Source organism: Ipomoea nil, unplaced genomic scaffold (genome assembly GCF_001879475.1).
Source record: "Ipomoea nil cultivar Tokyo-kokei standard unplaced genomic scaffold, Asagao_1.1 scaffold3251, whole genome shotgun sequence".
Lineage (NCBI taxonomy): Eukaryota > Viridiplantae > Streptophyta > Magnoliopsida > Solanales > Convolvulaceae > Ipomoea > Ipomoea nil.
The window spans coordinates 94-72,182 of NW_017619679.1; the positions used below are offsets into that span (position 1 = coordinate 94).

General features: G+C 35.1%; 1 long non-coding RNA gene across 1 annotated transcript; it reads right to left on the reverse strand.

Moving 5' to 3' along the window:
- Window positions 1-14,487: 14,487 nt before the first annotated feature.
- On the reverse strand, window positions 14,488-40,710 carry LOC109169154. The gene is made up of 3 exons (XR_002052180.1): window positions 40,699-40,710; window positions 35,624-35,631; window positions 14,488-14,599 (listed from the first exon to the last, which is right to left on the reverse strand). It is a non-coding gene; the product is annotated as an uncharacterized LOC109169154 (long non-coding RNA).
- Window positions 40,711-72,089: the final 31,379 nt, after the last annotated feature.

The window sequence follows — 72,089 nt, forward strand, 5'->3', positions numbered from 1 at the left end:
CAGCGATAGAATCGTCCTCAATGTGTGTTGGAGAAGAGTTCCTGTGTTCGTCATGATGTGGTGCTTCCGGATTTCACCATGCATCGAGTGGCCATGTTCAGGTGAGGCTTCCTTTCTGTCCTCATGAACTGGAAGATTATGATGTAGTTGATAGATTCGTTCAGATGCGGAATGATAGCACGAGATGAGTGAATGGATTTTTACTGGATGCTTCATCCGAGTCTTCGTCTTCAGATGGTATTTTCAAGAGAGGTGGTCTTTGTGGGCAGTTAGCATAGTCCGTTTCGACCAAGATAGTGTGGCTATCTTCTGGTTCTTCTTCTTCAGCACCTTCTCCTCCTTGTTGATTATTGTCATCATCATTATCATCATCAGTACCACTGTTGTCGTCTTCTGTTTCATCATCATTGTCATCATCTTCATTTCTCTTCATTGCTCTCGTCTTCACTTTCTTCTTCATCCTCTTCTTCGATTTCGTTGCCATGAACATCTTTCGTTCCACTAGCACTTCCTTTGGGATCTCGAGGATGATCTTCTGCCATTTGGGCTTTAATTTTGGATAGCAGCATGATGTAGCGAAGGTTGTTTCAATTCGGCTTCAGTTGCTGGATCCATGGGAGGTTTATGAAGAGGAACTACCAAGGGAGCTTTGTCCTTCCGAGAGATCGATGAGTTATTCTATAGAGTATACTCGGTGGATCTCCTCAATTCGCACAGCTTTGTGACGTCCTGAGTTTCAAGCCATTGAAGTGCGAATTCCTCTTGTCGATCATGGTTCAAAAGTTTCGAGAAAGGTTCTGAGAGGTTGCGTGCGCCACTTGTGCCATTGTAGAACTCGATTGTAATCTCTTTCAATCGATTCTCTGAGAGATTTATCAAGGGTGTACCGGTCTGGAGAAGATTGACGAGCAGATGGTTTTCGGGATAAAAGATGTTGAGTAGCTGTTATCTCGTCTACTAGTGCAGGTTCTTGTGTCAGAATTACCTGCTCTGCAATAGTAGGTTCTTGTGGAAGAGATTGAGCATCAGTTTGTTAGCATTTGAGGCTGCTTTCGGGATGTCTTCTGGAGAGCCCGGCTCTTGTGGAAGACTTTGACATCTTCCTCCATTTCTACAGTAGCAGGGTCTTGTGTCAACTCTCGTAGGAGTTGCTCTGCTAGGGTAGGTTCTTGGTGGATGAGGAACAGGAGATGCATTTCGATTGATGGATTTGTGAGCAACGGGACTTCTTTCGGGCAAGAGGTTTTCAGTTCCCCCTCAGAGGTAGCTGCTTTCGGGATATCTTCCCCTGTGATGTTGCTCCTTTTGACAAGGGTTCCCGATTTTGAACAGGTCTCATTCGACTTCGTTTGCTTAGACGAATGAGAGGTTGATCATCATCATCTTCAGAGGAGTTCTGCACGATCAAGGTTTCGAGAGAGGATCATCTTTCGTCTTTGATTGGGAGTGACCGTCTTTTGAGTCTTAACCCGAGAAGAGGGTTTTTCTTGTTTCTGCCGTTTTGGTTTGGTTGAGCTTCTTCGTCTGCTTTAGGGGTTTTTACTTTCGTTTGGACTTCCCTTTGGGTAGATTGGGTTCAAGAGGAATGCCCAATTCCAATGCCTTCTGTTTGTCATATCCAGATGGCTTTGTTTCATGTGACAGACCTTTTGACCAGGTGGAGCACCAGCACGTAGAATCACTCCTTTTGTGGCAAGAAGATGGCTTATAATGAAACGAAGCCATCTTCTTTGCAATGTCTCCAGGACTCCTGCGATTGTATGTGATGGTGTGAGCGATGTTGTGGAAAATGATTTTGGACCAATCAACCTTATGCTCATGAAGAAAAGCGTGCAGCATTTTCAGCTTTTCCCTTGTGACATCATCTGTGCAGAAGTCTTGTGGTCCACAATCTTGTTGAAGATGTCTACTGCAAACTCATAATCCAACCGGAAACCATTTTTTCTTGAGGGGCCAGAAGATTTTATCTTTGGAAGGTGCCTCCTTGTGTCGTATGGATTCATAGAAGTCTCCGGATCCAGATGATAATATATCAGATTGGATTTGTAGGACTCATCTCGTCTGGGAACCCAAAAGTTGATCGAATATCCTCAGCAGTAAAACACAATGTGATGTTTATTAACTCTTGAAGATATGCTTGAGAAAATCAGAAGCCACATAAGGCATTCAAATAAAACTGAGTAACATCAAAGGTACCATTCATCATAGTGGTGAGTTACTAACCAAATAAACCTGTTTCTAGAAAAGAGCGATTATCCGTTCTCCAAAGGTTTATCCAAGACATACTTACGAAACCCTTCTTCGTCCCACATACTTCCTCCGACGATAAATGGAATTCTGGACTTGATAAACTCTATGTCTTCCGTGGGAAAGCTTGGTATTACTGGAGTGGATGATGGTTCAGGGTTCTCTGGGTTCTTTTCGGAAGGAGCCGCATTGATGATAGATAAAGCTTGACTATAGAGATCTTTGGAGAGGAAGGGATGAAAATTGAGAGATGTAAAACAGACGAATGAAGGTTTGAGCAGGATTTATAAAGCTCCGGTTGGTGTCTTAAATCAGCCCATTAAGAAAACTTATTCGAATTTTTTTTAAAAAAAAAATCAGCGGTTCCTCTTCCTCAAAAGGTAACTGATCATCATGGTTACGTGATAAAAGTGTGCAGATCTGAAACGATCATTCCTCATTTAATGAGGAGAGAGAAAAAGCACTCAAGTGCTGAGAGGTGCATTAAATGCACGTCTTTGTCCTGTCAGACTAGTGGGATAGAGGCGATTTCTCGGCATATGATCCCAATGATACTTTATGAACGGTTTAGATTCAAGAAGAAAGTAGCGTCTTAAGTACGATTCAAAAACCCGAATGTTGTTCAGAATTTCATAGACGCACATAATGTTGCCCGAGAGATTCATGATGAAACAATCAACATTTGTTACCGAAAGATGCGAGTAAGTTTAGATCAGAATCAAACTTCTAAGACTGTCAGCAAAGTTACACAGATAAAACATGACATCTTATTAGCACATAGATAGGCAAGCTTTATTCAGCAAACGAGAAGAGAAGATACATAAACATAGATGAATGATTTTCAGAAAAATCACTTTTTCTTCCTCTCAACCTTCTTGGATGAAGAACATTCAGGCTTATCTTTCTTCACCCTTCCAAACACTTCCCTATACCATCTTTTATAGGCGCGGAAAGTTGGAACCAAGTAGAGGACTCAGCTTCATCATCTTTGTCATACTTCTCTTCCCAATTTTCTTGTGCCAGAAAGGCCATGTAGTCCTTGTCAATCCATTCTTTTGGGATCTTTTTCTTCATTCTCTGATTCAACCGATGAATCCAACCATTTCATCGTAATGAAACGATGAGTCTGAATCAGAGACGAGATTGATAGGAACATTAGGACTATTGCCTGGATATAAGTCACCTTGCTCCTCCCTGAGGCGCCTAGAGGCCTCTTGGAGCTTGCGAGAGTCATTTCTTGTGAACCTTTCTTAGGTGCCATTGAGAGAGAGAGAGGATGGTGAGAATTGTGAGAAATTCTCTCCCTTTTTATAGCAAGGATTGAGGGGCTTATCAGTAAGTTTGTCAATATTGCAATCAATGCTCATTACAGTGGTCAAGAGAAAGCTGATTTCAGTTGAGACTAAATTTTGATTCTCTGTACGGCCTGAGTTCCAACGTGCTTAGCATTCCATAAATGCATAATGAATTTTTGAACTCTTTTTGACCAGATATAACTTGTAATAAATGCACACAACAGTAATCCTTCCTGTGATCCGAAATCATAAGAACTTATGCAATGCATTTATTTGGAAAACACAGCCATCATGACATACAGGATAGAGAGAGAGAGAGACTTAAGCATAAAAAGCTCAACCTACTTCGGTTCAAAGAAAACGATAGGGTACGTGAAGTTCCAATCGGGTCATCTCATCAGTCACATCAGCCAGATTTGTTGTTTTGGCGTATTCATCCAACTCTTCTAGAGAGAGAGTGGGTTCGGGTGGCTGATCTGTGACCCGAGAGTGGACCCTTGAGAAATCCTCATAGGATTGAACATTGGGTGGAGGAACTTCAGGAAAGGGATACCATCGAGAGGTTGGTGTCGATGAAGAGTCTTTGTTGGAGCTCTTCATCATCATGATTCTCTCATAGGCCTCCTGTCTGGCTTGTTCCAGATGATACCTCTTTTTGGCCCTAGATTCGTCGACAAGAGTGTCAAGAGCCTCTTTTTCCTTTTTATAGGCGGGGTTAGGCATTGAGTAGGTTACATTGATCATCTCTCCTTCTTCTTTCAAGCTTATGATGATGGCATTAGGGAGCTTGCTTGCTTCCTGTAAGTGATGCTTCAGACGGGTAGCCCTTTTTTCTGCTTCGTCATTTTTCCTTTCTCTTTGTTCATACCTGCAATCCTTTTACTTAGAAAGAAGTGAGTGTGTCTTATGTATGGCAAAACTATTTTATAGGCAAATAAGTGTCGTGGAGATCTATACAAAATCTTTTGGATACTGACACTTTCTTGCGTGAGAGACACGAAAACAAAGATACACGAAAAGATATGGTGATTTATTATGAAGCATAGTGAAGTAACATCACATATTAAAGAAAAGGAGGGGTGCTGGACGGTGAATAGACAAAACTGTCGCTTTTGTCCAGCACATTGTTTTCTTTGGCATATCCAATAAAATTGCCTTTATTCTCCGTGTTGGTTCTTTCACTACCTGTATTCATACCTGCAAGAACAAACACTAGAACTTTTGTTAGTGATGTATGCACAAACAATTAGTATACCTTATTTATAAGGATACTAGCGTGTAAGGATGGATCAAATCTTGCGAGAATCAAGAATACGAATCTTTACAGATTTGATTATCTGATTGTTAGGTCATTTCAATCATTCCGATCTCATGCCTTAATAGAGAGAATCTTGTCTCACTCAAAGGTTTAGTGAGAATATCTGCCAGTTGATCATCGGTATTAACATATTCGAGAGCAATATCTTTCTTTTCAACATGATCATGAATAAAATGATATTTGATATCAATGTGCTTGGTCCGAGAGTGTAGAACTGGATTGTGTGTGATTGCTATAGCACTTGTATTATCACACTTAATGCTCACTTCTTGAGCATTTATCCCATAGTCTCTTAATTGATGTCTCATCCATAAGATTTGAGCACAACAACTTCCAGCTGCTATGTATTCGGCCTCAGCCGTACTAGTAGCAATGGAATGTTGTTTCTTGCTAAACCAAGACACAATTCTTCCTCCTAGGAACTGACATGTTCCTGAGGTACTTTTTCGATCAATTCGACAACCTGCGAAGTCTGCATCTGAGTATCCTATTAGATCAAATGATCCTTCTTTCGGATACCAGAGGCCGACATTTTGTGTGCCCTTAAGATATCGCAATATCCTTTTAGTTGCACTTAGGTGACTTTCTTTCGGTTTAGCCTGAAAGCGAGCGCATACACCAACAGCAAACGAGATGTCGGGTCTACTTGCTGTTAGGTATAGAAGAGAGCCAATAATACCACGAAAATTCTTCTGATCAACTTCCTTTCCTTCATTGTCAATGTCCATCCTAAGGGATGTACTCATAGGTATTTTGACGGAACTTTTTCCATCAATGCCAAACTTTCGGATCAGATCTTTTGTATATTTGGCTTGGTTTATAAATATCCCATCAGGACATTGTTTAACTTGTAAGCCCAGAAAATAATTCAGTTCTCCCATCATACTCATTTCAAATTTTCCTTTCATGAGATTGGAGAATTTTTCACATAGATCTGGATTCGTGCTCCCGAAGATAATGTCGTCAACATATATTTGTACCAGTAGGATATGATCATTATCCTTTATACGAAAGAGTGTTTTGTCAACCACTCCTTTCGTGAAGCCACGATTGATTAGGAAACACGACAGTGTATCATACCAAGCTCGTGGAGCTTGTTTCAAACCGTAGAGAGCTTTCTTAAGGTGGTACACCTTTTCGAGGTCATTGTTGAAAGCAAAACCAGGAGGTTGTTCAACATATACTTCTTCTTCAAGGAGTCCATTCAGGAAGGCGCTTTTGACATCCATTTGATAGACTTTGAAATTTTGTAAGCTGCAAAAGCTAAGAATATTCGTATAGCTTCCAATCTGGCCACGGGGGCGAAGGTCTCATCAAAATCAATACCTTCCTCCTGACAATATCCTTTAGCCACAAGGCGAGCTTTGTTCCTAACAATGAGTCCATCTTCACTCATTTTGTTTCTAAAAACCCATTTAGTTCCAATGACGTTTTGATGTGATGGTCTGGGTACTAGTTCCCATACTTCATTTCGTTCAAATTGATGAAGTTCTTCTTGCATAGCTATTACCCAGTCAGGATCACATAAAGCTTCATCTACAGATTTTGGCTCTATTTGGGATAAGAAGCATGCCATCATACTTTCGTGTAATGACGCTCTTGTTCTCACACCTTCTTGAACATCTCCAATAACTTGATCTGGTGGATGATCTTTCAACCATCTAAGATTTGGCTCAAAGACATCTTGAAAAGGCTGAGTATCCATCTCTGGGATATAAGGCAGGTCTATGTAGATCATTGGTTCAGATGGTGCGTTGCTAGAAGGATTGATAGGTTGATTTCCATTTGCTTGTTCAGATGACATCTCGGGTTCTGGTACTTTCGTCTGATACTTCATGTAAGACGAAAGTAAGTCTTCTTCGTCTGAGATGTCTTCATCTACGGATTTCTGGGCATTTTGAGCTGGGATAGCAGGTATCTTGTATCCAGAAGGATTTTTCTCAGATTGTTCATCAAATTTGACGTGGATGGATTCTTCGATAACCATTGTTCGCTTGTTCAGAACTCTGAATGCTTTGCTTATGGATGAATATCCCATGAATAATCCTTCGTCAGCTCTTTCGTCAAATGCTTTAAGATAACTTTTGCCATTGTTGTGAATAAAACACCTGCAACCAAAAACATGAAAATATCCAATATTTGGAGTCTTACCTTTCCATAGCTCATATGGTGTTTTGTTGTGAGACTTGTTGATTAAGGATCTGTTCTGTGTATAGCATGCGGTGTTTATAGCTTCAACCCAAAATCTCTTTGGTAGACCTGAGTGTGAGATCATTGTTCGTGCTGCTTCTTTTAGAGTTCTATTTCTCCTTTCGGCTACTCCATTTTGCTGAGGAGTTCGTGCTGCTGAGAGTTGATGAAATATTCCATTTTGAGCACAGAAATCCTTTATCACTTTGTTGACAAATTCGGTTCCTTGATCCGATCTGATTCTTGTTATTTTGACTTCCTTCTCTGTTTGAAGTTGCTTCAAAAGATTTGGCAGAGCCGTTTCTGTTTCATTCTTCTTTTTCAAGAAAAGAACCCATGTATATCTTGAAAAGTCATCTACTACCACAAGGGTGTACTTTCTTCCGCTTATACTTGCTGGATCTATTGGTCCAAAAAGATCCATGTGCAGAAGGCTTAGAGATCGAGAATTTGTGTCTACATCTTTTGACTTGAAGGACGACTTCAGCTGTTTTCCCTTTTGGCAGGCATCACATAACCTATCTTTCGTGTAAGATGTTTCGGGTAAGCCTCTTACAAGATTCCTTTTTGCAAGCTTATTTATTGTCTTCATGTTCAAGTGGCTTAGCTTGTTGTGCCATTCTTGATTGAGATCTGCATTGCTCTTAGCTACAAGACAAATGTTAGTATTAGAAGAATTTAATGAAATTACATACATGTTCTTCTTTCGTTGGCCTGTAAGTGCTGTCCTGCCATCTTTCGTATTTATGATTTTGCACTCTTCTTTAAAGAATTCTACTTTGTATCCTTTGTCGCAGAACTGACTTGTGCTTAGAAGGTTGAATTTAAGTCCTTCTACATAAGAGACATCTTGTATGATTATTCCTTTCTTGATGATATCTCCTTTTCCTCGAGTTTGGCCACTTGTTTCTCCTCCAAAGATGACTTTGGGTCCATTTATTTCTTTGAAATTGCTCAAAATTGTTTTGTCACCAGTCATATGTCTTGAGCATCCACTGTCTACATACCATATGACCTGTTTCTCCTGCATCAAAGATCATGTATTTTTAGGTACCCACTTAGTTTCGGGTCCTTGGGGGTTAGTAGTCAATTTTGGAACCCATATTAACCTAGAGTGCACATGACTCATCCTTGGTCCTCTGTATCCGTTGGAGGTGCGATAATCGAAATAAACACTGGCAAAGATTTTGTCTTTATACTTCCTTTGTTGCTCTTTTGGTGGAAGATTTTCATAATGCCAACGATAATTGGTTTGTTTACGTCGATGTGTTATCTTAAGAGCTTTCCTCGAGAGGAGTTCCGGGTAATCAAACCAATCTTCTTCTGAAGGCCCAGTCCTTCCATTCCCATACCCAGATCTTCTGAGGATCCTTTCAGGTTGTCCGTTCTTTGAGATTTCCTGAGCAGAACTCTTTGGACGATATTGCCTCTGGTTAACATTTGTCTTTTTATAGGATCGAGAATTCCAGTTAGGCTGACTCAATTTTTGGTGTGGACTTTTTCCACTGTCATTTGGTCCATTCCTTTTGACACATATTTGTCTAGGATTGCCTTTACTAGGTTTTCTCTTTCCTGTTTCCACAATTCGTTGTACAGCCTTTCCTTTCGGTTGGCTTGTTGATTGTGGTGCTGTGACATTGTTATGTACCATCATAGGCTTGGGCTGCTGGGTTGGTCCTTGAACAAATATGGTTGCAAGGCTCTCATGTGAGTATGCATTGTTCGTTTCGACTTGTGAAGAGGAGCTGGAGTTAAAACCAATTCTGGTTTTCTCTCCGGGCAGTCTGGATTCGTTTAACATTCTGTCCATTAAGTTGGATGACTTGTTAAACTTGTCCAACACTTCAAGAAATTCTTGCTCTCTCTTTTCTTTTGCTGTGCACTGCTCCTTAAGAGCGAGAACATTTTTCTCGAGCTGCTCCTTAGCAATGATCAGCATTTTGTTCTCAATGCGAACTTGCTCTAATTCATTATGGCTAGTCATGAGCCGAGAGTTCTCCTCTTTTAGCTTGGAGTAAGTGCTATTTATCAACTTAAACCTCCTCATCATTTCAGTGACAGATTCACTGGAGGTTTGACTCACTAAAGAACTTGATTCGGCTGAAAAGCAAGAAGAAGAATGAGAGTTTACCTCTTCTTCATCTGCCATGAGGCATAGTTCCTCTGATTCTTGGCTGTAGAGGCATAGTAGTCCTTTCTCCTCATCACTGCTTTCGTCTTCTGAGCTTGAGCTTGAGGTACTACTTTCGGGTATAGCTTTTTCAGTGTTTTCGGCAACCACCATTGCTTTTCTTCTTCCCTCACTCTTGGAGTTTGATGATTCTGGTTTATCACTTTTCTTGTGCTTTTCTCCAGATTCCCTTGAGGAGCTTGTGATATCGTTGCCATCTTGATATTTGCTAACCATTGGATAAGGGCAGTTCGCTTTGAAGTGCCTTGGCTTTCGGCAGTTGTAGCACAGCAGTTGTGAATCAGTGGTTTCGGTCTTTGAAGCCTGAGGGAAGCTTTCATGCCTCTTTCGGTGGCTTGACCGTTGTGGATCTTGAAAGTTGTTCTTTCTCATGAATCTTTTCATCTTCCTGACAAATAGGGCATATTGTTCGTCAGTTAAAAAATCACAAGAGTTAGATTTCGACCTGTTAGGGGTTGACGCCGCCTGATTTGCTACGAGGGCAATATTTCTCGTTTCTGGTTCCTCAGCATCTTTCGGTTCATGTTCAAACTCATATGCTTTGAGATCACTGAAGATTTTGGCTGTGGGTGTTGTTTTCATGTCACGATTATCTCTCATCGCGATGACCTTCATCTCCCATGACTTCGGCAATCCACGAAGAATTTTTAGATTCATCTCCTTTTCGGTGAGTTCTTTTCCAAGGTCTGATAAGTCTCCCATTAGTCTTGTGAATCTTAGCTCCATCTCCATGATCGTCTCGTTTGGTTGCATCTTAAAGTCTTCGAACTTCTTCATGGCTATTGTCAGTTTGTTGTCCTTTTCTTGTTCATCTCCTTCTCCCAAGTCCATTAGAACTTTCCATACTTCCATAGCATTTTTACATTTTCTGACTCTGGGGAAGAGTGAATCATCTAGAGAGTTGTAAAGAATGTTCCTTGCCACATTGTCCAGGTTTGCTCTTGTTCTTTCTTCCGAGTTATACTGCTCTTTCGGCTTAGGTATTATTTGTGGAGCATCTGGTCCTTGAGCAGCAGCCTGTGCATTTGCCATCATCACTGTGATAGGTCCAGTAGTTATGACGTCCCACATTTCATCATGAATAGAGCACAGAAGAGCCTGCATTCTTAATTTCCAGTCATCAAACTTGGCAAGACTAAAAGCAAGCTGTCTAGAGCGATTTTGTGCATGTTCTTTTTCCATTTAAAAAAAAAATCGTGCAACGAAGAAGATCCAAAAAAAAAGATCAAAGGTGGATCTACCAGGCAGTAAAATGCAAAAAGCCTTCACCGTTCAAGGTATTCGGCTCTGATACCACTTGTTGGTCCCGATAGATTGTGTGGTGAGTCTAGAGGGGGGGGGGGGTGAATAGACTCTCGTTTTTCTTTAGATTCTTTAAAAGAAAAACCCTGACAACACTTTTGAGTAAGATAAGCACAGCGGAAAGGTTATAAAGAGAGGGTTGCACGAGTTTGATAAAAAGATAAGATGAGTGATGAAAAAGATGATATGCAAGTAGTAAAATAAAGCAGTAAGTAAAGAGAAGAGCGAGACGAGATTTTATAGTGGTTCAGCCAAACTTTGCCTACTTCCACTCTTCTTCCACAACTGCTGGAAGGATTACACTATCACTCTTTAGTACAATTACACAAAGACTTCCTTGATCACTAAGCCAGACAGCCTTTGAAGGTTTTTCAACTCCGAGAGTTTACTCCGCCTCTATCAACTTCTTGTTCTAAGTTGAGGTTGGTGAGAAAGTATTTCTTGATTCTTCCAACTGTGAAGTCTTGTTAGTGTGGGATGATTGCTTCAAGAGTGCAAGACTTCTTACAAGATGTAGGGCAGTGATGGGTGATCTACTTCAAATGCCCTAACACCTTAAATAACTGGTTCGCAAAAAGCTTTGAGATTTGTTCACTTTTTAAGAGCTTTTTGCAAGAGAGTGAGTAGAGTGATAAATGAACCAGCACCTTCTTAGTTGATGAAGGTTGGTTTATATAGGTGATGAAAATTCATCCGTTGGAGGGAGATGAATTTTTCAAACCTTTTATCTGTTGGACAAGGACCATGGAGCCTCATGCATTTAATGCTCCATTAATGGGTTTGTACTATGTAGCCGTTGAAGGTATGGAGGATCTGATGACTTTTGTCTTTTAGCTCCAGAGATAGTACAGCTTCATTAAATGCTCTTTGGATAGCGTGTCCCATGAGTTGAGGTCCTTATTGTCCTAGGATGTTGTCAAATCAGACAGGTAGAACATTCTTCTTGTTGATGAGAAGAAGAATACTTGTTGAGATAGACTTGAAAAGAACTGTCTTTTTAATGACAACTCCTTCTTTCGTTGCTGTGGAGTCTTCTTTCGCTTTGATCAGCCTATCTTCTATTCATAACTCTTTTCGTGTGTTTGTTCTAGCTTAACACGAATTACATATGAGTTATGGCAACTTTCGTCTAGAACGAAAGTAGCGATACAAGAAAAACGTAAGAGTTAGGGGTCTACTTTCTACATTACATTGGTATCATCAAAATCCTAATACAAGGTTCCTAACAAAATTATAAAATTATGAAGATATGTTTACGTAACTAACGGTAATCAAAAATGATTTTTTTTAAAAAAAAAGTAAAACACCACCGTCTTTGCAACCGTGTGCACCATGGTTGCACAACATAATTTGCCTGTATTGGGACTCACATGGAAAAAATTGCTTATCAGAGCTCGCCATATCTTAGTAAAATTAAGGGAGTAAAATTTGAAATTTTTTTGAATCCCTAGTTTCAATTTTAACCATCGAATTGTTTAAAATTAGTCATGGACCAAAATGATTATTTTTACATTTTTAAAATTTTGTCAGTTTTGTCCTTGGATGGGTTTAATTGAAATTTTTTTGAACAATTCGATGATCGAATTGGTTGAAATTGAAAACTAGAGACTACATTGACATTTGGGAAACAATCGAGGGACCAAAATGTTGACTTCTGCTACATATAATAATGACAATAACAATGATGACCGTTACAACCATTACGTATTGAATGACCATAATGTCCTTAACAATAATAATATATTTATAACACTTCCCCTTGGACATTATCTTATCTTAATCATGCCTCGTTAAAAATTCGCTAGAAAAATCATGTGGGGAAAACCTAGTTGATAAAAGAGTACACGTTATATGGGTAATTTTGGGTTGCCTCATTAAAAACCTTATCCTAAGAAAATCCTGTTGGAAAAAACTTAGTTAAGAGAAAAAGAGTACAACCTAAGCCTTCAGGGCATAATCTTCAGGATTTTGGGGTTTGTCTATTTAAGTATTTATTTGCAACTTTTCCCCATCGACATTACTATATCATACTCATGCCTTGTTAAAACCCACACTAGAAAAACCTTGTGGGAAAAATCTACTGAGGAAAAAAGTATATGGTATGTATGTATTCATATGTTGCAAAAAGTATAAATGTTAGTCTTTTAAGACCCAATCTTCTGGAATGATTTGAGTAAATGTACTTCTCGTCTCCCCCTGAAGATAACAATCTTCAAGTTCTACATGACTTAAACTAACGTCATTGTTTCAAAAAGGGTGTAGAGAAGAGATATGGTACAATCTTCAGGATTATCACTAGAGTTTATCATTTCATACAATAATCTCGTGATTCTTCTGGAGCTTACGCGGGTTGAATACTTGAATATTTATATAACTTGTCTTTAAACATACCCACTTATAATTTGTACTCTGTATAAGACAAACTTTATTATCCTCACATAGGATAGTGGAGGTAAAACAAAATATAACTAGTTTGGATTTGACATCATGGGGATCGAAAAGAGTCAATACCCAAGTGGTCTATGAATAGACACATCGGTATATCGCATAAATTTCAAAATCTTCTATAAATCAAAGATACTGGAGGATATTTGAATATTATTTCGATATTTGATTATAGAATAAGCACTAGGTGTTATCAGTAATTTCATGGTAAGGACAATGTCAGTCCTTATACAATCATGAAATTTATGTTTTGTATAGTAGTGCTCCAATAGAAGGGTGATGAGTGAATCGTCATGTGAGGGTAAGCTATAACATCATTAATGGCAATCTTTACACTATCTTCAACCATAAAGGCACAATCAAGTTGTTTGGTCTTCAATTTCTTAATGGCATCTCCGGCGTAGTTAAAATTTTCCAACCATAATTGGATAGAAGTTAGCTGTTCTACTAATGTACCCCAATAATAAAAAAAAAGACCATCAGTTAAAAAGTGATTGCAATTTCTAATCACTTTTTAGGTTGACAGAAATTGTACGCAAATGTTAATTTTACATTTGATAATTTAAATACGTGTAAAAAATTATTAGATACTAAAGTTATTTACTAAAGGCAAAAGGGTCAAATAGGCACATGTACTAACACTGATTGTTCATCCAACACTATGGATTAAAATATGGTCCATCTAGGCTATTATACTCTCGATTATTTTTTTATCTAGCATTTTTAGCTTGTTTCTAACAAGTAACTCATCTAATTTGCTGACATGGAAAGATAAAAGAGTTAATATCCAAAATGGTCATCTACTATAATGATTTTTTTCAATTTCGTCCTAGACAACTTTGGTGACGTAATGTAGTCTCAAACTTTTGTGTTTTTACTCAATTTAGTCCTCCATTTATTATTCTATCGATTTGGTGTTAAATAGAGGTATAATTTAGTAATTTCATTATTACTATCTCTTTACTCCTAGACCTGCGAAGTGCGAAATTCCTTTTTCTTTTACGAATTACTTCAAAACCTCGAATATAAAATTTGATTTGCATGTCTGGGAGTAATTCGTAAAAGATAGAGGGATTTTGCACTTTGCAAGTTGAGAGTAAAGAGAGGTCAATATTGAGATTATTGAATTGCCCATTTATTTAACACCAATTTGACGGAATAACAAACAGATGACTAAATTGAGCAAAAACACAAAAGTCTGGGACTACATTAGGTTACCAAAGTCGTTTAGGACGAAATTTAGAAAAACACTACTATAGTCGAGGAACATTTTGGATATTAACTCAAAAAAAAAAAAAAAACAAAATACTGATATGTCATTTTTTCATCTAACTTGCTGTTTTTGTCACTTTTTTCTGCATAAAATTCAATTTTGTTTACATATTTCCGGATTATGTTGATTTCTGATATAAAGATTATATCTTCTTCATCATGACTTTGGATTTTGAAGGTAACGGATCTATCAATGCTTTCAACAAGCCCTAAGTGATAAACCCCTGTCATCTTCTTCAACTGACCTTTCATGATCGTCATTAATGGAGATATTCAAGTCCAAGAACCCGCAAGAACTCGTGGTTTCCTCATCACCGCCGAACGATGACGGTCCCTTCTCTTCTGACGAGGATTTCTGCTTATTAAGCGGGGAGCAGGCTCTGGACCGCGAGCTACTGAAGCTCTTGCAGCTCAAGATGATAATGGCGTCGCTGAAACTCACGTCCTCGCCATTGAAGTTGCTGCTTATCTTTCCTCTCTGGATTGCCTGTTTGAGTTGCAGTTGGGAACAGTAGTCCACTTGCTCCACATCTTCCACCATGAAAACACAGTGAGGGTTCGCCGAAACCGCCTGAGAAAGCCTCTCGATATATAACTACAGCTCTGCTCGTCTCTCGCTCTCAATATAGCTACGCCACCTCTGTTGCAAGTGTTGAGTGTGAAAACACGTAGGGTTATTCTAAGCGGAATGCATTCATGTTGTGTAAGCAAATATAGGCACATATGCAGTTATACATGCATTGTATAAGTATTAATAGAGACTAACCTCCAGCCATAGTTGTTTGCTATTGATTTTCCTTGAAGTTGGTGTAGAATGCCTTAGTTATTTGCTGCAGTGATTTGGGCAAAGTGTCTCCCACTAGTCTCAGGTTCAAAAGATAATGGTGTATAATTTTGTCAAAATGACAGTGACCTGAGTAGTGGGGGGGGGGGGGGGGGGGGGGAGGTGGACCTATCTTATATAGCCTAATTTACCATCAATATAGTCTTTGTAACAGTTGTAACGGTAACCGTTACAAATGTTATAATTAGCACTCCTTAATGGCCATTAAGGCCATAATAATCTTGCACCACAATGATGGAAAATGTTACATTCTCCCACTTGATGCAGAACAAAACTTAAAGAAACAAAATACACGAACCATAGAGATATGTCCTCTTAATACGAGTAGTTTCTAGTATAATCACAATGCAACTTGTTCTCTAAGTACTTTATGTGCTTAACCAAAACTTAATGGATAAACCTTATGTTTATTCCAGGTCCAAAAGATATATATTTTCTCAACAAAATGTGCACAATACAATAACGAGAAAATATCTGAATACATTAAGAATTTCATAAAATAACTATATGTATACAAGTTTTTACAAAGTGGGCGCAAGTGCCATTTTCTCAACAAAATCCCTAAACTTGAATGGTGGCATGCCTTTAGTTAAGGGATCATCAATCATCAACTCAGTACTTATATGCTCAATGACCACTTTCTTATCTTTAACACGCTCCCTGATGGCCAAGTACTTGGTGTCGATATGCTTACTTCGACTCCCACTCTTATTGTTCTGCCAGGAAGACTACAACTGAGTTGTCACAATAAACCTTTCATGGCTTAGAAATAGAGTCCATAACTCTAAGCCCCGAAATGAAATTTTTAAGCCATACACCTTGAGATGTAGCCTCAAAACCTGAAACGAACTCGGCTTCCATGGTTGAAGTGGTGAAAAGAGTTTGTTTAACACTTCTCCATGAAACAGCTCCACCGGCCACGATAAAAATGTTCCCCGAAGTTGATTTTCGAGAATCAACACAACCGGCAAAGTCTGCATCAGAATATCCAACGACGTCCAACATGTATGTCTTCTTGAACACAAGTTTATAATCCTTGGTAACCCTTGAGATACCTTAAAACCTTCTTTGCAGCTCTCCAGTGGTCTAAACCCAGATCACTTTGATATCATTCCAGCATTCTAACAGCAAAGGCGATGTCCGGCCTAGTACAAACTTGAACATACCCGAGGCACCCGACAACTGAAGCTAGCATAAGGAATATTCTTCATGGATTCTCTTTCAAAATTATTCTTTGGAAATTGGTCCAAACTGAATTTATCTCTTCTCACTATAGGAGCTAGACTCGGTGAACAATCATTCATCCGAAATCTTTCTAAGACTTTGTTGATATAGGTTTCCTGCGATAGTCCCAGAATACCCTGGAATCTATCCCTATGGATCTTTATGCCAATGACAAAAGATGCCTCGCCCATATCTTTCATATCAAAGTTCCTAGAAAGGAATTGCTTAACCTCGTGCATCATTCCCTTATCATTTGTTGCAAGTAGAATATCATCCACATATAAAAACAAGAAAACAAATTTTACCCTCACTTGTTTTCTGGTATATGCAATGATCTAAGGGAGTTTCAAAAAATCCATATGAAGAAATGACCACATTAAACTTGATATACCATTGGTGGGAAGCTTGTTTTAAACCAATATGGACCTTTTGAGCTTGCAAACCAAATGCTTACCTTCACTAGAGGAGAATCCTTCAAGTTGTGTCATATAAACCACCTCTTATAGATCACCATTAAGGAATGCCATTTTCACATCCATTTGTTGCAATTCAAGATTGAAATGTGCAACCAAAGCCAAAACTATATGAAGTGAATCTTTCTTTTACATAGGAGAAAATGTCTCCGTGTAGTCGATTCCTTCCTTTTGAGTAAATCCTTTAGCAACGAGCCTAGCCTTGTATCGCTCTATGTTGCCTAATGAGTCTTTTTTAGTCTTATAGACCCATTTACAGCCAATGGCCTTGGCCCCATTAGGCAACTCAACAAGGTCCCAAACCCTATTGCTTCGCATGGAACTCATTTCTTCCTTCATGGCTTCATACCATAAATTTGACTCTTTACAGTTTATGGCTTGTGAAGACGTTTCTGGATCATTTTCGGCTCTAACATCAGACTCTTGTAGATACACTGTATAATCACTAGGAATTGCTTGCCTTTTTTCTCGAGTAGATCGCTATAAAGTTGAACTATCATCTTCTTGAGAAGTTAGCGGTTCAACTACCACTTCAGGAATTTCTTGAATTGGTTGATCTATTGGAATAATATTAGCATTTTGTGGAACTTCTTCAATAGGTTGTTCAATACCCGTTTGAACTTGAGGGGTGTTTGAAACTATTATCAACCTATCTAATGACGTAGAAGGACATGATTCAGTATGATCATGATTATAAATCAAATCATTGAACCGATCCCTCCCACTAATAATGTCATCTTCAAGAAACTTAACACTTCTTGATTCCACAGTCCTAGTTGAATTAGATGGACAATAAAATCTGTATCCCTTGGAGGACTGTGCGTATCCAATAAAGAAACCACTAATATTCCTCGGGTTCAACTTCTTTTCTTGTGGGTTATATATCCGCACCTCAAACGGGCATACCCAAACACGCATATGTTGCAAACTCGATTTCCAACCTTTAAATAACTCAAATGGCGTCTTTGGGACAGCCTTGGTTGGAACACAGTTTAGTATATACGTAGCCGTTGTAAGTGCTTTGGAACTCAAATGGCGTCTTTTGAGTTGCTAAGCATACTCCGCATCATATTAATAAGCGTGTGATTTCTTCTTTCAGCAACACCATTTTGGTCCAGAGAACCAGGCATGGTGTATTGGGCAACAATCCCATGTTCTTAAAGAAACTTAGCAAACGGACCAGGTGTTTGTCCACTTTCAGTGTAACTACCATAGTATTCACCACCTTTGTCGGATCTTACTATCTGTATTTGTTTCCCATATTAGTTCTTAACTTCAGCCTTAAAAGACTTGAAGGCATCCAACGCTACATTCTTATTATGAATCAAATACACATGAGTAAATCGCGAGTAATCATCAGTGAAAGTGATGAAAATACTTTTGACCTGGCATATCCATATCTGGACAGCAAATGTCAGTATGTATGATTTCCAATATGCTTGAACTCCTTTTAGCACCTTTCTTAGACTTGTTCGTCTGCTTTCCCTTAATGCAGTCTATACAAGTCTCGAAATCAGTATAATTAAGAGTACTAAGTACCCCATCATTTACTAATCTCTTTATATGTTCAAGGGAGATATTACCTAATTTCCGATGCCATAACATGAAGGAGTTCACTAACACTCAATCTTTTGGAACCGGAGTGAACATGCAATGAGCTATAAGTGGAATTGTTTTGTAAATGTAAACGATAAAGACCATCAGACAATGTACCGTATACAACACAAGTTGATTTATTGACAATATCAAAACACTTGTCTCGAAAATTAAAGGAGAAACCCAACGGCACAAGTCTAGAAACAGAAATCAAGTTATGGGAGAAACTTGGTACATAAAATTTCTTATTTAAAATAAAATCAAAGCCACTACTTAAAATAAGCTTGCATGTTCCAATGGCTTCCACTTGTGACCCCATCTTGTTTCTTGATAAGATGGTTCGTTCACTTCCCACCGGCTTCCTTAGATCTTGCATTCCCTGTAAAGAGTTTGCAATGTGGATTGTTGAACCAGAATCAATCCACTAAGTATTAGTTTTAACTTCAGACATATTGGATTCATTACAAACGAATGAGGATAAAATACCTTTCTTCTCGATCTACTTTTTATACTTGATGCAATCTTTCTTCACGTGCCCTTTCTTTTTACAGAAGAAACACTTATGCACCTTCTTTATGTCTGCTTGAGGTGAAAGTTTTCCTTTCCCCTTAGCCTTAGAAGTGGAACCTCGAGATTTGCCAGATTTAGACTTCTCGTGTGTCATAGCCAGCATGGCACTTTCTCCCATTTCCATGACCAACCTTCATTCTTCTTCAACACACATGGTCATTAAATCATTACAAACCATTTTTCTTTATGTGTGTTATAAGAAATTTTAAAAGGCCTGTACAATGATGGTAAGGTGTACAAAGCATAGTACACAACAAAGTCATCTGACATATCTACCCCAAGAGTCTTAAGTTGAGCCACAATGTCCCGCAATTCCATGATGTGCTCACGCACACCTTTGACGGAAGTGAGACGGAGAGAGGAGAATCTCATGATGAGGGTGCTTGCTAAAGCCTTCTCTGATACGGCGCCAAAAATTGATGGACAATTTTAATATTTAATGTCCTCGCAAGTGCACGACTCACTGTAGTAATAATGTGCAAATGCAAGGGTCGATCCCACAGGGAATTGATACGAAGCAATTTAATAAATTGAAAAATAAAACAATTAACTTCTTTTTAAAGTACTAAAACGAATATAAAAGATCAAGATTAATTTAAATGCACAATAATTAAATTGAAATTAAGCTAAGCCAATAAAATCATTTAAAAATCAACCATTAAAAGTAAATATGAATAAACTAAGCAATTTGACAGTTCATTCAAAGCTAACAACAGCTTAAAGCAATACTTAAAAGACTTTAAAATTTACCAACTAAACATCATAGTCAATCGCAAGAGCAACTCATTATAAAGTGCATTGTTATGAAACTTACAAAAATTAAATCACAAAGTTTCATTAATCACATAACAAATTAATAATAATAATTATAGAAAATAAAGGAATCAAAGAATTAGAGCAGTGTTTAGGAATTGAACAATGCTCACAATTTAGGAATTAAAGAATTAAAACAAAAGCAGCAATTTGATGGAGACTTTGCAAAAATTAGACAGAATAACTGAATAACCATGAAATAAAATAGCTCGAGAATAAAGAGTGAAAAGAATTCAAAATAAAGTTTCAATTGCGGAGAATTAAATCAAATAAAGGCACCTTAAGAATTTAATATAATCAAAAATCAAGAAAACTAAGATAGCAGACAATTAATCAATTAAAACTTAGTAAATCATGTTTAAGAGATAACCAACTATTATGCGCTGAATTGAAATTGCAGAAACAAAACTCCTAATCAACTTTCACTTAAAATGAAATGCAATGAACTAATTAAAATATTAATTGAAATTGCAGAAACAAAACTTAAAATATTAATTGAGATTACAAGAACCTCCTGATCAACTTTCAAAAAGGCTAATCACAACCTCTTGTACTGTTCTCAAAAGACTAATCAATATTTCATTAGCAATTAAGCATTAAATAATATGGCAATTAACAATAAGTGAAGATAAGGGAGAACATTTGCCGTGAATAAATTGTCATTGCCAAAGAATGTCTTTGCTGTCAAAGGGAGAATTCGCCACCAAATTGGAATTGAAGATGCCGAAGAACAATCCTGCCGTCGGAATTAATTATCGCTGTGGCCGATCAGAATTCTCAAATGCCGCCACCGGAATTGGTCCGGGGCAAAACTGATGATCCCTTCCTCCTCGAGATCGCCCTCTTTTATACTGTTTAGTCTCCAACCGCTTCTCCTACCCCAACCATGATTTCTTCGATTTTAGATTTTCATTGAAGAGTGTGAACCAGAGAACATCGATCGATTCTCTCGTTCAGGCCTTCCGCGCTGTTCAGTCGGATCGCCCTCAGGACCGAAGATGTTGAAGAATACCATCCGCAATTCTGGTTCTGGATCTCTTTATTTCTAATTATTAATTAATTAATAATAATAATAATAATAATAATAATAATAATAATAATAATAATAATAATAATAATAATAATAATAATAATAATAACAAAAATAATAATAATAGAGACCATATATTTTTTTTGAATTCAATAGAGACCATATATAAATAATCTACTATTATTAAACTCCTATTAATCAAGTACTACTAAAACTAATATTAGTATTAGTAATTTTATTAAATTAAGATCACGGAATTATTGGACTAACAGAATTAAAATAATAAAACAAATTTAATAATTAAAACAACCTAAAATTGAATAATATTACTAAAAACTAATTGTAGCAATAATAAATAAAAATAGATAAGAATTAATCAATTATTTGCAACTTAACTATAAAAAGATTATTTAAAATAACAACAAAAATAATGTTTATCAAATTTCCCCACACTTATTTATTTGCTTGTCCTCAAGCAAAAGCATTATTAAAAGAAAATAAAAGAAATTAAAAACAAAATCAAACATTAAACTGAGCTTTACCCGAATAGACTTTGAAATTTATTTACCTCAATGCAAGGTTAGTGTCAACTCAAAGAGTGCATAAAACAGTCGACTAGAAATTAAAAACTTTAACAACTAAAATAAATATAAAACGTGTGTTCGTGTGCTGACACCCCTTATATGAGCTATACAAAAACTCAGTAGAAAAATATGAAAATTTCACCAAATTTAACCTAAACCAAATTCTGAAATATTCTGTCACAGTGCAGGTGCAAAACATGAAGGAAATAAGGATCAATGCATTTATTAAAATTGAAATGCAATTGCTTGTCTCTTCCAAAGTTCATTCATTATTTTTCTATTTTGACTTTTTTCAAAGAGAACTTCCCCAAAAATCTCGCCATTTTACGCCAGACTTGTTTGGATTTTCAATTTTGTGTGTACTCATAAACCAGAGCACTGACACTTATTTATTTATTTATGATACATGTGTATATGTGGCTGATTCAGCGGAGTAGAATCTCTTTATTGCAAACAAAATAAATAAATAAAACACTCATTTTTATTAATATTTTTTAAATCTTTTTTTTTACCTCACTTATGCCATAAAGATGATCCTTGAACCAACACACTACACCACAATTTATAGCACTCAAAAATTGTTTAAGAATTTGAAAAAGGTAAAATAAAGTGAAAGATGCATATAAACTACTAAAGAAATTGTATAGGACACATAAGGGTATTTGTGATTTTCAAATTCTATTTTTTTTTATTTTTTTGTTTTTGACTAAGTAATTCAAGATATAAAAATAAAGAAATTAACAACTAGCAACATGTAATATACACACTAAGAGCTGACAAAAACCTGCATTATTTCTATCACTGATTATTTAAAAGTCTCATAAGGGTAAAGCTCAACTAATGTTAGAATTTTAAAATGAAAAGGTGTAAGAAAATATACATAAGAAAATTAAAAATTTTGAAAATTTGAAATTTTTTGTGATTTGTGGGTAAAACCCCTTCCCCACACTTATTTTCAACATTGTCCCCAATGTTGTGAGAGGAAAGAAAAGAAGATAAAGAAAGTCCTCCCTTATTAGATTTTTTGTTTGTGCAATTCTCATATGGCCCTGCAGTTTGTGAGTAAAGTGAATAAAATGCGTTATTATCAATGTCATTTAAAAGATTTTCCTTTCGGAGTTTATTGAACTTCAACTAATTTTTCTGTGCAAGATCCAATCCCTTAACTGCAAAAACTTGGTTAGAGCTATTAGGCAAATACATAGATGTAAAAATGGGAACCTCAGCAGTTTCATTAAGCACATTTTTGGTCAATTTTCCTATTTGAGCATCAAAAGGGATTGGGGGCAATTCTTTTTGTAGTGTTTGAGAAACACAACTTTTGAGCCTATTTGAAAATGGAATCGGGGGCACATAAGGCTCGGGTGGTACATAGGGCTCCACTACCTCAAAATCTTCATTTTGCACAGCTTTAGTGTTTTCAAAGTTTTCATCAACAGGGATTGAGAGCACATAACAATTATCATATTTATGCAATTGGGGCTCATCATTTTCAACAACAATATCATCAACATCATTGTGCAAATTTTCAGTTATTTCAGTTTGTTTAGAAGTGGTATTATCTATTAACTCGTTTTCAATCATTTCACCACTTCCCATACCCTTATCTTCCTCAAGTTGACTAGGTAACTTACCTGGCACATGCCCTTGCAAAGCTTTAGCAATTTTTCCTACTTGTACCTCTAGTTTTCTCAAAGAAGCTTCAAGTTGTTGGAATCGTTGCTCATCTGCTTCGTGCTGCCTATTGCAAACCTGTATATAATTCTGCAGGGTATCTTCCAAAGATTCTTCTTTAGGTTGGACTGGAACATTACAAACCTGTATGAAATTTTGTAAAGTATCCTCCAAAGATGGTTGTTCAAGTTGGGATGGGTCAACTGATTGAAAATCATTTTGATTATTAACACAATAAAAATTAGAGTGGTTTAGTTGAAAATCATTTTGATTATCAACCCAAGAGAGTGGATGAAGTGCATTTATGATTGTAGTTGTTTCTTGCGGTTCAAAAATTGGGTTTTCAAAAAGTAATATTTCTTGCGGTTCAAAAATTGGATTTTCAAAAAGTACTATTTCTTTCTTTTTCCTATCAATATGATCGTCTAAAGGCAACAACTTAGGATAGAAAGAACGACGACCCTCCATCAAATAAATAAACAAAATAACAAAAATAAATAAATAAAGAAGTAAATAAAATCAAACAAGTAAAGAAATAAATAAACAGGATAATCAATAAAGAGTAAAAGGAAAATGGAGAACATTAAACAATTATTAAGCACGTCTTTCGTTTTTAAGGTAATATTAAGAAAAAGGAAAAACACAAACTTGAGTAGGATCAACTCAAACAAATTATTTGGAATTCGGAAAGTGGAAGAATTGAATTGGAAGGAAGGAAGAAAAAAATAGCAAACGAAAGTAAGGGAAAAGAAATTAAGATAGGGAAAAATAAACAACGGGAATAGGGAAAGCAAAAACAAATAGTAAGCAGTTTTTAAATGAACTAATGACTTGAATAAATAGCAATATTAAAAAGGTTAATCAAACGACAATAATAATAAAGTGATAGAATTAAAGAATCAAGCAGTTAAAGGAATGGAAAAAAAAATAAAGAGAATAGTGAAAGTAAAAACAAGTATAAAGCAATTTTTAAATGGACGAATGAATTAAATAAAATCCAAGATTAAAAATGAAAGAGAAACAATAATGAAGGGATAGGAAAAAAAAGCAAAAATTAAATTGCAAAATAAACAATTCCCCGGCAACGGCGCCAAAATTGATGGACAATTTAATTAAGTCCTCGCAAGTGCACGAGTCAATTGTAGATTTAGCGTGCTTTTAGCAAGGGTCGATCCCACAGGGAATTGTACGATGCAATTTAATTACTTACAAATAATATAAACTTGACAATTTTAAAATTCAATGCTAATTAAGAATCAAAATGTATTTAACCAAATGATACTGCAAAAATAAATCCAAAATAACTGAATAACTACGAAATAAAATAGCACTCCAGGAATAAAGAGCGAAAAGAATTCAAAATAAAGTTTCAAAAATTAAATCAAATAAAGGCACCTTAGGAAACTAATATAATTAAAAACTAAGGAAACTGAGATAGCAGATAATTAAGAAAAAAGGACTAGAAACATGAATCAATTAAAACTCAGTAAATCATGTTTAAGAGATAACCAACTATTATGCGCTGAATTGAAATTGCAGAAACAAAACTCCTAATCAACTTTCACTTAAAATCAAATGCAATGAACTAATTAAAATATTAATTGAAATTGCATAAACAAAACTTAAAATATTAATTGAGATTACAAGAACCTCCTGATCAACTTTCAAAAAGGCTAATCACAACCTCTTGTTCTCAAAAGACTAATCACAATTTCATTAGCAATTAAGCATTAAATAATATGGCAATTAACAATAAGTGAAGATAAGGGAGAACATTTGCCGTGAATAAATTGTCATTGCCAAAGAATGTCTTTGCTGTCAAAGGGAGAATTCGCCACCAAATTGGAATTGAAGATGCCGAAGAACAATCCTGCCGTCGGAATTAATTATCGCTGTGGCCGATCAGAATTCTCAAATGCCGCCACCGGAATTGGTCCGGGGCAAAACTGGTGATCCCTTCCTCCTCGAGATCGCCCTCTTTTATACTGTTTAGTCTCCAACCGCTTCTCCTACCCCAACCACGATTTCTTCGATTTTAGATTTTCATTGAAGAGTGTGAACCAGAGAACATCGATCGATTCTCTCGTTCAGGCCTTCCGCGCTGTTCAGTCGGATCGCCCTCAGGACCGAAGATGTTGAAGAATACCATCCACAATTCTGGTTCTGGATCTCTTTATTTCTAATAATAATAATAATAATAATAATAATAATAATAATAATAATAATAATAATAATAATAATAATAATAATAATAATAATAATAATAATAATAATAATAATAATAACAAAAATAATAATAATAGAGACCATATATAAATAATCTACTATTATTAAACTCCTATTAATCAAGTACTACTAAAACTAATATTAGTATTAGTAATTTTATTAAATTAAGATCACGGAATTATTGGACTAACAGAATTAAAATAATAAAACAAATTTAATAATTAAAACAACCTAAAATTGAATAATATTACTAAAAACTAATTGTAGCAATAATAAATAAAAATAGATAAGAATTAATCAATTATTTGCAACTTAACTATAAAAAGATTATTTAAAATAACAACAAAAATAATGTTTATCAAGTGACGAACTTGTCGTCAATAGACTTGAGCAATGCTCGGACATCCTTATGCTTTTCACTAACAGAACCCCGAATCCCATTAGAAATTTTCTCCTTGTTGTACATTGTACTGAGCCGATTGGATCTTTCCCATAGCTCATATAGTTGTAACACCCCACTTTTCTTAAACCTTATTAACAGACTTAACCTTGAAAGATAAACTAAGCCAGCGGAATAAACTTACTAAACAAACTTATGAGAGGTGTCACCGCCACATTCACCCTTCACGGTGATTGCACAGGAAAAGGTTAAACAAACTAAACCATTCAAGTCTTACTAACATTAAAACAAACTAGGGGATAAGACCCCGGTGTCTAGCACCATAAAAAAAAAAAAAGGGTAAGTCAACTACAAGTCTCCAAAAACAACCATCAAGAGTTTAGACTACAACTAGCTATTTATGCTAATCTAGTCTAACTCGTACTCTCTCATGAACTGGGTCCACCTGAAAGGGGTTAACAAACAACAAGTAGAAAACAAACCCGTTAGCACGAGCTAAGTATAACGCCACTCAACCCTGTAAAGTACTACTGTATATACTTTTGGAAAACATTTGTTTCACATACTTAGACCGAGTGTTCTCAATCACTTAAGCAACAATTAAACATGCTCATCAGGGTTTCTATATGCTTGCAACCTAATTATCAAATAGGCATACTTTCTCAATTACTTAGCTTATCAACAATCTCATGCTTTCACATACTTGTCTTATCATGGTGATATACACTGATCATACTTAATTGGTGGTTAATAATATACTTATACTTTAACAAGCAATCTCGTGCTAACACATAATTCAATAGGCAATCTCATGCTGTCATGTAATCAATAAGAAATCTCGTGCTATCATATAACTCAATAAGCAATCTCTTATCATATAATCAATGGAAGACAATATAATGTCATGCTTCTTATCTCTCTTTCATGCAACACGTGCAATTTATTTAATCATGCAATAAGATGAACATGATGCTTTAGTATAAGTATAGATAGATATAAATATACACTCTTTTGTAAAAAGAACACTTTTTTTGTGGAGGTTTCTTAGAGTCACAGTGACTCGCTTTTCTCTTCTTTTCTAGAGTCTCAATGACTCGCTTTCTTTAGAGTCGCAATGACTCGCTTTATTATACTCGTGGGCGAGGTAGGAACTTCACCGTAAAGTGAATGGACCTATCCGGGCTCGGCATCTAGCCGACCTAATACTCATCTCGCCCACAGAACCAATCTCTTGGTTCTTTTCTCAAACTCTGTGGAACCAGGTATCGAACTATCAGTGTGCACACCCCCTGACCAGGATTCCAAGCCTGGCGGGCAATTCCCAACCTAGTAACTCGGGAATATCGACCTCGTTACTTCATATTGGATCGCAATGTCTATTTCTTTATTTACTTTCTTTCTTTCTCTTTTCTTCCGGAAAAAACATAATCCTAATGGGCCCCCAAAACCTCGGATTACTCACACTAGATACATATAGATATAGCTCATGCATTTCATACTCATGCAACAACTTTACTTATGCAAACTTATGCACATAGCTTCTCAACAACTTCTCTTTTCTCACAAATTGAAAATCATTTATCATGCAACTTCTCAATGCAACTGGATAATGATTGTCCAAAATAGATATAAAATTTTGAAAATAATAATTAGGCTTACATTAAGCCACTTATGTATTTTAAAACATGATATGCTCAAATATGCACTTTACTGTAAAATATGCTTCAAATCTCCTTGCATTGTGAACTCTCAACAATTGTTTAATCATGCTTATAAATCATAACTTAGCAAATCTTCTTTCGCAAAAACTTAGCAAGTATTCAACATGCACTTGAACTCAAAATACTCAACAAAACTCATTTACTATAATCATGCTCTGTACACTTTCAAACATTTAACATTCTTGGCAAAATTCTCAACAAGTCATAATAGACATCTAGGCATACTTTTCTAGCATAACTCATCAAATATTGATCATATTTCTTAATCTAACAATCATACAATTGTCATGCTCTTCAAGCAAATAATTAAGTCTGATGCTTCTCATTTCTATTCACTTTAAACATACTCAGACAACTTCTGTAGCATAATACATCACAATTTCTATTGCAAATTACTTATTTCTACTCTGAATTCAATGAAACCAAATTCTACTCGTGCGTCGTGACAATCCCGAGTGTCCGAGCCTCAAGGGCCCGCGAGTCTCGGTCTGAAATGACACATAGCAGAGCCACAAGGGCCCGGCCACAACACAGATTTTGCCTAGCGGCGCTTCAGGAGCCCCGCCGCCTGGATCCACCAAGTGGCGGCCTAGGGCCATGGCTCTAGCCCTGAGCCGTGCTCTAGGGCCGCTCCTCTACGGGGCCTGACAACGATCCCTGTCTAGGGCCATTGGCTAGTCTCGTGTCTCATCTGGTGCACACTGTTTTGTGCACCAGTGAGATTCTTCTTCACCTGTAATAACATTTCAGGCAATCAAACACTCCCAAATCATCAATGACACATCATAGATCAACAATAGATCACTTACTAGCTCAAACACAACAAAATCTAAGCATTTCTAAGCATTTCCATCCCTAAAATAGACTTCACAGAGTCCAAAATAAGTTTATGGGAGTCCATGGGGTTATACCTTTGTAGATTCCTCCTCTTTGGTTGGGATTTCACCTTCTTCCCAAGCTAGCTACACCCTCCTTCACCTCCTAAACATCTCAAACAAGCCACACAACCATCTTAATACTAAGTTCTTAGAGATGGAAGCTAGGAAGGAAAGCTAGAAGAAATGAAAGGCTAAGATGAGCTATTAGACTTACTGTGATTTCTCTTTGTTCTTGCAGAGCTCAAGGTTGGGGGAAGCCAATAGTGGAATAAGGAGAAAACAAGGCTTACTATTCCTTTTATATGGGTTCAAAACCCTAGGAAGATACACAATGATTGGTGGAGGGTAAAAAGGTAAAAGGTATGGCTAGAATGTGTATCAGACAAAGTGTTGTATGCTTGTGGTCCACCATGCTTCATGAACCATGGTCTAGAATCAAGATTTAAAATAGTTTGGGGTTAGAAATGAATTTCCCAAAATGATATCTAGATGAACACTTGACTTAGGCTTCTCAGATTTCTCCCGGTCTCACTCAGAATAAATTTTCAGTTCAAAACTTGGCACACAATGTACCAAAAAATTTAGGATTTTAGATTTAAATTATGTTGCGGTGTTGAATTTATTTAAAAGTTTCTCAAAATAATTTATTCAAACACCGATTTAATTGCAAAAATTTTTATAGAGTGAAAAATGGCTATTTTGGAATTTCTTAAAACCGAATTTATAAATAAAATTTTGGGTTGTCACATTCTACCCTCCTTAAAAGAAGTTTCGTCCCGAAACTTAGAATAAACGAACGATTCACTCGGTATGAAAATTTTCAGAAGGATGATGAGTGTTTCAAGATGTACCTTAAGAATTTCTCTTGGAATACTTGGGATGTTTAGGAATCTCTGAGTTCCTAGATACTTTAACTAAAACTCTACTCAAAACTAGTCACGCAAGTAAAACTACTAACTAAGCTTTAAAGCTTAACGGTTTACCTTGATCAAAGCCTCTTGAAGAACCACCTGGTGGCATATAGCTGGGATCCCAACCGTAAGGGGTCAATCTTTGAACATTCTCAATTCCCATCATTTCTTCCATCACTGTTGTTCTCTGATCAAAGTTGGCAAAGCCATAGCTAACTTGAGCACTCAAATTCTTAAATCTCTTGTTGATCATCTCATACAACTCCTCGTAGGTATGCCCTCTAGGTCCACCTACGTGCTCTCCCTGTGACCCTACCTGGGGTGCTGCAACGGGTGCTTCTTCATTTATAGTTCCCATCTCTTGTTCTGTTCCCACAACATTTCCTTCTCCACTTGCTTCAGCTATATTTCCGGCCTCAATACCTACACTAGCCCACTTCTTTCGTGGTACATTCAGACTAACCACAAGTGCTATCTTTTCATCCATAGGCTTCTTTGTGACACCCCATAAATCCGGATTCTATTTAGGGATTAATTAAGTAATTAATCCTAATCCAATTGGTAATTTAATCCTTTATATTCCTGAAAATTCAATAGTCGGTGTAACACCCCGTGTTATAATCCCTAAAACCAATTAATCATTTAACCAATTATCCAAAAAAAGAATTAAATTACAATAATTAATTAGGAAAAGGCCCACCATAGTCCGTGGGCCTCACCTCTAAACCCAACCCCTAGTCCTAAAAGGAATAGAGTTAGCAAGCCTATAGTATTTGGGCCCTAATTAGGACTCTTAGATATATAAATAGGGGACATAGGAGGCACCTAGAACCCCCACCACAATAATCTCTCACCACACAAGAAGTTCCAAGAATTCCCTTAGGAGAAATCAAGAAAGAAGAAAGCTTAAAGAAAGACCCTTCATAGCCAAGGAATTAATTAAGGCTAAGAGGTAACCCATGTCTCAACAAAACCTATTTTCTTAGCTATGATCTCCCTCTAGGCATCCCTCTATATTCTTGTGTATTGATGATTCGTTTATGATATTGATGGTGTGATCTTGACAATTGATGTTATGCTTTCTTGGGTAATTTTGATAATCTTGATGATGGAAAGAGATTCTTGATGATTGGGTGATATTCTTGATAAACCTAGATTCCTAATGATTGTGTGATATTCTTGATAAATCGTATTGTTTCTTAGTGTTAAAAGATGAATTACGTTCTTGATGATTTAAATATAATTAGAGCCCTAGGATGTATCGTGAAACTCGTATGGTGTTATTCTTGATATATTGGGTGGAAATTCATATGTTTGGGTGTTAATTATGTTTAGAAAGCATGATAGGATATGTGCCGTATGTTTCTTGCTTTTGATCCGTTAACTGTCTACGTGTTATCGTCAATAACGTTTAAAGGTGTCTAAGCATGGTTTCGGGTTCCACAAAGGTTCCTGGGGCGTTATTTGTGAAAAAGAGTCAGTGGGGGGTAGGTGGGGGTAGGGGACCCGCCACATACCCGCGGCCAAGTTCGGACATCGCCCCCGGCAGCGGGCAGGGGACTGCTCGCCGGGCACCCGCTGCCCGGAATCACGTCGCCGGCGGGCAGCCGGCGGGTGACCCTTCACCCACCGGCTACCCGCTGGAAATTCTCCCACTTCGGGATCCCGGCTTCCCCGTTTGATGTTCCCCCGACCCCCGTGGTGTCCCAACGGACTCCGTCTATCGTGCCTATGTCTAGTTTGATGTTCGGGTACCATTCGTAGGTTGAATAAGTCTTATATATTACATGCTAGTTGAATTGGTATCCCGTTGGCCTAGCTGTAAGAAGTATGAACCCCTTAGGATTATTCTTAGTATGTGGATGATCACGCATAGGTTTCGTTATACGATTTCTCCCCCTTCCCAATGTGTCAATGTGGGTTGCATGTGTTTGCTATGTGTTATGTGTGCATGATACCCCAATTTGGTTGCGATCAAATTGGTTATTCCTGAGCTGCGGTTCAGAAGCTGGCTGCGGTCAGATTTACACTCTCGGGCTGCGGTCCACCGTATGGTTGCGATCAAACGTTTTACATGAGCTGCGGTTCATATTCCTGGCTGCGGTCAGATGACTACTCTTGGGCTGCGGTCCACTGTTTGGTTGCGATCAAACATCATGATGAGCTGCGGTTCATCGGTCGGTTGCGATTGACCCCTCCGTGTTGCGATACGGGGCAGGGTGCTGCGGGGCCGTGTCAGAGCTATATGCGCTGACCCTCATGTGTGAGCATGCGATTGGTCCTGTGGCGCCAACAAAGTGTGCTATGTGATGAGATATGGATGGTTTGAGGTTATGATTGTTATGAATGCGTGACCATAGGATACATGCTAGTAAACTGTATATGCTTGATTATGACTATTGGCTGTGCTTATCTCTATCTGTCGAATCTGTTCCCTACGCTTGTGAATTGTGCATGCTTAATTATGACTGTTGGTTGTGCTTATCCCTATCTGTCGAGTCTATTCCCTGTTTTGAAAGCTAGAGTCTCTTAGGATATATCTTCATGCTTCGAAATGGTTTTTTGTATATCTATGTATATATCTATATGTATTGTATTTCAACGCGTTGGAGTGGGTTACCAGCATCTCTCGCTGAACAGATATATTCGGCTTTCAGGCACAGAGGGGTAGACACTGGAGCACGCTAGAATCTTGAAGCGTAGAAGTAGATAGTTTCCCTTTCGGCCTACGTGCCATGCTTATGCATTTACATTATTGAGGATATTAGTTAGTTAGCCTGTGCACCTGAGTTCTCTAGCTCAGGTGTGGCATAGCACCCTATACTATTTATATTATGTTTTGGGATTTAATGAGAACTTACCTTTATTATATAAGCTTCAAAAGTTTAAAAATTTCGGGGTGTTACAGTTGGTATCAGAGCCTAAGTTTGGCCCTAGGATAAGACTCTTAAGACTAGACTTTGAGACAATAGGCTTGAACTTTAAGTATTTAGGAACATAGGACTCAGGAACCTTAGGACGCGCGGTGAGACTGTGAAACCTACACATAACCCTCCCTCACTTATTTAAAGAAAACTCCCCCTTCGCTTATCGCATCAAGGTAAGAATGCAAAATAACATCGACCTATGAATACCAGGATGGCGCCAAAAAGGACACAGGTAGGGACACCGAAACTCCCCACCCAGGAATTCTTGACTCAGAATCTGCAACGCTTGGCCCAAATTGCCTAGGCACTAAGTGCTACTGTTCCCCAGCCATCACCAATAAACGAGAACTTGGAAATCCACCACCAAGTCTCGGCACACCCACCACCCATCTTCTCGGGGAACGAAGACCCCACGACCCTCGAGGAATGGATCGGGACTTTTGACAAGATATTCAGGGCAACCAGATGCCCGGAAAATCACCAAGTAAGAATAGCCTCCTTCTACTTCAGACACGAGGCCGACACCTGGTTGGCTCACGAAAGACCCACATACGAACAAGGCCCCGAATTCGACTGGGAAACCCTAAAAACACGACTACGAGAACAATTCTACCCCAACCATCTAAAAGCCGCCATATACGAAGAGTTCCTCCACCTAAAACAAGGGGCATCCTCGATCGCGGAATACTACCAGCAATTTCGCAGACTGGCCCGCCTCACCCCCGAGCTAGTACCCACCGAGGAGATCAAGGTCAAGAAGTTCATAACAGGCCTTGATCCCGAACACCAGAAAGCCTTGGCCACACAAGAACCAAGAACCCTCGGGGAAGCCTATGCCAAGGCATTCCAACTACAACAAGTATCAAACCAATCCCGGGAGACATACTTGGGATATAAAAGGAAACCTGAGGGGAGTCACACAATTACCCCACGAGGGCCTAAAAACCCCAGGACCGTCTCACCCCACAAGATCGCAATGCCAACCATTCAAGGAAGAATCCTTACCCTAAGCAAAGCCAGGGTCGGAGACAGCAACATAGTCTCCGGAACCTTCCTTGTACACGCCACCCCCGCCACTATACTATTTGATTCGGGGGCTACCAACTCATTTATAGCAACCGAATTCGCCACTCAACTCGGCCTTAACACCAACACTAAAGTCCGACTCCAGGTCAAGGTGGTCTCCGGCGAAATCATGAAGTGCGACCGCATGTACGAGAACATAATGATCACCATCCAAGGAGTGGAATTTCCCAGCAACTTAATACAATTCAGACTGGATGGGGTACAAGTGATCTTGGGCATGGACTGGCTAGGGAAATTCCAAGCACAAATCCTATGCGGAAAACAAAAAGTGGTCCTACGGGGACCAAACGGTAAAAGGGTGTCGTACCATGGGACTCGCCAGGGTCCAGAGATCAAACTTGTAAACATGGTGAAGATAAAGAAATACCTAAACCAAGGAAGCGAGGCCTTCCTATGCTCGGTCGAGGACCTCAACACCAAAACACCCAAACCACAAACCATTCCAGTAGTAAATGAATTCGCCGACGTCTTCCCAGACGAGATCCCCGGGGCACCCCCGGCCAGGGAAGTCGAGTTCACAATAGACCTCGTACCTGGCGCTGCCCCGATCTCTAAACCACCATACAGGCTAGCACCAAAAGAAATGAAGGAACTGAAAACGCAACTTCAGGAACTACTAGATAAAGGTTACATTCGCCCCAGCACCTCCCCATGGGGAGCACTAGTACTATTCGTTAAAAAGAAAGATGGGAGCATGCGCCTGTGCATTGACTACATGGAACTTAATCAAGTCACAATAAAGAACAGGTACCCCCTTCCCCGAATCGACGACTTGTTCGATCAGCTTAAAGGGGCAGGGGTGTTCTTGAAAATTGACCTAAGATCCAGATATCACCAAATACAAGTAGCCAAACCAGACATTCAGAAAACGGCCTTCCGGACACGCTACGGCCACTACGAATTTACAGTAATGCCCTTCGAACTCACCAACGCACCCGCCATATTCATGGATCGCCATATTCGGGGTGTTGCCGTTGTTGTGTATTTCTCTATTTGTGACATGTGTTTTCACAAAGGCATGTGTTGCCAAGGCATGTATTGCCAATGTCTGTGTCCTTATTCTCTTTATTTATGCATGTCGGGTGATATTCTACTGTTTGATGGTAGAATACGCCTTGAGCCGTTCTTGGGTGTCGTTGTCACTTCTTGATGTTTTCCCTTGTCTTTGTTGTGAGTGTATTGAGTCTTGTGATTGGCTTCTACTCTTGGTTTTAAACATATATATACTATATCCTGTTTCGCAAATGATTTTGTATATATATCCTATCTATGTATGATATTTCACATGTATTGGTGGGTTACCAGTATCATTCGCTGACCGGGCGTCATCCCATATATTTATGTGTTTCTTTCAGGTGCCGAGTAGGGTCGAGCGCGATCTAGAGACGGATAGAATAGATCCCTCGATCCTTGTAGTATGTTTTGGTCTGTGTGCCCTTTGCTAGACTTTAGACTTGTTGTTGTTGACCTTGTTCCTTTATAGACAGATTATGTTGATGTTGTTTACGCCTGTGCGTTCACCATTGTGTGGATGTGGCATAACACTCTACGTTTTCCATCTATTTCATATTTAGACTTCCGCTGTGTATGCTTATTATGGTTAGATTTTCTGCATGATTAAATTTTAAATAGATATGGAAATCGGGGGTGTTACCTTCTTAGCAATGTCTGCCAAGGTTAGATACTTGTTATCTGTGGTTTGATACATATCATAGTATCTCATATTTGCTACAGTAAGGGTCGTCCTTGCAGTTCTCTGAATCCTTTTCCCCTCTTTCAAGCAGATTCATCTTAATGAAGATCCAACTCAAAACCATGCCATAAGGCAAATGCTTCCTGTTCCTTGTCTTGAAATAGGACATGTGCTTGATCATCAAAGCTGACAAATTTATCTCATACGCAAATCTCAGGAAAAATGCTATGGTGCAGGTCCAACTACCAATCTCATTTGAATTGTTCCTACACGGGAACAAACACTCCTCTATCAACAAGACCAACAACTTTTTGTCGCCATTCAAGGCGGATTTCTCAGGCATGTACTCCTTAGGGAACTCTTCCCTTCTACCAGTCATGTACCTCACTCAAGATAGGTCACCCTATCATGAGAAATCCAATCATCCCTATCATATGTGTCTACCCCGCTCAACAGTAAATCAAACCAATTAAACAATTTCTGTGGTGTCAACTCTACTTTAGTACCTCTCACATTAGAGGTAACCATAGTAATTCCCTTCTTGTGTTTGGTTGATAAATTCTCATAGAATTCAATAACTAAATTGGGATAAGTTTCTTCCTGAATCCTTAAAAATTTCTTCAATAATCTTCAACTTTCTAACATTCGATTAGAATCTTCAGAAAAGTGTTCAGGAAAGTAGGTTTTACCTCCAATAACTGTGTAGTTAGGACCTTCATTGCTAGTTTCTTCTACTTGTTGCTTACCCTTTTCCATTGCAATCCAAAACTGCTTGCCTTAATCTTGGTTGGATTGGAGTAGATGACTCAAATAGTATTTTTCTTGTGCTTAGAATAGATTGTAGGATGCACTCTTGAACTTTTTAGGAATAGATATGGTGTTTTGAAGGAGATGGATTTTTGTTAGAGATGGATAATTGGGAGTATAATAGCCTAGATGGACTATATTTTAATTCATGGTGTTGGATGAACAATCCGTGTTAATACATGGGTCTATTTGACCCTTTTGCCTTTACTAAATTAGCAAAAAATAGTCCTAATGAGTCACCAAATAGTCAACACAAGCTCAACCACATTTATTCCATTAAAACATTACTTGTATAATTGTATTCTAATTAATTAGTCATTTAGATCACATCTTTAAAAATAGTCAAAAATTTGTGTGAGACCATCTAACGAATCTTTGTCTATGACACGGGTCGAATCAAGATCAAATGTAATAGTTATACTGAAAAATGTAATACTAATAAGAGATAAAATGTATATGTGAACATGTAATACTTTTGATGAAAAATGTAATACTTTTACATTTTGATTTAAAAGTATTACATTTTTCTCAAAAGTATTACATTTCCATTCCCTTATAAGTAACAAACAGTATATGTGAACATGTAATACTTTTGATGAAAAATGTAATACTTTTACATTTTGATTTAAAAGTATTACATTTTTTCTCAAAAGTATTACATTTTTTTCTCAAAAGTATTACATTCCATTCCCTTATAAGTAACAAACAGTATATGTGAACATGTAATTACTTTTGATGAAAAATGTAATACTTTTACATTTTGATTTAAAAGTATTACATTTTTTCTCAAAAGTATTACATTTCCATTCCCTTATAAGTAACAAACAGTTGTCAACATTACTTATAATATGGCTTTTCGTTGGAGGGAATTATAATTTCATTCCATCCTAATTCCCACATAATTTTGAAGCCAAGCAAATTCATTCGTTTGGTTGGCGGGAATTGTAATTCCGTGGAACTAAAATTCCGTCATTTTCAAGGAATTAGAATCCAATTGGTATTTCAATTCCATGGATTTTAGGAAGAAAAAAATTTGAGACAAAATTACCCCTCTTTTTTAGTCTAAAATTGATGTTTGACCTCTATTTTTCGATTATAGCGTGTCTTCTTCTTCTAATCTCAACACAGAACGTCAATTAGTAGTCCAACCTCAATCAAATATGTTTTGTCAAAACTCTTTTACCTATTTTATTGCTTTTGTTATGCAATTCTAGGGTTTCTTTTACATTGTGTTACATAAAATTTCAAAAGCAAAATGTTAATTTGGTCATTTTGATTGATGATGATGATGATGATGATGATGATGAGGATGATGATGATGATGATGATGATGATGATGAGGATGATGATGATGATGATGATGATGATGATGATGATGATGATGATGATGATGATGATGATGATAATAATAGGAATAAGTATGGGCATTTTGGACTTTATACTACTTATTCCCTTTCAATTCCCATGTCTAAAAAACATTGGAATTGAAATTCCCAGTAATTCTATTCCTGCAAACCAACACTGGAATTTATATTACCACTTCTATCGCACATTATTCCTCTCCCTGGAATTGCAATTCTTTTTCCACATAATCCCCCCCCCCCCCCCCCACGCACATTAAACATCAAACTGTAGCGCATTTTATCCTGGGAAACCTAGGTCACGGCACTCCTAGCACTTGCGGGAGGTGGCAAATAAGGTTTTAAGGAAAGAGTGGTCTCTTGACTCACGCTAAAAACCCTATACCCATACACGAGCCATCTTTTCCTTCTTTCGGTTTTGGATTATGCTTCTAAGCAAAATCCGTTCTCCATATTTGTTTTGCCGTTGGATTGGACTCATAACCTGAGGATTATTTGTTCCAATTTTTGGTTGATATATATTGGTATATCTTTTTCGCAGATATACATACATATATATATATATATATATATATATATATATATATATATATAGGGTTGAGTTCAAATGAGGACAACAATATATAGAGGACTGTGAGGACAAATAATGGGCACACAACAAATTAATACCAGGCACACAACTTAATACATAATGGCACACAAAAATAAATGTAAACATCAAGTTTCGAACCCGAGCTCTATAAATTAACAAATCTAGTACGCGACATACAAACTGTGGCACACGACTACATTCGGCCATGCACACGACATACCGGCTAATGGCACACACTACATTTGTCCTCACAGTCCTCTATAATATACTTGTCCTCATTTGAATACACATCTATATATATATAACCGTTGGATCCGTTTTATATATATTTGTGTGTATATATATATTTCGGATAAATATCAAATAATATTTTATATACTTGTGTGTGTATATATAAATATTATTTTACGATATTAAATCGATTTTGGTTCATTATCACCAACAATCTTAAAACCTTATTTTTTTGATAATGAACAAATCGATGGATTCCAAGAGTATTGGATCCGTGAATGTTGCTCGTGGTGCACATTAAAGTGGTTGTAACGGCAACGACGTTGCGCATTCCGTGATGCCAGTTGAGGGCAGCAATGTTGGAAATGTTGTTTCCATGGGAGTTGCAAAAACACACAATGGTGCTCCGGAGAACGTTGGTTCACGATCCGGTAGACCTGTGTCTAATGGCACACAATTGGTACCTATTGTGTTGTCTAGTGGATCGGCTAAAAGCCACGAAGGATCCTATGATGGTGTAATGACTACATGGTCTGAGGACTATGGTAGTGTTACCAATGACTTCAACCGTAATCGAAGGAAACTTAAGCGGAAGCTTAGCTTTCAAGAAGATTATGGAAAGAAGGAGAAATGCCACTATGAAGCGAACCGTCATCCTGGTGAAAAGGTTGAGGACAACTTCGCTATGTTTAAAACATGTGGATGGTTGGACGAGTGAGGTCACAACCGAGGTACCCCCGATGTGCGCTATGGACCACCCTTCGTGGAGTGGACGGTTGAGAATGGAACAAGGCACACGGGTCTGAAGGACTACTACGGGATAGGAATAAGGAATTTGGTTCCAATGGTTTTTCCTATTTATTTATTTTTGAATAAATGTTGTAGTATCCTTGTGATACATTTTATTGTTGAATAAAATGAATTGTTCTATTTGTGTGTATTGAACTTTGTATATTTTAAAATATTCTTGTGTGATATTTTATTATATAAAAGATTCAATATGGATGCCTAAGTGCATCAAGTAGCATTGTTTGAAAAATGCTAAGATGGCTTAACGGCCGGAACGAAATGTAATAAGCGTGTTACATGTTGAAATCCCGTAGAGAACCTCGGTTCTGGTTCATGTAGAACCATAAGGATTTCAAGGATCAATTTGTCAAAATTGGATAGCTATATAATCGTGAGCGTCACAGCTCAAGTGTTGAATATTTTAATTAATATTCTGAGAACGATTATATAAGCTTGATTCAACTAGTCGAAAATTTTGGTTGATTTGTTCTCGTTAATTGTGTTATAATTAACTTGATCAAAAATTCTAAATTATACTAGTATATTTAATTTGAGACAAATTGTGTTTTGGTGAATAGTTCTTTTGTAGCACTAATGGAAAGTGCAATTTAATTTGGCACTTTGAAGTGCAAATTAAAACACTGTAACAGTGCTATTAAGCACTAGGTAGAGTGCTTAATTAGGCACTTTCGGCCACTTGGTGACTGCACCTTTAGGTGTTGAAAACTTAAGCATTTGGTGCTTTGGTAATAGCAATAAAGGTGCTAGATTATGATTGGTCTTAATGCTAATTTACTTAGCTTAAACCTTTCGTATGTGGCTGATTAAATTTAGCATTGTAAAAGTGTTATGTGATTAGCACGAAAGGAGGTTTGGTTAATTGTGTAATTAACTAATAATCCTAGTGTTAAGTAGCACTGGAATTATAAATTAAGCAACCGAATGTTGCTGTGAGTTTATAATTTAAAGCAATAGAGATTGCTTTGGAATCGGTGCGGTTAGTTTAGAAGCAATGATTCGTGCTTGGTATAGCATGTTTCGTGCTTCATTACTAAGCACTGATTCGTGCTTCAATTTTGGAAGCACTAGTTCGGGTTTGTGGCCTTTCGGTCAAATCCCGAATGGATTTGTAAAGGCTAATCTGTTAGCTTCTACGAGATGTGCTAACGTGTAGCACATGGTTATTCTTTATAAGAATAAAAGGGAAAAAAAATCAAATTAATCGTGGATTAATACGGTTACAAACGATCGATGTAGTGAATATGAAATACCTATTGGTGATTTCTGTGAAAGAGTTGGTATCGTACTCGAGCGTACGACACGGTATTTACCTCAAATCGAACGTTGTTGCCGAACATAAATATCAAGACGTTGATAAGTTCGAGTCTACCTCAAAGTATGTGGGGTGAGGCAATACTTTGGACAAGTAAGTACCTTTTAAATAAGGTTACCCGCATGAAATTCTTACGAATTGTGGATACGTAGGAAGCTTTCCTACTAATGCCTGAAATGTGGGGGTGTCTTGCCAAAGATGTGTATTGGTTCTTAATACACGAGTCCTATAGTTTGGATGTACGTAAGAACACAATAAATTGAATCAAGAAATTCATCGTTCTTTGAAGATGTATTTTTGAAAGTTCAATAAAGGACCTAGCATGTTGAAAGGAACTTTCGGCGTAGCTATGGTTGAAGGGTGTGAAAGAGAACCCGAGCTCAAAGCTAGACGTAGCAAGAGAGCTAGGATTGAAAAATCCTTTGGTCCAGATTTTCTGACGTACATGCTAGAATGTGACGCGCATATTCTACTTGTTTACTAGAAAATAAATTGGATTTTCTGACATGTTTGTTAGAAAACGAGCCTCGAACGTATGTAGAAGCGTTACTTCTACAGGTGGACCAACCCGAAAGAGGCTATCGAGAGTGAAGTAGATTCTATCTTAGAGAATCATACTTGGAACTGGCTGTTTTTCCCCAAGGTTGTAAAACCTTGGGATCCTAAGTAGATCACTAGTCGGAAAACAAAAACCGGTTGGTTATATTGAAGTAAAATGGCCGGGCTTGTAATTGAAGATTACATGCAACGCGAGTGCCATGGTTACTTCAATATATATTCTCTTGTGACGAGAATAGAATCCATTAGGATGATACTTGCCAGAGTTGTTTAGCTAGACTTGGAAGTTCATCGAAATGGATGTATCGGTTTCTTAGTAGACATGGAACGACCCGAGGGTTTTTTGGTTCCACGCTATGAAAAGAAAATGTGTAATTGGTCAGATCATTGTTTGGTTCGAAATAATTGCCTTAGTATTTGGCATGTGAGGTTTTGATCATGCAATGATAACCAACGAGTTTAGTATAAATAAAAGTGACTAGTAGGTCTACGTATTGCGTACTATAGACGGTGATATCACTGTTTGTTTATACACGATAAACTCATCATGGGTAGTAACGATCAAATGATCAATTCTACCAGAAACATGTTAAATTCGAGATTTGACATGAGAGGTGTGAGTTTGGCAGATTTAATCCTCGGGATTAAAATCGTGAGAAGACCGTATGGTCTCGTGTTAAGCCAATCTCATTAAGTTTGATTGAATCCTTGTAAAGGATGATAATCAAGTGGCTTGGACACCGTTAGATACTAACGTACAACTAGCCAATAATCACGGAGGTTGTACTTCTCGTGGAGAACACATTCAGATTATTGGTAGTTTAATTGTATCAAATGGGTTGTACTAGGCCAGATATTGCCTTTGCGGTTAACAAACTTGGTATACATCCGAGTAACCCTAGTGCTACGCACTAGAAGGCAATAGTGAGGGTTATGAGATACTTAAGGTATGCTCGTGACTTTGGACTGCACTACGTGGGATATCTAGTTGTACTTGGATAGTATAGCACAGATATCAAAGGACGCTAAGTCCATTAAAGGCTACGTGTTTACGTAGGCCAGTGCAGTTGGTTTTACGGAAATTCTCGAAATGATTTGTGATAGCTAAGATCCGACGGGATCTAAGCTGAGAGCCTTAAACTCGTGTCGCGAACAAGTAGGTCGAATGGTTATGCCATTGTTCGGGAATGTTCCTAGAGGTAAACTCGTACCTTCAATTTGTGTGCGTTGCGATAGTCAAGCCAAAATTGGTTAACTACAAAGTTAGATGTGGAATGGTAAGTCTAGACTTATAAGTCGTAGACATAATGCCATTAAACAATTTCTCACAACAGGGGTTATCTCTATTGACTACGTGATGCCAAAAGATAAGGTAGCGGCCGCTAACTCGCTAACCCGAGGGTAAGCAAATGGTTGTTAGAGAAATTGGAATGAGGAATGGGTCTAAAGCCCTTGGACTAAAAGTTCTATAGTGGATACCCAACCTAGCTGGCACCTAGGTTCAATGGGACAACTAAATTATGGAACGGAGCGTGTCACTATGGGGGTCTCGGACTCCCTACCACTCCTCGTTAGAAACAGTGACTCCCGCACGAGGCTAGCATGTTGATGCTTTAATGATTCTTGAGTATGCGGGATACTCGAGAAAGAATCACCTATGTAAGAGAGAAGTGAGGGTCGCTTCAAAGGAGAATTGTTGGGCACAATTCTTTAGAAACTCTCGCAGAACCAGGAACGGTGACCCACGACCAAAATGGGCACACTCATGAAAACAGAGCATGGTTGGGAGGTTCCTGTGTGAGATATGTCATCGTCTACACAAACGGCAGTCGGTTGAAAGACATCGCGTTCTACCGTACAACCAGTAGAGTAAATATATCTTCACAAGGGAAGGTTCAAAGGGTATAGTGACTCCCTACCTATCCTATGCAGGGATCGACCGTTGAACACAGTTGTTTCCGATTTCAAAATACCCTGAAAATCAATTTTTCATTCATGTGGGGGGGGGGGGGGGGGGCAAATTAAATTCCAACTAGAGATAACTTCGGACCCCGAGCTCGTGTGCGCCGGCACCTACGGGCACGAATGTCGTCCGGAAATTGGCTGGCCTTGCGGGCTAAGTTATGCCTATTTTCGGCCAACAGTCCATTAACTCCAGTTTTGAATTTTGAATTTAATTCTGTTAATGGGGTTGGCCATGATCAATGCTATTAAGTACTCCTCCCCTATATAAGAAGGGGTAGAAGGCAGAATCTTTACAATAACAAGAAAAAGCACAAGAGCTCTACACGAAATTTTGTTTTCAAGCTTCAAAATACTTCTGCTTCTACTCCTTTCTTAAGTCTAACTGTATTCAAGGCTTTGCTCTAGTTCGCCAGGTTCGTTCGTTTGGGTGCTTAAACGTCAAACCGTTGCGCGTTTTATCCTGGGAAACCTAAGCCATGGCGCTCCTAGCACTTGTGGGAGGTGGCAAATAAGGTTTTAAGGAAAGAGTGGTCTCTTGACTCACGCTAAAAACTTATACCCATACACGAGCCACCTTTTTCTTCTTTCGGTTTTGGATTATGCTTCTAAGCAAAATCCGTTCTCCATATTTGTTTTGCCGTTGGATTGGACTCATAATCTGAGGATTATTTGTTCCAATTTGTGATTGATATATATTGGTATATCTTTTTCGTATATATATATATATATATATATATATATATATATATATATATATATATATATATATATATATATATATATATATAACCGTTGGATCCGTTTTATATATATTTGTGTGTATATATATATTTCGGATAAATATCAAATAATATTTTATATACTTGTGTCTGTATATATAAATATCATTTTACGATATTAAATCGATTTTGGTTCATTATCACCAACACAATAGTAGCAGTTGGAATTTGGAAAGCAGTAAGTTTTTAGAATGTCTGACAAATAAAATTTAATTTTACTTGCAATTTGAGAATATTGATCTAGTTGATATTTTTAAATAGACTACTTTTAATTTTTTTTTTTAACATTTCATCTCGGTTAGGAATAAAATGGTTCCAGCAGTTTTTTTGGATTTTTCTCCAGTTTCTTCTTCTCTTTATTTCTCTCTATTAATGTATCTCGAAAGACTGGACTAATAAGTCGAATTCTCAACAATTTTAAAATGAATTAGAACATTATTCTTATTCTAATCAATTAAATCAATTAATGATGTTGAGAACATCCTTGGAAATACCAAGTAAGGTGATGACAATTTCCTCACCCGAAGAACAAGGAACTAAATCTTTAATCGCACTCCTTATGCTATTATCAATCGACGGCACATCACGTTTGGCCTTCAACTTTTCTATGGCATCTCCGGCGTCGCCAACAACTTTCCGGTACACCTTCGGGCATCTTTCCTTTAGACCGCCAATCTCCAACAGTGCCTTTTCGAGGGCGATTATGCTAAATACTCTCACGTCCTTGGCGGCGGCGCTGCGGGGATCAGATTGAATGACGGAAATGCAGATATCTCGAGATTTGGTCTGCGCACAAGCGATCTGGAGAATTCGGTTGCGGTCGTCTGCGGCGGCGGAGAATTGTTGGGGAAACAAAATGGTGATGTATAGGAGGATGGAGAGTAGAGCAAAAACGGAAGGCTTCATATTGGTTCTGTTTTTGGAGTGATTGTTCATGTGCTTTCTTTGTTATATATATATATATATATATATATATATATATATATATATATATATATATATTCAGGTCGACATGAGTAATGTTTGAAAATTGATGGTTTTTGAATAGTGTGTAATGCTTTAAGATTTATGTTATATTTGGTAATTTGAGCTTATCTATGTATATCGTGATTTTGTTTACTTTTATTTTCTAAATTTGTTAAGATTTTGTACTTTCTTTTTTTAGTACTAATTAAGATTTTGTATATATATTGCCACAAATATATATTTTTAAGCCGGCATGAGTAATGATTGGAAATTTATGATTTTTGAATAGCGTGTAAGACCTTGAAATTTATGTTGGTAATTTGAGCATATCTATGTATATCATGATTTTGTTTATTTTTATTTTTTAAATTTGTTAAGATTTTGTATATATATTGCCACAAATATATATTTTCAGGCCAACATGAGTAATGATTGGAAATTGATGATTTTTGAATAATGTGTACCGCTTTGAAATTTATGTTACATTTCATAATCTGAGCATATCTATGTATATCATGATTTTGTATACTTTTATTTTCTAAATTTGTTTAACAATTTGTATATATATTGCCACAAATATATATTTTCAAGTCGACATGAGTAATGATTGGAAATTGATTGTTTTGAATAGTGTGTAACGCTTTGAAATTTATGTTACATTTGATAATTTGAGCACATCTATGTATACCTTAATTTTGTTTTGTTTATTTTATTATCAAAATTTGTTAAGATGTTGTATGTGCTTGAAGCCCCTAATATTTTTTCCCTCCAATCCCTCTCTCATGACGTGATGACATCTAATTGGTAATTAAATTCTATTTTTAATAAGTGGTGGGACCAACCAAATCATGAGATCTAATGAATGGGGGCCACATCAAGAAGGAAATTATTGGAGGTGAAATTTAGAAGGGGAAGAATGCATTATATATATTTTCCATTGTATGTATGTACTAATTTTTCACGTGCATTGCACGAATGAGATAACGCCTCATGATTAGTTTTAAAATAAGTACTTCAAAGTATACCAGTGCAATATTATATAGGAGATATTATGCATAGGTAATTGAATGTTGAATTTTTTTTTATTTAAATAAGTAATTCAAAGTATATGAATGCAAGGTTGATTATAATGGATGTGATGAGATGATTTCGAAAAATATAGAGATTAATTAATATGGAAGGAATCAATAAGGGCAAACACGGAATTTGAATAGTAATTTAAATGATAAAATTATTTGATTAAGATGTTATGCATGATTTTTGGAATTTACTTATGGTATAATAGGATTCTTCATGACTTATGATATAATATATTTATGCTATTATGTGTACTTATCATTTATATAGATTTATTTATTATTTATTTATTTTGAAATTTTTTCATAGTACTTATTTTAATAGTGTTAGAGATAATGAACCACAATCGATTTAATATCCGTAAAATAATATTTATATATATATACACACGAAATATATATAAAATATTATTGGATATATATCCGAAACATATATATATACACACACAAATATATATAAAACGGACCCAACGGTTATATATACATGTATATCTACGAAAAAGATATACCAATATATATCAACCAAAAGGAAAATATAATCCTTAGATTATAGTTCCAAATCAACAAGAAAGAACGGATTTTTGCTTAGAGCATAATCCAAAAAAAAAAAAAAAAAAACAAGAAAGAAGGAGAAGGAAGAAAGAAATGTACGAGTTAGGCAAGGTGCCTTTCTTTCCTTAAAACCTTATTTGCCACCTCCCAAAAGTGCTAGGAGCGTTGTGGCCTAGGTCTCCCAGGATAAAACGTACAACAGTTCGACGTTTGAGCACCCAAACGAACGAACCCGGTGAACAAGAGCACGGGCAAAACGCAGCTTCAAGAATGGAGTAGATGCAGAAGTATTTTGAGGCTTGAAAAAGATATTTTTCTTGTGTGTTCTTGTTACTTTTTCCTTAGTAAAAAATTCTGCTGCACTCTACCCCTTCTTATATAGGGAGTGAGGAGTGAATAGCCTTTATTATGGCATTTAGGGGCATCCCTACAACTCTTGTAACATCCACCATTTACTTAGGTTTTAATTCAAAAATTGAAATTGAAATTAATTCAAAAATTAATTCCATAACAGGTGAATTAAATCCCAACAGTCACAAAAGAGTTTTCGGTTCGTGTATACTGCACAGTTTCGGCTTATCCTTCTCAATGTTTCGTTTCGGCCACTGCCAATTTGCAATGAAATTACAAATGGCCGAAACTGCCAATTTGCAATTTCGGCCACATGTGGCCGAAACCTTGAAACTTCTTGTTTCAATAAATTTCGGCCACTTTGGCCGAAACTAATAACAACAATAGTTTCGGCCAAGTGGCCGAAACTAGCAATAACAACACGAAATTTCGTGGCTTTGTCAGAAAATGAACATCAAAGTTTTGGGATTTGATTTGCACTCTCCCTGCGCACAAGAGAGAGCCTCTATGCTATACAATTCAATAAGCTTAACAAGAGCTCATGTATAAGTAGTGGGGAAAATCCTCTTCCCAAACCAATGTGGGACAAAAGCTCACTTTTTCCCTTCATTTTCCAACTCAAATGGGTCTACTTTGAGAATCAATATCTCATTCACCCATTATCCGTTTTGAGCGTACAATATATCAATCTCTTCGTCTCACTACGAAGAACCCGAATCCACTTTGACTCGACCCAAATCGGAAGTGGACCCCACTGATAATTGTACCACAAAATAGCCACTTAATATGTCATTTTATGCCATTTTAAGCTATTTTTTTTCCAACAATCCCCCACATGAATGAAAAATTGATTTTCAGGGTATTTTGAAATCGGAAACAAACTGTGTTCAACGGTCGATCCCTGCATAGGATAGGTAGGGATCACTATACCCTTTGAACCTTCCCTTGTGAAGACATGTTTACTCTATAGGCTGTACGGTAGAACGCGATGTCTTTGAACCGACTGCCGTTTGTGTAGACGATGACATATCTCACACAGGAACCTTCCAACCATGCTCTATTCTCATGAGTGTGCCCATTTTGGTCGTGGGTCACCGTCCTGGTTCTGCAAGAGTTTGTGAAGAATTGTGCCCATCAATTCTCCTTTGAAGCGACCCTCACTTCTCTCTCACATAGGTAATTCTTTTCCGAGTATCCCGCATACTCACACATGTCAACCGACATTCGAATCATTAAAGCATCAACATGCTAACCTTGCGCGGGAGTCACTATTTCTAATGAGGAGTGGTAGGAAGTCCGAGACCCCCACAGTGACACACTCCGTTCCATAATTTAGTTGTCCCATTGAACCTAGGTGCTAGCTAGGTTGGGTATCCACTATAGAACTTTTAGTCCAAGGGCTTTAGACCCATTCCTCGTTCCAATTTCTCCACAACCATTTTCTTACCCTTGGGTTAGCGAGTTAGCGGCCGCTACGTTATCTTTTGACATCACGTAGTCAATAGAGATAACCCCCATTGTGAGAAATTGTTTATTGGTATTATATCTACGACTTATAAGTCTAGACTTACCATTCCACATTTAACTCTGTACTTAACCAATTTTTGGCTTGACTATCACAATGCACACAAATTGGAGGTACGAGTTCACCACTAGGAACATTCTCAAAATAATGGCATAGCCATTCGGCCTACTCGCTCGCGACACGAGTGTAAGGCTCTCAGCTTTGATCCCGTCGGATCTTAGCTATCACAAATTCATTTTGAGAATTTCTGTCTAACCGATTGCACATGCCTACGTAAAGACGTAGCCTTTGATGGATTTATCATCCTTTGATATCCCGTTAACGTGCTATACTTTCCAAGTACAGCTAAATATCTACACCGTAGTGCAGTCCAAAGTCACGAGCATACCTCAAGTATCTCATAACTCTCACTATTGCCTTCTAGTGCGTAACACTAGGGTTACTCGTATGTCTACCGAGTTCGTTAACCGCTAAGGCAATATCTGGCCTAGTACAACCCATTTGATACAATTAAACTACCAATAATCTAAATGTATTCTCCGTGAGAAGTACAATCTTCGTGATTATTGGCTAGTTATACGTTAGTATCTAACGGTGTCCAAGCCACTTGATTAACATCCTTTGCAAGGATTTAATCAAACTTAACGAGATTGGCTTAACACGAGACCATACGGTCTATTTAATCTCGAAGATTAAATCTGCCAAACTCACACCTCTCATGTCAAATCTCGAATTTAACATGTTCCTGGTATAATTGATCATTTGATCGTTACTTCCCACGTTAAGTTTATCGTGTATAAACAAACAGTGATTTCATCGTCCATCGTACGCAATACGTAGACACGCCTTCACTTTCGTTTATACTAAACTCGTTGGTCATCACTGCATGATCAAAACCTCACATGCCAACTACTAAGGCAATTGTTTCTTCAAACCAAACAATGATCTCACCAGTTACACACTTTCTTTCCATAGCGCAGAACCACGAAACCCTCGGGTTGTTCCATGTCTATTAAGAAAGCGATACATCCATTTCGATAAACTTCCAAGTCTCGCTTAAACAGCTCTTGGGAAGTATCATCCTAATGGATTTCATTCTCATCACAAGAGAATATATATCGAAGTAACTGTGGCACTCGCGTTGCATGTAATCTACAATTACAAGCACGGCCATTTTACCTCAATATAACAAAACCGGTTTTATCTTCCGACTAGTGATCCACTTAGGATCCAAAGGTTTTACAACCTAAAAGAAGATCAACCAGATCAAAGTATGATTCTCTAAGATAGAATCTACTTCACTTTCGGTAGCCTCTCTCGGGTTGGTCCATCTGTAGAAGTCACAACTTCTACATATGTTCGAGGCTTGTTTTCTAACAACCTTGTCAGAAAATCCAATTTATTTTCTAGTAAACAAGATAGAATATGCGCGTCACATTCTAGCATGTACGTCAAAAAATCTGGACCAAGGGATTTTTCAATCCTGGCTCTCTTGCTACGTCTAGCTTTGAGCTCGGGTTCTCTTTCATACCCTTCAATCATAGCTACGCCAAAGTTCCTTTCAACGTGCTAGGTCCTTTATTGATCCTTCACAAAAATACATCTTCCAAGAACGATGAATTTCTTGAATCAATCTTTCGTGTTCTTTTGTACATCCAAACTCTTGGACTCGTGTACTAAGAACCAATACACACCTTTGGCAAGACACCCCCACATTTCGGGCATTAGTAGGAAACTTCCTACGTACCCACAATTCGTAAGAATTTCATGTGGGCAACCTTATTTAAAAGGTATTTACTTGTCCAAAGTGTTGTCTCACCCCTCATACTTTGAGGTAGACCCGAACTTTTCAACGTCTTGATATTTTATGTTCGGCAACAACATTTGATTGAGGTGAATACCGTACCGTACGCTCGAGTACGACACTAACGCCTGCGCTGAAATCACCAATAGGTGTTTCTTTTTTCACCGCATCGATTGTTCGTAACCGCATTAATCCACGATTAATTTGGTTTTTCTCTTTTTATTCTTTAAAGAATAAACATGTGTTACACGCTAACACATCTCGTAGGTGCTAACAGATTAGCCCTCACGAATCCATTCGGTTTTGACCGAAAGGCCACAAACCCGAATCAGTGCTTCCGAAATTGAAGCACGAATCAGTGCTTAGTAATGAAGCACGAAACATGCTATACCAAGCACGAATCATTGCTTCTAAACTAACGCACCGATTCCAAAGCAATCTCTATTGCTTAAAAACTCACAGCAACATTCGGTTGCTTAATTTATGATTCCAGTGCTACTTAGAACTAGGATTATTAGTTAATTTCACAATTAACCAAAACCTCCTTTCGTGCTAATCACATAACACTTTTACAACGCTAAATTTAATTAGCCACATACGAAAGGTTTAAGCTAAGTAGAATAGCATTAAGACCAATCATAATCTAGCACCTTTATTGCTATTATTAAAGCACCAATTGCTTAAGTTTTCAACACCTAAAGGTGCAGCCACCAAGTGGCCGAAAGTTCCTAATTAAGCACTCTACCTTGTGCTTAATAGCACTGTTACAGTGTTTTAATTTGCAATTCAAAGTGCCAAGTTACACTTTCTATTAGTGCTACAAAAGCACTATTCACCAAAACACAATTTGTCTCAAATTAAATATACTAGTATAATTTAGAATTTTTGATCAAGTTAATTATAACACAATTAACGAGAACAAATCAACCAAATTTTCCAACTAGTTGAATCAAACTCATATAATCGTTCTTAGAATATTATTTAAAATATTCAACACTTGAGCTGTGACGCTTTCGATTATATAGTTATTCCAATTTTTGACAAATTGATCCTTGAAATCCGTATCGTTCTACATGAACCTGAACCGAAGTTCGTTACGGGATTTCAACATGTAACACGCTTGTTACATTTTATTTTGGCCGTTAAGCCATTTTAGCATTTTCCACATAATGCCCCGTGATGCACTACGCACCCATATTGAATCATTTCATACATTTGACATTATTCTAATTAATAATTCGTATGTACCAAGATTCAACTCAATGGAACAATTATATTTTTTATTCAAATAAAAATATTCCAAGGATACTACAACATTTATTCAAAATAAATAAATAGGAAAATACATTGGAAACATATTTCCTTATTCCTATCTCGTAGTGATCCTTCAAACCCGTGTGCCTTGTTCCATTCTCAACCGTCCACTCCACAAAGGGTGGTCCATTGCGCACATCGGGGGTACCTCGGTTGTGACCTCACTCGTCCAACCATCCACATGTTTTAAACATAGCGAAGTTGTCCTCAACCTTTTCACCAGGATAACGATTCGCTTTGTAGTGGCATTTTTCCTTCTTTTCATAATCTTCATGAAAGCTAAGCTTCCGCTTGCCTTTCCTTTGATTATCGTTGAAGACTTTGGTTATACTACAATAGTCCTCAGACCATGTAGTCATTACACCATCATAGGATCCTTCGTAGCTTTTAGCCGATCCACTAGACAACACAATAGGTACCAATTGTGTGCCATTAGCCACAGGTCTACCGGATCGTGAACCAAAGTTCTCCGGAGCACCATCGTGTGTTTTTGCAACTCCTATGGAAATATTATTTCCAACGTTGCTGCCATCAACTGGCATCACGGAATGTGCAACATCGTTTCCGTTCCGACAATTTGAATGTGCACCACGAGCAACATTCACGGATCCAACACTTTTGGAATCCATCGACTTGTTCATTATCAAAAGCATATAAGGTTTTAAGATTGTTAGAGATAATGAACCACAATCGATTTAATATCCGTAAAATAATATTTATATATATATACACACGAAATATATATAAAATATTATTGGATATATATCCGAAATATATATATACACACAAATATATATAAAACAGACCCAACGGTTATATATACATGTATATCTACGAAAAAAATATACCAATATATATCAACCAAAAGGAAAATATAATCCTTAGATTATTGCTCCAAATCAACAAGAAAGAACGGATTTTTGCTTAGAGCATAATCCAAAAAAAAAACAAGAAAGAATGAGAAGGAAGAAAGAAATGTAAGAGTTAGGCAAGGTGCCTTTCTTTCCTTAAAACCTTATTTGCCACCTCCCAAAAGTGCTAGGAGCGTTGTGGACTAGGTCTCCCAGGATAAAACGTACAACGGTTCGACGTTTGAGCACCCAAACGAACGAACCCGGTGAACAAGAGCACGGGCAAAACGCAGCTTCAAGAATGGAGTAGATGCAGAAGTGTTTTGAGGCTTGAAAAAGATATTTTTCTTGTGTGTTCTTGTTACTTTTTCCTTAGTAAAAAATTCTGCTGCACTCTACCCCTTCTTATATAGGGAGTGAGGAGTGAATAGCCTTTATTATGGCATTTAGGGCATCCCTACAACTCTTGTAACATCCACCATTTACTTAGGTTTTAATTCAAAAATTGAAATTGAAATTAATTCAAAAATTAATTCCATAACAGGTGAATTAAATCCCAACAGTCACAAAAGAGTTTTCGGTTCGTGTATACTGCACAGTTTCGGCTTATCCTTCTCAATGTTTCGGCCATTGCCAATTTGCAATTTCATGGCCGAAAATGCCAATTTGCAATTTCATGGCCGAAAATGCCAATTTGCAATTTCATTGCAAATTGGCCACAATTGCAAATTGGCCACATGTGGCCGAAACCTTGAAACTGCTTGTTTAATTTCAATAAATTTCGACCACTTTGGCCGAAACTAATAACAACAATAGTTTCGGCCAAGTGCCGAAACTAGCAATAACAACACGAAATTTCGTGGCTTTGTCAGAAAATGAACATCGAAGTTTTGGGATTTGATTTGCACTCTCCCTGCGCACAAGAGAGAGCCTCTATGCTATACAATTCAATAAGCTTAACAAGAGCTCATGTATAAATAGTGGGGCAAATCCTCTTCCCAAACCAATGTGGGACAAAAGCTCACTTTTTCCCTTCATTTTCCAGCTCAAATGGGTCTACTTTGAGAATCAATATCTCATTCACCCATTATCCGTTTTGAGCGTACAATATATCAATCTCTTCGTCTCACTACGAAGAACCCGAATCCACTTTGACTCGACCCAAATCGGAAGTGGACCCCACTGATAATTGTACCACAAAATAGCCACTTAATATGCCATTTTAAGCTATTTTTTTCCAACAACTAGTTGACTTTGATTTGCTATGTATGTCATCACGTCGACGGTAGTGTGGTGTGTCCACTACCGCGCATGCATACACCGCACTGCTACCATTCATAAATGCGCGCACCGTGTCTTCGCCGCCTGCATACGTACACAGCATGCGTGCACCGTACACGCAGCCGCCACCCCACATACACACCCCCTGCACGTAGCCGCCACCTTCCATACGCACACCCCATGCGTGCGGCCGCCACCTTACATACACACGCCCATGCGTGTCGCCACCGCCTTACATGCATGCACGAACCGCCACCACCGGTCATGCACGCACACGCCGCAGTCATGCACCACGCATGAACATGTCACCGTCACCCACCATGCATGCATACGCCGCTATCAGCCTGTCACCCACCATGCATGCACACGCCGTCGTCACCCACCATGCATGCATGCACCGCCATTGCTGTCAGCCATGCACGCAATCCACACATGCATGTCGCCATTTCCGTCCGCCATGCACGATGCATGTCGCCATTGCCATCCGCCACGCACGCATGCATATCGCCACTGCGCCGCCGTGTATACAGCCTAGGCCCAAACCCCCTCTCTTAGCTTCTTGGACCCCTTCATACAATCGTTATACCCTACACCACGGTGTGCGTAGCACTGTGCGCCGCGCGCCTCCCAAAACGACGTCGTTTTGGGGTCGTTTTGGGAGGCGCGGTAGGAAGTTGCTGTGATTATGTATATTTGTTCACACAATTATGTATATTTGTTCATACAATTATGTATATTTGTTCATGCAGTTATGTATATTTTTTATACAATTATGTACATTCTTTTTATACAATTATGTACATCCGAATCAGAAAATTTGTGTGTATTATGTTAAGAGTTGATGTGTATTATGTTAAAAGTTTATGTTTATTATGTATTATGTTAGATTATGTGTATTATCTTTTAAAAAGAGTATGTATATTTTGTTATATAATTATTTACATTCATGTATACAATTATGTGTATTCTAGTATAACATTATGTACATTTTTTAACATGAATTTTTTTTAAAGAAAAATTAACTGCCATACACTGGGGCAGGAAATTTCAAAAAAAATAAAATAAAATAAAACGACGCCGTTTTGCATTTGGACGCACAGTGCAACGCGCGCCGTGGTGTAGGATATAAATTGCCCCCTTTAAGTGTTACTCCAAGCGAAGTGGGCCAAGCCCAACTCCCTATACTCCATCAGATCATTCAAGCATATAAGCATGTTTCAAGCTTGCATATGTATCATTAATATATAGATATGTACATAATCTGCATTGGATTATATATCATTAATTTAAGGCTAAAGTGACATCCCGCACCATGAACCATTACTAATTATTCAATTCATTCCGCACCATGATCTTTAATAAGTGATATTTCGAACCATAAATCAATTTTTTTTTTCGCCTAGCATTTTTTTTTTTGTAGGTTTTCCGGTAAAGAGTATAACATGGTGCCGGTTTAGATGCTTTGGACTTATTTGTTAGTGATGTGGCTTTAATTAAATGAGATGGAGTCCATTTAAGCTTACTTAAATATAATAATAACAATAACAACAACAACAACAACAGCAACAACAGCAACAACAGCAACAACAACAACAACAGCAACAACAACAACAACAACAGCAACAACAGCAACAACAGCAACAACAACAACAACAACAGCAGCAGCAGTAGCAACAACAACAACAACAACAACAAGGTGAAGTTGGCGCGGCTGTATTCCAGGGTCCGAGTACGTGGGAATCCAGGTCGATTCTCTAGCGCTTCTCGACGTTGTCGATGTCGATGACGATGAGGTCGGAATTGAAGTAGTCAATGTTTCTCAAATCCTTTCATTGTTACTGATTTGGTTTTTGAAGTAGATGTATCGTATCATCTTACTGAAACCCTTACTTTTTCCACTATTTTTTGTTGTCTGATAGTTGTTGGTTTTGTGTTGAATTGGTTTGTTTTGCTCCATTGAAATGTTTTGTTCATGATCATGGAATCCAGTTCTTGGGACTTGAAGAATTTGGATCGTTTTTAAACGAATTCTACTTATATCTGAAGAAATGGCTGTTTCTCTGTCTGGTTTCACATGGTGATGGTGGGGTGGAAAAGATAAAGAGTTACGGGATTATGGGATTTCATCATCTCAGTTCTGTGAATTCTTTGCAAGATTGGGGGTTTGGGTTCCGGGATCGGAGCAAAAAAAAAAAAAAAAAAACAATAGGAGCTAACAAAGTAACAGTTACACTTATACTACTTTTCACTGACAAAAGTTCTCAGGATAGATCAAGATTATGGGATTTCATCATCTCAGTTATATTCTCTAAAGATAATCCGAAACATGTCTTTTTTTAAAGTTAGTCATAAATCTAAATAAAGGAAAAGAGAAACATAAATACAATAATAGAAGCTCATAAGAGTATACTATGATACTTCAAAAAGGCTCAACTAAACCAGTTGGGTTGTGCTCCCTTTCAAAGAAAAGGTTGAGTTTTATCAGTGATGAGGTTGTATCGGTTGGGTCCGCCACCGGCCATGAAATTTCCGGGCAATCCTTTCCGTTTCGAAATGATGGAGCTTCCTGGAATTTCGGCTGCTCCGTGGAAGTGCCAGCAGCAACGAGTCAGAAGAGGAGGAGGAGGACGGTGGTTAGGAGATGGTGTTGAGATGTCATTGTGATGCAATCATCCATGGGTAACCTCGTTTCTTCTGGTCTCCCTCGTCTTCATAGGAAATTCCGCCACAAACAAAGCTATGACTAAGGTGCTAGAAGTAAAAAGAAAAAAAGATAAAAGATAAAAAATTCATGTCAGCATTTTATTACCTGTGACTTGTAGGTAACCTACAAAAAATGTTAGGTAGAAAAAAAAATTAGTTTAGGGCTCGAAATATCATTTATTAAAGATCATGGTGCGGCACGAATAATTAGTAATGGTTCATGGTGCGAGATGACACTTAACCTTAATTTTATTACTTGCTGATCAGTTATTGCAAGATCTTGATCGAGGTACACTTATATATATTTTGATATTCAGTGAGTATAACTATATTTGGGAGAAATTCACCTGGGTGTCATAGAATAAGCACTCGAGTGTTTGTTGATTGACCACAGAGCGTCGATATTCCCTGGATAAATAACAACGCATCAATCGGAGCTTTATAGAGCTTTTCCTTGTCTTGGAGGATAGGTCGGAAGCAGAGACGAAAACAGACTCCATTACTAAATAATAAGGATAAATAGGTGATTGAAATACCAAAGAAGAATAAAAAATATTCAATTGTAGAATTGTTCTTTACTTTTGAGAATATTTACAGTGCACTTTAAATAGTCAAATAATGGCGCATGTATTTTATTCAAAATTATGAATTACCGATTCTTTGCCTTTTTTTGTCATATCCCTTACATTAATTAGTAATTTTTCTAAACATTATGACTGCTTGAATTCCGGATCCTTATTATTTTTATTATTATTAAGTTAATTCTAGATCCTTATTATTATTAATTAGTTATTTCATATAAGATTTTTCTTTTCCATTATTAATCAATGAATTCCATTTCATGCCTTCTGATTTATAATGACTAACATGTAAAATTTTTCTACAATATTTTATAACATTTTCAATCTAATATAGTTACATGATACATAGTATTTTTTTTTATAATTTTTCAATTTTAATATTGTTGTATTGTATTACGAATAGGAATTTTAATGTAGAAGTGTAGTACGAATAGAAAAGTATGAAACAATATATTCTATTATGAATTGTATTATACTATTTTAAAAATATTACGCAAACTTTAATAGTTTATGACTGTTTTGGGCGGGAAGTTAAAATAGAAGATTGTGTTTTTTTAATAGTATAGAGTATAGATTATTAATATCCGATTCTTTTCCAATTTTTTTTTAGCAAAATCTTCCTTATCTATACAATATATAAAAATAGAAGATTGTGTTTGTTTAATAGTATAGAGTATAGATTATTAATATTTGAATCATTTACAATTTTTTTTAGCAAAATCTTCATTATCCATACTATATATAAAAACAAAATCCTAAACTTTTAATTTCCCGCCCAATTCCTAAAAAATCTCTCTTCCTAATAAAATATATTGATTTCTACTTTCTCATTCGTACAATAATTCTGTGTTAAAATTCTATTCTAATCTATACTATATATAATAACAAAATCCTGGAATTTTAACTTCCCGCCCAATGGTATCCGGGTTGGACTTCCATTTGGAAGATTATAAGTTCGAGCCTCAGTGGAGGCGTTATTGGTTCTTTGTGTTTCAATAGGTTGAGAAAGTATATGAACAGATACTACAATGTAATAGAGCCAGTAACTTTCAAAAAAAAAAAAAAAAACTTCCCGCCCAATTCCTAAAAAATCTCTCTTCCCAATAAAATATATTGATTTCTTATATAATAACAAAATCCTGGAATTTTAACTTCCCGCCCAATTCCTAAAAAATCTCTCTTTCAATAAAATATATTGATTTCTACTTTCCCATTCGTACAATAATTCTGGGTAAAAATTCTATTCTAATCTATACTATATATAATAACAAAATCCTGGAATTTTAACTTCCCGCCCAATTCCTAAAAAATCTCTCTTCCCAATAAATTTTTTTTAAAATAGTGTAATACAATTCCCTTTGTACATCTATACTTCTATACTATATATAATAACAAAATCCTTGAATTTTAACTTCCCGCCCAATTCCTAAAAATTCTCTCTTCCAATAAAATATATTGATTTCTACTTTCCCATTCGTACAATAATTCTGGTTAAAAATTCTATTCTAAAATTTTGAAATAGTGTAATACAATTCCCTTTGTACATCATCTATACTATATATAATAACAAAATCCTAGAATTTTAACTTTCCGCCCAATTCTTAAAAAATCTCTCTTTCAATAAAATATATTGATTTCTACTTTCCCATTCGTACAATAATTCTGGGTAAAAATTCTATTCTAAAATTTTGAAATAGTGCAATACAATTCCTTTTGTACATCTATATCTATACTATATATAATAACAAAATCCTGGAATTTTAACTTCCCGCCCAATTCCTAAAAAAGTTCTCTTCCCAATAAAATATATTGATTTCTACTTTCACATTCGTACAATAATTATGGGTTAAAGTTGTGATGTATCAAAAGTTCGGCAAGGCATAACTTTTGACTCGGTTGTCCGTTTTGGACAAATGTTTTTTTAAAATCGCGTATTTTTTCGAGATTTATCCACTGAAAATACTATATATATATATATATATATATATATATATATATATATATATATATATATAAGTAAAATCCTCCTAACAAGTTTTCTCCCCAAAACTTAGGGGCATTTCTGTAATAATAATAATAATAATGTTATTACCTTAAATAAATAAATTATTGTACTTTCCTTTTGAATTAGTATTTTCTACTTATAAATGTAAATTTATAATTCTTTTAATTCCTAGCCTCCCTATCATTTCCTTCTCCACATCAGTAGGGCTTCTCCACCCCGTATCTTCTCCATCATTTCATTGACTTTTGTTAATCGTGATCTTCCACAGTTGAGGCTAATACGTGATTTGCACGGGTGAGGTTTTCATTATCTTAGTTTTTTTTTTCTTTCTTTCTTTCTTTTTGGGTTTTGTTTTGTTTTGTTTTGGATTTTCCGATATTTAAATAAGAAAAGTGGTTTGTAATAAAAATGTTGATATATTCTTTTTTTTTTTAATTTATTTTTTGTGGAGAAGATACGGATCTAGAAAGATTGATCGGGAAGCAATAGAGTTCGTTGCTCATCAAGTGGATAAAGTTTGGAGAGGGACGGATTCTGTGTATATGTAAAGAGATACAGAGGGAAGCATGATAAGAATACAGTAAAATCAAAATGAAATTCAAAGCATTTTTTAGTTGTTAATATATCAAAGCGTTGAGCTTTGTTTGGACTCAATCTCTTCGTTTTTAAAGTGTGCATTTTCTGTAATAAGAAAGTAGTTTGTCTATCCCTTCAAGTAGGGGTGAAAACATGCCGAGCCGAGCTGAGCTTTGAAAAATTAGGCCTGGGCCTGTTACAAAAATCTAAAGCCTAGGCATGGGCCTGAGCCTGTATGTAAGCTTTTTGTTAGGCTCAAGCCTGAGCCTGCAATTAGCCTGGCCTAGCCTGAAGCCTTTTTAAAAGCCTGTTTAATATTTAGGTCATTAAAAATGCTTCAATATATGTCCTACCTTGAGCCAATTAAAGCCTACATGTTAAGATTTTTTAAAAACTTTATTATATCTAAATAATATAAGAAATGTACCTAATTATTTAGTTTATTATTTTAATAAACTTTGTTAGAATTAATAAGATAATATTCAGTTAAACTTATAATTTTTCTTATATTTTATTAATAAAATTTGGTTGAGTTAAAGTTTGTGTTTTATTAGTATTAGTATCATTATTATTATTATTATTATTATTATTATTATTGTTATATTTGTTAGTTTGTTTCCATCCCAAAATAAAGCTGTGAACAATAGCATCGCTCCAAACCGTGAAAGATTGAACATCACAGAACACCGCGAATGACGCGGACGAAGCGAACTGTAGAGGCTTTGGTCCTCTATGGACGCCCGATGGTTTCTGATAAGAAGCTTCAGTGGCGCTCTTTCTTCGAAGTCTTCTGCAACTCCAGCGCCAGAAGTTGAAGCGAAGAAATCGGACGGAAGCCGCTGGGTCTGATATTATAAATGGAGGCCAGTTCAAGGAAGAGGAGGATCAGTTCTTCACTCCGGATCAATTCCGGAGGCGATTAAAGAAAGGAACCTTCGGAGTGCTATTTTCTGTTCGGCGGCTTCAATTTTGTTGGCAGCAAAGGAATTCTGGTTTGGCAGCAAACAATTTCATTTTGTTTAGATAATTCCTTGTCAATTCTTTCGTTCTCTTCAATTCTTTTTAGTTGTTTAATTTATTTTATGTTTCTTTTCATTTGTTTAATTTATTTTGCGTTTAATTCTTGAAAGATATGTTGCATGAGACAATTGTTGCACTTTATGTTTTGCTAATTGTTGATCTTGAATGATTACAGTACGTACATCACACTTTGATTTGGTTTTCATTAGCCATATGTTGCTTGAAGGGATAATTGTTATTTATTTCTCAATGTTACTTAGCTTCATGTTTCTTAGAGCTTCATTTTTCCTATTAGCTGTCCCAATTTTATTTACCTGATTTTTAATAGCTTATTCTTTTCTTGATTTTCTACATAGCATTTGGTCTAGTTTTTATTATTAAGCTTATTGCATTTTGAGTACTTTAGAACTTTTCATCTAATTATATTATTTCTTAAATTTAAGTAATTATAATTAGATTGCATCGTACAATTCCCTGTGGGATCGACCCTTGCTAAAAGCACGCTAAAACTACAATTGACTCGTGCACTTGCGAGGACATTAATTTAAAATTGTCCATCAGTATATCACCACAATGCAAACATAATAGCATTAAAATATAAAATAAAATAAGTCGCGACTTCAGCATGCTCGTTAAATTGTTTAGAAATAAATTCAATTGTATTATTGTTTGTTATCTTATATAATATTATAAATAATTAACAATCAACTCACATAATTAAGTTGCGACATTTCATATCATTAAGTATTATTATAGTAAGAACAGTTAATAAAAAAATTACACAATAAAATCACTTGTAGCAGGATTAACAACAATGTTTATAGTTGAATCATAACTTAGAATGAGATTATATATATATATATATATATATATATATATATATATATATATATATATATATATATATATATATATATATATATATATATATATATATATATATATATATAGGTCTGGCCTGTTCAGTTTAATAGGCTTTGAAATTGGCTCAAGCCTGGCCTTTTTACTAAACGAGCTAGGCCTAACTAGGCTTTAATTAGGCCAAAATATAGGCCCCTACAAGGGGCCTAGCCTATTCTCACCCCTACCTTCAAGAGGTTTTTCTTGCCATTTAAACTTTTTTTTGGACAAAAAATTATGAAGTACTGTAGCTTAGTTTGATTAGAGTATTAAAATCACTTTTATAATGTGAAATAATGTTATTAACTTACTATGTTTGCTTCGATATGCTAAGCCATTTAAAATATAATAAAATTTATAATTTTAATACCTTCATAATAATATTGAATAAATATTAACCATATGTTTAGATTTAATAATATATTATATTAAAGAAATTATATATTAATCTAATATAGTGATGGTTAATGTACACGGGTAAATCATATATAAGCATAATCTAATATAGAAGAATATTCATTATTACTCATATATAATTTATGGAATAAATAAACTTATTGAAACTTAATTATTTATAACTTCAACTTTAATCTAAATATATGGATTTAAATATATAGTTTTAATATCCGAAATTAATAAGATTTTCTTAATGTGGATCTATATATTTTTAATAATTTCGATATAATAATATTATACTTTAATTATAAAAATTCTACCTAATAACTTTAGTATTACATGGCATACAATAATTACCATAAATGATATTTTATAATTGACAATTTGTATTAAGCAATAAAAATTAATTGTTAATTATTTAGTCTATTATACAATCTTTTGTACTGTGAGCAAATTATTTTTAATTATTTTAATTTAATAATATTATATCTTATTTATAAAAATTAAAAGTAATACTTTTAGTACTATAGATGTGACTAATAATTAAATGAAGGCAGTTAATATGTATTTAACTATAAAAAATCTTTAAATGTATGAATTATAGTAGCATGGAATCAATTAGTGGGACAATTATATTAGGCAATCTAATTAATACTTGACTTTTTAAATTATATTTCCTTTTTAATAATGAATATTTTCCTAAAGTATATACATACACAAATTATATAGAATTAGAAGTGTGTGTATGTGTGTGTGTGTGTGTACCTATATATAATAAAGCCATATGGTCTTGTGAAAATTAAATGGTGATAATCAACATTTAATTTTCACAAGACCATAATAATATTGTTAATTATAATAACAATAACAATAATAATAATAATTGCCATAATAACAATGATAATAATTTCCACTTACAGTTTCTAATATATATATATATATATATATATATATATATATATATATATATATATATTATATTTATTATATTTATTTATATTTCAATTTTTACTGGCAAATTATTGTGTGAACAATGGTCCACATAATTGTATGAATCATGAATATCAAATACGTTTTTAATATATTAAAAATACATTATTTTTATATTGAAAGTACCTTACATACATATATAATATACTTTTTATTGCCTGCAACCCCAAAGTTCATAAGTTTGAAATTAATATATGGCATAGCTAGGCGGCCTAATATTTAAGATTGTTGATGTGCATATTGAGGACTACGGAGACAAAGATGCGTTATTCATGGATTCATCGGATACTATCCAACAACACTCTCCAACTTAATTAACGTGAAGTAGGCTTAGTAACATTAAGATTATATTCTCGAATTATTAGTTCTCTTTTATTGATTACACACTTAATTCGATAGTATTTGGAAGAAAAAATCAATGTTCGAACTAAGATTGTGATTTTGGTCTTTAAAGGTCAATTGTATGTTGCTACATCTAGAGTTAGAAATCTCAAAGGTCTAAAAATTTTGATCCGTGGTGACTATAAAATTGTAATTCAATTACTATTGTAGTTTACTAAGTTCTTAAAAATTTTTAATATTAAATACTATGTACTAAATTTTTAATATAGTTTAAAATTTGTAGTAATCACCCACCCTAAATATTATTTTAATTGTAAATATATTTATGTTCATAATTTTATCATAGGAATTCACACATAATAATTATTAAATAACAAAAATTTTATATATGAATAAACCTCATATAGGGTATATTTTTATACCATATTTTCCGTGCATCGCACGGGACAAATACTAGTTAAACTATAATACTATTATAATTAAAGAATTAATTTCATGTACTAAATGGTCAAATTTAATGCACCAAAATATTAAGTATTTATTAAATAAGTATATTAGGAAATTATTTCCTAATATATTTCAATATTGAAAGGGAACAAATATTATAATTAATATAATTAATAAAATTATTATGGTAATTGCCACAATATTTGATAATTATAATTAATATAATTAATGAAATTGAGAAATATAATATTTTTACTGTGAAAATATTTGTGACAATTTCATTAAATTATACGGAGTAATGAATAAAATATGAAATACAATTAAAAAAATGGAATTATAAAATTAACAAAATATGTTTAAATAAATATTTGTAATTTTTTTAAAAATACATAGATACATATACGTATGCATTATATTAATCATACAAAATTTAAAAACTAATTTTTTTAAATTTTTAAATGTTATTTTTTAATTATAATCTATCAATATAAATTATAATTAATGAAATTATTTTATATATATAATCAAAATCCTCATATTTGATTTTTCCCGCCCAAACTTTTGTAGTCAATTAATTAAATATTTTATTGGTCAAATAATTAATAAAGCTTATTTGGTAAGAAAATGTAAAATGGAAGTTAACTAAAATCTATTAATTGGTAATATTATGTATGGTATTATATTCTATAATATAATTGGTAATATTATTGTTCAAGTATAATAAAAACCTTAATTTTAATTCGTAATATAATAAAAATCATAACTGTGACCAGTCCTCTTAATTTATAATCTATACTATAATTAAAAACAAAATCCTATTTACCTGATTTTCAGCCCAAACAATAGTAAATAGTAAAGGTAAATTAAATAAAAAATCAAAAATTAAAAAGGAACAGAAATATTTCACAATAATATTCTACATTATCAAATAAAAATGAAACAGAAATTAGGTAAATTGAAAAAGGAAATGAATATTAATAATTGACTGAAAATTAAAAATTGAAAAAAGAATGAAAATTAGGTTAATTGGAAATAGAAATAAATATCAATAATTGTGTGAAAAAAATGATCCATAATTGACTAAAATAGAAAAGCAAAATGGTCAGATCATTACTTTTTAATTTTTTTCTCTATAATATTACACAGTAGACTAAATTAAATCACAATTATATCATAAATATTTCACAAATTTAAACAATGGAACGTAAATTAAAAATAGAACGAAAATATTTCAATAATAATATTCTACATCATCAAGTAAAGGTAATTTAAAATGAAAACAAAATATTTCAATAAGAATATTCTACATCATCAATAGTAAAGACATATTTTAAACAATAGTAAAGGTAAATTAAAAATAGAACAAAAATTAAAAATGAAACGGGCAATAATAATATTCTACATCATCAGTTAAAATTGTAATGAAAATTATGTAAAAATATCACTGCATCTGATTTTCTAATTAACTTATTGATTGAAAAAGAAAAATTAATTGGATGAAAATGAATATGATATTACTAATTGACTGAAAATATAAGAGGATTGACTACAATAAAAAATAATTCATAATTGACTAAAGTGAACAAAAAATGGTTAGATCAGTGCATTTTAATGAAAAATTGGACATAAATATTTCAATAATAATATTCTACATCATCAATAGTAAATGCATATTTTAAACAATAGTAAAGGTAAATTAAAAATGGAACGAAAATATTTCAATAATAATATTTTACATCATCAATTAAAAATAGAATGGAAATTAGGTGAAAATATCAATATATCTGATATTCTAATTGACTAATTGAAAGAAAATAAAAAATAATAATTGGCTGAAAATGAATATGATATTACTAATTGACTGAAAATATAAAAGGATCACTAATTGACTGATATTCTACAATTATATATTTTCACCCGAGTCACCCATCCTAATGGACTGAAGATGTTAACTATAGACGAGGAATGACAACATTGTGTTGCTACTACTAATGTCGTATACAATGAGGTTTCAATAATGTGTAAATACAATCGATGATATTATGTTTTTTTTTAAATGACAAAATTGCTATATATCTAGACAAAAAATATATTTTCCATACGAATGAATTAGGATAGCAACTCATTCATATAACTGAGTTGCTAAAGAATGAGCACGTTTGCCTAATTTATAAAAAATACTAAACAATGATAAATATATTTTACAGCATCACATGCGTACATTTACACATTAGCTATTAATTTGAGCAATTATTTGCTCAAATTCAAGCAATGATAACATCAAAACATATCAAAGATTTAAACCATATTTTCTATTTCACTATATAATATTAGATATTCTAATTTAAATAATTATATATCAATCCAAATATTCTTAATATATTACAACAAATCCTTTCCGTGCATCGCACGGGCGCAAATACTAGTATTATAAAATAGTGTAATACAACTTCTATTGTAATCTATACTATATATAAAAACAAAATCCTGAACTTTTAACTTCCCGCCCAATTCCTAAAAAATATCTCTTCCTAATAAAATATATTGATTTCTACAATAATTCTGGATTAAATTCTGTTCTAATATTATAAAATAGTGTAATACAATTCCTATTGTAATCTATACTATATATAAAAACAAAATCCTGAACTTTTAATTTCCCGCCCAATTCCTAAAAAATCTCTCTTCCTAATAAAATATATTGATTCTACTGGGTTAAAATTCTATTCTAATATTATAAAATAGTATAATACAATTCCTATTGTAATCTATACTATATATAAAAACAAAATCCTGAACTTTTAACTTCTCGCCCAATTCCTAAAAAATCTCTCTTCCTAATAAAATATAGAGTGAATTCCGTTTTTGGTCATACGGTTATAGGGGCGTTTCCAATTTTAGTCTACCTTAATTTTTTTTGCCACTTTATAACCACTATTATTGAATGTGTTCAACTTTTAGTCTTACCGTTAGTATTTCCATCAAGAGGCCGTGTAATCTAGGGGTATTTTGACCTTTCTTCTCATCCAAGACTATGTTTGACTAAAGAAATGAGAACATTAAACCTAAAACCTAAGAAACCTCGCCGGCCCATGTTGGAACGAATGAGACGATGTAGCCTTGGATTCCCATTCTCATTGTTCGAAGAGCCATCTTCGAATATCGGAGGAGGAGGACAAAGCGCCTGAATTAAAAGAGAAGAGACAAACATAAAAAAGATCAAAATACACTTTGATTATACGGCCTCTTGACGGAAATATTAGCGGTGGACTAAAAGTGGAACACATTCAATAACAGTGGTCGTAAAGTGGCAAAAACAATTAAAGTAGACTGAAATTGGAAACGCCCCTATAACAGTAGGACCAAAAATGGAATTCACTCTAAAATATATTGATTTCTACTTTCCCATTCATACAATAATTCTAGGTTAAAATTCTGTTCTAATATTATAAAATAGTGTAATACAATTCCTATTGTAATCTATACTATATATAAAAACAAAATCCTGAACTTTTAACTTCCCGCCCAATTCATAAAAAATCTCTCTTCCTAATAAAATATATTGATTTCTACAATAATCTTGGGTTAAAATTCAATTCTAATAGTATAAAATAGTGTAAAACAATTCATATTGTAATCTATACTATATATAATATAAAAACAAAATCCTAAACTTTTAATTTCGCACCCAATTCCTAAAAAATCTCTCTTCCTAATAAAATATATTGATTTCTACAATAATTCTGGGTTAAAATTCTATTCTAATATTATAAAATAGTATAATACAATTCCTATTGTAATCTATACTATCTATACTATATATAAAACAAAATCCTAAACTTTTAACTTCACGTCCAATTCCTAAAAAATCTCTTTTCCTAATAAAATATATTGATTTCTACTTTCCCATTCGTACAATAATTCTGGGTTAAAACACTATTCTAATATTATAAAATAGTGTAATACAATTCCTATTGTATTCTACTTCTATACTATATATAAAAACAAAATCCTGAACTTTTAACTTCCCGCCCAATTCCTAAAAAATCTCTCTTCCTAATAAACTATATTGATTTCTACAATATTCTGGGTTAAAATTCTATTCTAATATTATAAAATAGTGTAATACAATTTCTATTGTAATCTATACTATATATAAAAATAAAATCCTGAACTTTTAATTTCCTGCCCAATTCCTAAAAAATCTCTCTTCCTAATAAAATATATTGATTTTTACAATAATTCTGGGTTACAATTCTATTCTAATATTATAAAATAGTGTAATACAATTCGTATTATAATATATACTATATATAAAAACAAAATCCTGAACTTTTAACTTCCCGCCCAATTTCTAAAAAATCTCTCTTCCCAATAAAATATATTGATTTCTACTTTCCCATTCCTACAATAATACTGGGTAAAATTTCTATTCTAAAATTATAAAATAGTGTAATACAATTCCTATTGTGATCTATACTATCTATACTATATAAATAAAAAAAAAAAAATCGAGATCGAGACACAGCCCAGGGCTATGGGGAAAGATGTAGATCGATCGCCCTAGATAGAATCCTTCTTTCTAAGCATGCCCACTTACTAAGATCCAAGCCTTGTCCCCGCAATTGACGAGGATTCGATGTTGCACCATCTTCAATTCTTTGAGATAGAAAAGGATAAGGCTCGATCGAAAGTTGAGTCCTGAAATTTTAACTTTCCGCCCAATTCCTAAAAAATCTCTCTTCCTAATAAAATATATTGATTTCTACTTTCCCATTATTCGTACAATAATTTTGGATTAAAATTCTATTCTAATATTATAAAATAGTGTAATTCAATTCATATTGTAATCTATACTATATATAAAAACAAAATTCTGAAATTTTAACTTCCCGCCCAATTCCTAAAAAAATCTCTCTTCCTAATAAAATATATTGATTTCTACTTTCTCATTCATACAATAATTATGGGTTAAATTTCTATTCTAATATTATAAAATAGTGTAATACAATTCCTATTGTAATCTATACTATATATATATATATATATATATATATATATATATATATATATATATATATATATATATATATATATATATATATATATATATATAACAAAATCCTGAACTTTTAATTAACTTCCCGCCCAATTCCTAAAAAATCTCTCTTCCCAATAAAATATATTGATTTCTACTTTCTCATTTGTACAATAATTATGGGTAAAAATTCTATTCTAAAATTATAAAATAGTGTAATACAATTCCTATTGTAATCTATACTAACCATTGAAAAGTTCATGGTGTTCAATAGTATTAATTGTATATTCATGAAAATGTTGAGACAAATCATTGGACATTTGCATTATTTAAGCAGATGAGGAATGTTAGACCTATATATTTGTCAACTAAGTTTATACATTTTAATTGTATTAATTGTATAAATCGATATCAAGCAAGGATAACATCAGAAAACATAATCTAGCCAACTCATTTCATTAATTGCACTATATAATATTCGTTGTTATAATTTATATAATTGTATATCGATATAAATATTTTTAAAATATTATAATAAATCCATTTCGTGCAACACACGAGTGAAAATACTAGTATGATTAATAGTAAAATAAAGACCTGTAATTTTAATCAAAATTATTAATAATCGATTCTTTTTTTTTTTTTTTTTTTTTTTTTTTTTTTTTTTTTTTTGCAAAATCTTCCTTATATTCATATTCATTAGATTAATAGCAAAATAACGCGTAAAAATAATTTTAGAACATTATGGCTTGTTGAATTATAGACTCTTTTCCATTTTTCCTTTTTTTACGACTAACCTTATTATTATTAAGTGTTTGGGCGGGAAGTTAAAAATGAGAATTTTTTTTTTACTTTTTTAATAATAATAAGTATTGATTAAATTAATAGTAAAATAACGGCCTGTAATTTTAATCTAAAATATTAATAACCGATTGTTTTCAATTTTTTTTTATTTTTTTTACGAAATCATCCTTATATTCATATTCATTAGATTAATAATAAAATAACGCGTAGAAATAATTTTAGAACATTACGGCTTCTCGAAGTATGGATTTTGTTTTTTTTTTCCATTTTTTTATTGCTAACCTTATTATTATTAAGTGTTTGTGCATGAAATTACACTATTCAAAAACCATCAATTTCTAATCATTACTCATGTCCACCTGAAAATATATATGTGTGGCAATATATTTACAATGCAAAATGATAACAAATTTCAATAATAAAAGTAAATTCAATTATAATATACATAGATATGCTCAAATTTTCAAATGTAACATAAATTTCAAGGCGTTACACACTATTATATTCAAAAACCATCAATTTTCAATAATTACTCATGTCGACCTGAAAATATATATTTGTGGCAATATATATACAAAATGTTAACAAATTTAGAAAATACAAGTAAGCAAAATAATGATATACATAGATGTGCTCAAATTATTAAATGTAACATAAATTTCAAAACCTTACACACTATTCAAAAACCATCAATTTCCAACTAATACTCATGTCGACTTGAAAATATATATTTGTGGTCATATATATTCAAAATCTTAACAAATTTAGAAAATAAAAGTAAACAAAATCATGATATACATAGATATGCTCAAATTACCAAATGCAGGGCCAGATTTTAGGCTGTGCAAGCTGGGCTACCGCACATGGCTCCCAATTTCAGAAGGGCCCCAAATTTTAGAGGCACAATATTTAATTTTTACCTAGCTAGTTTAGAAATAAAAAATTAAAAGTTTTCAAATAATCTTAAAGGGTATCATGAAGAGATAGTAGAAATGTGTATTTATTGTATTTCAATTTCAATTGAGAGGTTAAAAGTTCAAAACTTTGTTATGTTAATTTTAAAAATTATTATTTTGGAGGGCCTCAGTTATTTATTAGAACAGGGCCACAAAAAACCTAAAATCCAGCCCTGACCAAATGTAACATAAATTTCAAAGGATTACACACTATTCAAAACCCATTAATTATATATATATATATATATATATATATATATATATATATATATATATATATATATATATAGCTTAACAAAGAAAGCACAAGAATAATCACTCCAAAACACACAACCAATATGAAGCCTTCCGTTTTTGCTCTACTCTCCGTCCTCCTATACATCACCATTTTGTTTCCCCAACAATTCTTCGCCGCCGCAGACGATCCCAACCGAATTCTCCAGATCGCTTGCGCGCAGACCAAATCTCCAGTTATCTGCATTGTCGTCATTCAATCCGATCCCCGCAGCGCCACCGCCAAGGACGTGAGAGTATTTAGCATAATCGCCCTCGAGAAGGCACTGTCGGAGATCAGCGGTCTGAAGGACAGATGCCCGGAGGTGTACCGGAAAGTTGTTGGCGACGTCAAAGATGCCATAGAGAAGTTGAAGGCCAAACGTGATGTGCCGTCGATTGATGATAGCATAAGGAGTGCGATTAAAGATTTTGTTCCTTGTTCTATGGGTAAGGATATTGTCCTCACCTTACTTGGGTTTTCCAAGGATGTTCTCAACATCATCAATTGATTTAATTGATTAGAATAAGAATAATGTTCTAATTCATTTTAAAATTGTTGTGACTTCGACTTATTACTCCAATCTTTCGAGATACATTAACAGAGAGAAGTAAAGAGAAGAGAAAACCGCAGAAAAATCCAGAAAAACTGTTGGAAGTATTTTATTCATAATCAAGATAAAATGTTAAAAAACCTGGACGGTGTGGTTGAGTGGAAGGGACTTATACATCCTTAGTCAAAGGTGTTCGATCCTTGATTTTGGGAACGAAGCAACCTTAAATCTCCAGGCCAGCTGTCTCACCCAAAAGAGGTGCGGGAATTAGTCACTATGTTCGACCGTGAAACCCTGGGTATACCCAAACAAAAAAAGATAAAATGTTAAAAAATTAAAAATAAATGTCTATTTAAAAATGTCGACTAGATCAATATTCTTAAATTACAAGTAAAATTAACTTTTATTTGTCACACATTCTAAAAACTTACTGATTTTCAACTGCTACTATTGTTCACTTAAAAAGTGTTGAAAATTTACATTTTTATTAAAAAAAAAATAAAAATTACTACCTAAAGGTGATTGAAAATTAAAGTGATCACAAATTTTGTTCACCTTTTGACGGGTAGTCAAATATCTTTACCTTAATAGCTTAATTTCTATCCAATTTGGTGGTCAGAAAATTTTAATGACACGAAAGTTGCCATAGCTAGAAAAATTGAAGACCAAACAGCTTGTGCCTTAAAGAATGCCATACATTAACAATGTTGCAACACTTGTCCTCAATCCTCATATATAGAGACGTTTGTTTTCTCACTCTTCTTAATATTTTTTAAGTGACATACTTATATGAAACTATTTCAAGGATCCTTATTCGTGATACGGATTAGGTCGTGTTGGATCAATATGAAAATTTAATGCTAACTATTTAAAAAACAAAAGTAAGACTAATTAGTAATTAAAAGGAACAAATTACATTTTTGGCCCCTCAATTAGAAGTGCATTTACAATGTAGTCCCTAGCTTCTAATTTGGATAGTTTCAATCCCTCAATTATTATTACGGTAGTCAATTTGGTCCTTCTCTCACTTAATCACGCTAAACTCCTTTTAGACCATGAACAAAAGTGGAATTTCACATATCATTGATTATTTCACGCCATATTTATGTAGATTATGCTCACGCCGTGTTTGATTCTCTTTCTTCTCCGGATATAAAATCATACACAACAATCATATCGGGTTTTGCAAAAATCAACCGTGAAACTGAAGCCGTGGAGCTCTTCTTTGAGATGAGAGGCTTAGGTATTGAATCCAATGAGTATAGCTTTGTCGCTTGGTTGACTGCTTGCATTCGTTCACAGAATTTAGAATTGGGGTTTCAAGTTCACGCTTTGATGATATGATCAAATTGGGACTGTATAGTAAATGTGGCAATTTAGATTTTGTTATTGAATTGTTCAACAATTTGCCTAAAGGAAGAAAGGGTTGAAGAAAGTGGTGGAGGAAATGTCAGTCCGC